General features: G+C 36.6%; 4 protein-coding genes, 2 long non-coding RNA genes and 3 pseudogenes across 8 annotated transcripts; 4 read left to right on the forward strand and 5 right to left on the reverse strand.

Moving 5' to 3' along the window:
• The first annotated feature begins 7,027 nt into the window (after positions 1-7,027).
• Positions 7,028-7,605, forward strand: LOC124842192 (small polypeptide DEVIL 13-like). Its single transcript, XM_047318625.2, has one exon. The coding sequence runs from the start codon at positions 7,148-7,150 to the stop codon at positions 7,457-7,459; it is 312 nt and encodes a 103-aa protein (XP_047174581.1). The 5' UTR covers positions 7,028-7,147; the 3' UTR covers positions 7,460-7,605.
• Positions 7,606-9,058: 1,453 nt separating this feature from the next.
• Positions 9,059-12,516, reverse strand: LOC124842205 (laccase-2-like). Its single transcript, XM_047318640.2, has 6 exons — positions 12,231-12,516; positions 11,903-12,054; positions 11,430-11,674; positions 11,156-11,284; positions 9,992-10,960; positions 9,059-9,494 (listed from the first exon to the last, which is right to left on the reverse strand). Exons 1-6 carry the CDS (start codon positions 12,366-12,368, stop codon positions 9,364-9,366), a joined length of 1,764 nt encoding a protein of 587 aa, XP_047174596.1. The 5' UTR covers positions 12,369-12,516; the 3' UTR covers positions 9,059-9,363.
• A 5,767-nt stretch (positions 12,517-18,283) lies between these two features.
• Positions 18,284-21,957, reverse strand: LOC124842213 (E3 ubiquitin-protein ligase SDIR1-like). Its single transcript, XM_088108647.1, has 9 exons — positions 21,804-21,957; positions 21,436-21,565; positions 21,268-21,322; positions 21,132-21,184; positions 20,798-21,026; positions 20,543-20,657; positions 19,807-19,849; positions 19,241-19,366; positions 18,284-18,469 (listed from the first exon to the last, which is right to left on the reverse strand). The coding sequence occupies exons 2-9, from the start codon at positions 21,511-21,513 to the stop codon at positions 18,344-18,346; spliced, it is 825 nt and encodes a 274-aa protein (XP_087964773.1). The 5' UTR covers positions 21,514-21,565; positions 21,804-21,957; the 3' UTR covers positions 18,284-18,343.
• A 106-nt stretch (positions 21,958-22,063) lies between these two features.
• LOC148201754 (uncharacterized) lies at positions 22,064-23,535 on the forward strand. Its single transcript, XR_015784762.1, has 2 exons — positions 22,064-22,502; positions 22,957-23,535. It is a non-coding gene; the product is annotated as an uncharacterized LOC148201754 (long non-coding RNA).
• A 2,842-nt stretch (positions 23,536-26,377) lies between these two features.
• Positions 26,378-27,727, forward strand: LOC148201755 (uncharacterized). Its single transcript, XM_088109482.1, has one exon. It carries the CDS (start codon positions 26,378-26,380, stop codon positions 27,725-27,727), a length of 1,350 nt encoding a protein of 449 aa, XP_087965608.1.
• A 3,092-nt stretch (positions 27,728-30,819) lies between these two features.
• Positions 30,820-32,410, reverse strand: LOC148201756 (mediator of RNA polymerase II transcription subunit 4 pseudogene; annotated as a pseudogene).
• Positions 32,411-37,117: 4,707 nt separating this feature from the next.
• On the reverse strand, positions 37,118-39,281 carry LOC148201757 (mediator of RNA polymerase II transcription subunit 4 pseudogene; annotated as a pseudogene). The gene is made up of 3 exons (XR_015785080.1): positions 39,155-39,281; positions 37,486-38,920; positions 37,118-37,385 (listed from the first exon to the last, which is right to left on the reverse strand). The product of XR_015785080.1 is annotated as a mediator of RNA polymerase II transcription subunit 4 pseudogene (transcript).
• Positions 39,282-40,978: 1,697 nt separating this feature from the next.
• On the forward strand, positions 40,979-42,122 carry LOC148201758 (uncharacterized). The gene is made up of 2 exons (XR_015785120.1): positions 40,979-41,309; positions 41,411-42,122. It is a non-coding gene; the product is annotated as an uncharacterized LOC148201758 (long non-coding RNA).
• Positions 42,123-49,309: 7,187 nt separating this feature from the next.
• On the reverse strand, positions 49,310-53,524 carry LOC148201759 (TSL-kinase interacting protein 1-like; annotated as a pseudogene). The gene is made up of 10 exons (XR_015785035.1): positions 53,303-53,524; positions 52,650-52,821; positions 52,454-52,539; positions 52,314-52,361; positions 52,078-52,187; positions 50,766-50,850; positions 50,399-50,673; positions 50,106-50,244; positions 49,869-50,017; positions 49,310-49,776 (listed from the first exon to the last, which is right to left on the reverse strand). The product of XR_015785035.1 is annotated as a TSL-kinase interacting protein 1-like (transcript).
• Positions 53,525-72,089: the final 18,565 nt, after the last annotated feature.

Raw genomic sequence — 72,089 nt, forward strand, 5'->3', positions numbered from 1 at the left:
TTAAAATTTAAAACTAACTAACTTAATAATAAATTAAAATCAGGTTTAAAATTATCATATTAATTATTTCTTGACCTTTTAATTTTATTAACTTACTGCACTTTTGGCTACCTGAAAAACTTACTATGATTATCATCACTTAAAAAAGAAACTCTGAACAGTCACAAAATAATAAGAACCGAATAGGAGCCCGTCAAAATATAGAACGATTTATCTTAATCACTCGTTTAAATTATTTAAACGAGATAAAATATAAATATTTTATTATTTAAGTGGAAAAATTCATAAATATAAAAATATAATTGTATAGTATAAAATATTAACCGAGTGGTTACAAACAACCAACCGGATATTCAGGTAATCTGTTTATATCTTATTCTGTTTATATTTTATTGGGCTTATATCAGCTCAGGATCCATGAGATAAATTATAAATACAAAGCCAGGGCCAAAAGCCAGGTACGTTCCACTTACTCTACATGACTCTCAAATACTCAATAGTGATAATCATTCACTAAATATTCAACCAAGAGCCGAGGCTCTTCAAATCACACGCCTAACTTGGGCGTCGGAGTACCTTTTGCAGGTACATCCACCCCCGTCCAAAAGGAGACCGATCGGCTTGCGCCAACACCGATCGACCAGCAGCTGGAGTTTGGAGGCGAGCGAGCAGCCCCGACACATCAACAGGTTAGTTTCTCGGTCCCAAAACTTTCCACCGAAACATTTTGGCGCCCACCGTGGGAAAGTTTCGGTGGAAAGTTTTGGGACCGAGAAACTAACCTGTTGATGTGTCGGGGCTGCTCGCTCGCCTCCAAACTCCAGCTGCTGGTCGATCGGTGTTGGCGCAAGCCGATCGGTCTCCTTTTGGACGGGGGTGGATGTACCTGCAAAAGGTACTCCGACGCCCAAGTTAGGCGTGTGATTTGAAGAGCCTCGGCTCTTGGTTGAATATTTAGTGAATGATTATCACTATTGAGTATTTGAGAGTCATGTAGAGTAAGTGGAACGTACCTGGCTTTTGGCCCTGGCTTTGTATTTATAATTTATCTCATGGATCCTGAGCTGATATAAGCCCAATAAAATATAAACAGAATAAGATATAAACAGATTACCTGAATATCCGGTTGGTTGTTTGTAACCACTCGGTTAATATTTTATACTATACATTATGCCCCCCAAGTCCGAGTTAAGCGGTTGGCTTTAGCCGTGGTTAACTATAGGACTGATGAGTTTGAGGGAGGCTGTGTTGGCGGAATTGAAAGCGTTTTACTGCTCGACTTTCAACATTAACCGAGCGGGATTTACCGCTCGTCCTTCAATAGGAACCGAGAGGAATTTACCTCTCGGTCTTCTACGTTAACCGAGAGGGCTTTACCTCTCGACCCTCGACATTAACCGAGCGGGATTTACCGCTCGTCCTTCAACATGAACCGAGAGGGATTTACCTCTCGGCCTTCGACTTTAACCGAGCGGGATTTACCGCTCGTCCTTCAACATGAACCGAGAGGAATTTACCTCTCGGCCTTCGACTTTAACCGAGCGGGATTTACCGCTCGTCCTTCAACATGAACCGAGAGGAATTTACCTCTCGGTCTTCAACATTAATCGAGAGGGTTTTACCTCTCGACCTTCAACATTAACCGAGCGGGATTTACCGCTCGTCCTTCAACATGAACCGAGAGGGATTTACCTCTCGGCCTTCGACATTAACCGAGCGGGATTTACCGCTCGTCCTTCAACATGAACCGAGAGGAATTTACCTCTCGGTCTTCAACATTAATCGAGAGGGTTTTACCTCTCGACCTTCAACATTAACCGAGCGGGATTTACCGCTCGTCTTTCAACATGAACCGAGAGGGATTTACCTCTCGGCCTTCGACATTAACCGAGCGGGATTTACCGCTCGTCCTTCAACATGAACCGAGAGGGATTTACCTCTCGGCCTTCGATTTTAACCGAGCGGGATTTACCGCTCGTCCTTCAACATGAACCGAGAGGGATTTACCTCTCGGCCTTCGACTTTAACCGAGCGGGATTTACCGCTCGTCCTTAGACATTAAGCGAGAGGAATTTACCGCTCGTTCTTCAACATGAACCGAGAGGGATTTACCTCTCGGCCTTCGATATTAACCGAGCGGGATTTACCACTCGTCCTTCAACATGAACCGAGAGGGATTTACCTCTCGGCCTTTGACTTTAACCGAGCGGGATTTACCGCTCGTCCTTCAACATGAACCGAGAGGGATTTACCTCTCGGCCTTCGACTTTAACCGAGCGGGCTTTACCGCTCGTCCTTAGACATTAAGCGAGAGGAATTTACCGCTCGTTCTTCAACATGTACTGAGAGGGCTTTACCTCTCTCCCGAGGGGGATTTATCGCTCGGTCTTCGACCTAGGAGTGCTTCCTAGGGAACGGGCTTTACCGTTCGCTCGATCTTCGACCTAGGAGTGCTTCCTAGGGAACGGGCTTTACCGTTCGGCTTTGAGAGGGTTTTACCTCTGTTTTGAGCTAGGATTGTTTCCTAGTGAACGGGATTTACCGTTCGTCTTTGAGAGGGCTTTACCTCTCTCCCGAGGGGGATTTACCGCTCGGTCTTCGACCTAGGAGTGCTTCCTAGGGAACGGGCTTTACCGTTCGGCTTTGAGAGGGTTTTACCTCTGTTTTGAGCTAGGATTGTTTCCTAGTGAACGGGATTTACCGTTCGTCTTTGAGAGGGCTTTACCTATCTCCCGAGGGGGATTTACCGCTCGGTCTTCGACCTAGGAGTGCTTCCTAGGGAACGGGCTTTACCGTTCGGCTTTGAGAGGGTTTTACCTCTGCTTTGATCTAGGAGTGTTTCCTAGTGAACGGGATTTACCGTTCGTCTTTGAGAGGGCTTTACCTCTCTCCCGAGAGGGATTTACCGCTCGGTCCCTGACTTGATCGTTAATTATGAACTTTGCTGACGAAATTGGCAATCAGTGTTTGTAATAGGAGACTTCCCCTTCGTTAATTGAATTCCATGAAGTCCGTTTATGACTAGATCTTAGTATGCACTTGCATAATTGATGGCGTGGATTTTGATATATATTTCTTCAAGATGTTCATTGCTGAAATTCTCATGATGATATATATTATGGTATATGACCGTATAATAAATGATTCGGTTACCAGATATTATGAATTGCACCGAATAAATCACATAGATAATAAACAAGGTATCAAAACCGTCTTGAGATTTTATAATATTGCTATTGATACTTATCTCTCACACAACAATTTCTTTGACTATTTTAATCATGCTAGAAAATATTTCGGTTATAATAATTAGATAACTATATTTATAGTTATATGCTATATTATATATAATATATCATATATCATATAATATATTATGGATTATACTATATATTTAACATAAAAATAGTTGTTGTAATATCTATTATCAATTAGATATTTTATGAAATATTCATATTTCAAAAAATACTTATCTTGTTGACGACGTCTCACGTAGAGATGATGATTCACGTAGAGTGCTTCATAGGGAACGGGCTTTACCGTTCAGCTTGTTGTTCCTCCATGCTCCTCGTGGTCACCGTTGGGTTTGCCGCTCGGCCCCACGGTGGGCGCCAAAAATGTTTCGGTGGAAAGTTTTGGGACCGAGAAACTAACCTGTTGATGTGTCGGGGCTGCTCGCTCGCCTCCAAACTCCAGCTGCTGGTCGATCGGTGTTGGCGCAAGCCGATCGGTCTCCTTTTGGACGGGGGTGGATGTACCTGCAAAAGGTACTCCGACGCCCAAGTTAGGCGTGTGATTTGAAGAGCCTCGGCTCTTGGTTGAATATTTAGTGAATGATTATCACTATTGAGTATTTGAGAGTCATGTAGAGTAAGTGGAACGTACCTGGCTTTTGGCCCTGGCTTTGTATTTATAATTTATCTCATGGATCCTGAGCTGATATAAGCCCAATAAAATATAAACAGAATAAGATATAAACAGATTACCTGAATATCCGGTTGGTTGTTTGTAACCACTCGGTTAATATTTTATACTATACAATAATTATTCAAAATTTATTTTATAAATATATCTTTCTAAAATATTAATTTTATGTTAATTTTTTTTATACAGCAGAATCACCTTAATATAAAGAGTAAAATACTTACGTCTAATCACAAGTTTTGAGTATCTTTCTTTGGCCTTCTTTTTTTGAGCTAGCTTTTGAATTTTGATGCATGCCTTTGTATGTGGATTAACATGAATTTTTATTACTAAGAAAACATGAAGATATATTTATATTATTCATTAACGTCATACATGTTTAGTTTTTTTTAATAGTAATGAAGGTGGGAGCTTAAACTTAAATAAAAATGTCTTAACAGGTAAAAAGATTAGTTTTTCTTATGATGGTATCTTAGAATAAAAGATATACACTACCTAGATGTAACTTGATCTCAATAATATATATATATATATATATATATATATATATATATATATATATATATATATATATATATATATATATATTATATTGTATTATGTAAGGATGAAATTTATTGTGAATTTAAGACTTAACTCTGACTCATTCGAATTAATTATTCACTTTAACATGGGAATACTTTTGACAGGTACTCCCGATCAGTTTGGAGCGTGGACGAAAGAGAACTTGGACTAAGGACGAGTTCAGTTATCCGTCCGGCTAAGAAGTAAAAGTGTGAAGGTGTGTGTGGAGTTACTTGACCCTATACCCGAAACAAGTTTAAATGTATTTGAGATGTATTTGTTTAATTATAAAAGGAGTTTTAATGTAGACAAGTTTTGAATGAGAATAGCTCATTTTTTTGTTTAGTTATTCTGGAATGATTTATGAGCTCAATCAGGGTGCAAATTATATTTTAGCGAAGTATAGTAATGTTGGCCATTTTAAGTTTGTATAAAATTTTAAAATTATTAAATTCGTTTTGAGTAAAGTTTTAAAAACAAATTTGATTTTGGTGGTATGAAATTATTTTTGTACTATCTTTCCATCTTTATTATTTCTAAGTCCGTCTAAATACGTTTTTGCATAATATTTGATAATTTTTATCCAATCCAATAGACCTTTTAAGTTTTCTATTACGGAGTAGTCCAAACCTATATCTATTTGGATCACATTTACATATTATAACTAAATTTCGGTAATATGGTATCTTAATATTTATTTATTCTTATATTATTATTTATCCTTATGTTATTATATTTCTAAGGTATTAGAAACATATGTAATTGGTCCTATAAATATAACTAACATTCCTTCTAATCCAAGTGGAGCACCAAAGAATTTCATTCTCAACTACAAGCGCTCTCAAAACTACTCTTAGATCTCATCACCTGTTCACAAATCATATTAGAACAATAGTGATATGGAGATTGCTAATTTAATTAAAGTGTTTAATTACTCTAAAGTTTTGGGGATTGCTTATTTAATTAATTCATTGATTTGATTTTGTGCATAATCTAACACTATATACTTGTAAGTATTTAACCTTAAATTTTTGAAGCGGTTGTCGGAATCAAATAAATAGCTGGCAGCATTTCAGATCATTTTTTTCTTGTCAATTTTGACAGTGGTGAGACAGTTATAGCTGCATTATGTTACCTCACTGCAGAACCGAATGTGGCAAATTAAGTACCATATTAGTAAAAAAATGAAAAAGAACACAAATCAATGTGTTAGGTTCAGCAGGAGTCTGTGCTTGAAAATATTAAATTGAGTCAAAATTTCCAGATTGAAAATTTCGGGAATCTGATGACTACTGTTATTGCTATGTAGTTGTCATGTGCCTGTGAATCCATACACGACACCTCCAATAAATAAATTAACCAATTCAATAATAAGGGTGTTATTAAATCACAGAATATAGTTTGCAGAGTTTGTGATTGTCACCAAATTATTGGCAGGATCGGTTTGTAAGTTGTGCAAGTGATGCATATTTTTTCAGAGTGAAAACTTGTGAAACCTATATCTATATCTATATCAGAGGCAGAAAGGAGAAAAAGATGCTTTAGCACCGAATCAGGAAGCAGAATGAAGCTTTTTTTTTGTTAATGCCGTAATCATAAATTGATTGACCAAATCACCCACTTGCCAATAAACTATCTCTCTCCCTCTCACACTAATTTTGAAAACTAAACAACAGGGTGAGAGTGGAAATATTGTTTAAGGATTACACTGTCTTCTTCTGCATAGTATCATTGTATTTGTAACCAATTTGAAAACAGTGTTCATGAATGACAATAATTGACAAGACAAACACTAGCCACGTTCATACCATGAGCAACACAACACTGATATTTGCTCTTAAGCTACTCTTTTATGACATGTAATTCAAACACACTTTTTGACTGCAATGGATATTGCTTATTTATCAGTGACAAGTTGATTCATTAGCATTTTTTGTGGTGAAGGAAGAGCATCTTGAGAAAATGTCAGTAGTTTTGTTGAGGGATACAGATTTGGATGGTCCAGGTCCAGGTCCAGCATTGGTATGCATAAATATAACCCTCTACATGAGAACCAGCCAATATAAATGTACAAACTAGAATGGACCATTATCATAAATAATTTCCCATTTTAGAACCAAACAAGAGGTTTGTCTCCATGGGAAAAAAATAAGTGCATATTTGATGAGGCTATTCTTAGGGACAGTGTTTCCTGTATTAGTCTCAAAACAACTGTATCAACCAAAAGCACACACTTCCCCTTTCCAAAAACAATGTCTAACACACAGTGAAAAGTAGGAATGGAGAAAGTGGAGAAAAAACATGAGACAGAGAGAAAGGAAATGCTTAAGATGTTTGTTTTAGGTGTATGAGTATGATTTATCATTCAACATATCTTTGTTTTAGGTGACTCATAAAACTAATGTTTATAATATGACTAGTATGCATAGGCATGTATCTGATATGTGTATTTAATATTTAATTAGCTCATTATAACACCGAATCCCATCAAGAATTGTTTAAGATCTCTCTAGGAACCTTTTTTTATACACTACACAGTCTCACTGCATCCAACTTTCTTCTCTCCAATCAAGTATTCACCTCTTCTCTCTCACACACACTCACACTCACACTCACTGTCCCATAGCTAGTTCTAGATATTACTGTTGCTTGGTTTTTGATGGATGAAAAGTGGAAGCTGTCAAAGAAAGAAGCAGGTTGCAGCAGCCAGAATAGCACATCATCCACCAAGTCATTGTTCTCAAGGAGTTGCTCAACAAGAGGCTCTTCTTCAAACTCTCCCCTCTTGAGGAGCTTATCCCAAAAGAGTTCCTCCACTTCTAAAACCAGCATCCCTAGGAGCTTCTCTCAGAAGAACCCCTCCATTGGTAAAAAATGCACCAGCTTAGCTAAGGAGCACAAAGCCAGATTTTACATCATGAGGAGGTGTGTAGCCATGTTAGTTTGCTGGCACAAGCATGGGGATTCATGAAGGAATCACAGATCCCTTTTCAGATTCTTATGTTATGGTTACACTACCAAAATGCTGAAGGGATCTGGTTTTTCTTCTTCTTCGAATATATTCGTTTTGTAATTACCAATTCCACAAGTTGAGTTATAAGATTGATTTACTTGCTGCTTAAAGCTTCTGTGTCTCTCTCTCTCTCTATATATATACAATTAGTCGACCTTCAGGGATTCAATTTCTGATCATTAACAAATACAAAACTCATTTCGACATCTTAATATCTATCTCTAGAACCATTACATGAGATAAACTTTTATGGAGAAAAGTATAAAGGCAAAGCTTAAATAATATCACAGAAAGTGTTGATAATGTTCTTTCATTGGAATTGAAGTTTTATTTCCCTACTCTGCATAATAATTAGCTTTGTAAAATACTTTAGTGTATTATCAAATGGAAACTTTATTCTCTCAGAATCAGTGTACTTATATAATTATATAACTGTCTAATTTTTTTTCCGAAAATATAAATCTACACCCTCCTGTTCAGAGCTCATATAATCTTGATTAAACCCTTTTTTTAGATTATTGTTAAACAATGATAACTAAACTAAAATCATGCTTAACTTTTGGTTCAGGATCCTCAAAAGGTTCTCACGTGTTAAATCCCACTTCTGACTCCTATCACCTCTCTTTATATTCTCTTTTACTGAATATATTTGTGTTTAGAAGGAAAGTTTTTGTATACTTCATGGTAAAGCATAGGGATATTTAATTCAACTGCTTCAGCTCATTATTACTATTTAATAGCACTTGGATCTGCATTGAAAATGCAAGCCACATTCTTACTTCGTTTTTCCCATAAAAAACAAAAGTAACGGCTGACTCTTTAGTTCAAAATGTAAGAACCTGATTTTTGAAGGGTTCTTCCCTTTTTTCTCCCTTTCCAAAAGGGGAAATCTGCAATCTGAAGTTAGATAGTTTTGGTGCAATTCATCATTTTCTTTTTCCTCACCCCATCTTAGCGAATCTAATCCCAATTAGTAAATTAACCGTTAATTAGGCTTTACATTGCAACATTTCACCCAAATGTAGTAACTTTAAGGAGGAATTAACCAATCACTGCAGTTAATGTGAAATGTAAGTGTTACGAATTCAAATCTTTCTCGTTTGAACGAGAAAATTTCACACATGAAAACAAAAACAACACTGTTGTTGCTTTTAAATAAAAGGATAGTTACAATAACAATTTTTTTTCTAAACATGCACAGAATCATTTGTCCCCAAACATGAACACTGCATCTTGAATTAGCTGGAGGCCACTAACCTTTGGAGATATACTATCAAGACAAATAAGCATAAATTATTAGGGATTAACCTTGAGAAAGAAATTTCTGTTTATGGTCAACATATCTCTATTATTGTCATGTGTGACAACATTAATTAATGGAGGAGCTCCTTCTTAATTTGGAATTGCGTAACAAAAAAGAATGTCCTAAATAAAGTTAAGGTTTCTAATTTCCTAAAGAAAGAAACAACTTTAAATTAAATGTGAGAGCTTCATTATTGTTAAAGCAATGATATAAGATTAGACTTGTTTGGTAATAAAAATGAGAAGTAAAATAGATAATTTGAATGGAGGTAAGTTTTTATTAGATTTTGAAAGGTAAATACATTCAAATTCTGGATGCTATAACTTCATACACCCTTATTTTATCTGCACAAGAAAATTAGGTGGAGTGGAAGTATAGAAAAGTGATCCAGAAGGTGTCTGGATGATAGAAAGAAAGAAAAACTGAAATGGCTATTAGGATGGTGACTCTTCACTCTTTCATAACTCTTTCATAGTTGGCAAACCAAAAATCCGGAAATTAATTAACTTAGAACTGGAAAATCAAACAGGAAGGAAAAATTTGGCAGAAAGCATCATGATCAACACTTGGGTAGATCAGCTGGTGGAGGAGGCAACTTCTGATTAGGGAGCTTCCCATCCTCAACAATCCAGGCCATCCTCAACCCCCAACTAAAGTGCACATCAAAGTGACAGTGCATCAGCCACACCCCTGTTTCATCATACACATTAAATTAAATCATATCATCCAAAAGGATAAAGATAAATTAAACACTGTCTTAATTTCATTTAGTATGACTTTTTAATCAGAACTGAACTCTTAACTAGATAATTCACTCGTATTGTTAAAACTGTGACTTCATTCTTATTTGGTATCGTGTTTTCAAATCTTTATATAGATAGTAAAAACAGTAAACCAATATTTTTGTCGATTCAAAGTTTTATGTAGAAATGTATAAAAATAGAAAGCAGACACAGTGGCAGTTTTATCATTATAAATGAAAGTGAAATGTGAAACCAGAAGAAACAAGGCCTAGAGTTTTGTCAATGGTGCAGGCTTAAAGCAGAATGTAGGAGATTTGAAAGTTAAAACTTAAAGAAAGAATCAAACTAATTTATGTTATGGTCTATGAAGTGATGAAAAGAAATAAAGGATTGAAACAAGCGTGGGGTAGCTAGGAATGATATATCATAGTAATTCAGTGTCACCTGGGTTATCAGCAAGGAACCGGATTGCAACCCAACCACCAGAGGGGACACCAACAGTGTTCCTTTCAACTGGGTCAACCAGATTGAATTTTGGAGGGTCGGTGTTGGGATTAAAGTTCCCAAAGCCTCGACCAACAACATAGAAATTAAAGCCATGAAGGTGCAAAGGGTGGCTCTCAGCTCCTAAAATGCTGGTATCCTGAAGCACCACTTGCACGCTTGTGTTAAAGGGTATGACCACAGTCTTGGTTCCATTGGTGACCCTTGTGTTGTTCGGTGGGGTCCCCGTGTAGTTGAATGGTCTCAATGGCACAGCAGGAAAATCAGTGGTGTAAATGCCGTTATTAGCCTGCCCAAAGAAATGTTGCTGAAGAAGTGCTATAGAAGGAAGAGTGAAAGATATGTTGTTCATCGAGGCTGCAAATTTTGAACTGTTGTTTGGTCCTTGGCATGTCTGGTTTTTGGGGCAGGGACTTGTTCCAAGTCCAACCGTGAAGAAAAAGCTCTTGTCAACATTTTGAGGTACCTGGGCAGGGTACTTGGCAGTGTTCAAACTGCGAAATTTGCTTGAGAAGTTGGCAACGAAGGAAGTGTCATTGATGGCTGGAAGGGAGGGTTTTAAAGTGGGAATGTTTTTGGGAGCAAGTGGTTTCTTGTACTCTAGAATGCCAGCAACTGTGGAATTATCGAAAGTGCCCGTGCCAGTGGAATATGGCCTTGCTAGCATGAAGAAAGTGGCATTTGGGTACTCAGGTTTTGTCTTTAACAGAACGTTTGATGTTTGTCCCGGTCCTAGGACTATGATCTCGGACTCAAAAGGTTTAACGTAAGTAGCATCAGCTTCAACAATGACCAGGGTGTGATTCGCAATGCTGAAAAAGAGCTCATCATTGAGTGCAGCATTGATCAAACGAAGAAGGTATGTCTTCCCTGGTTTCACCTTTAACCTGAACGTCTCAGTCTCTGTCTCTGTCCACCATGAACATCAGAAGACAAAACCTATGTTAATACACCAATTTAATGAATAACCATTTAGAAGAACTCCTATTATCACTGCTAGCCAGGTTATTTTGTACAAATAAAACTGAGACTTATTTTTGTGTAAAAGTAGATTTTTTTTTCAGTGGATCAAAGCTAGTTAGTGTAGTTTCAACAAGGTTTTACCGTCATTGGAGCAATTGTAGAGGGGTCCAGGAAATCCATTAAAGGTGTAGGCATCTGAAGCATTTGGGCCACCCCCTGTCTGAAGGGCTTGTGCAATAACAGCCTCTGGGTCAGCGTTCCACCACTCACCTATGAGGTTCAATCAATGAAGCAATACAGATGAGAAAGTTGTCTTTTTTTCATTCATTGTTCTTTCTTTTAAAATGATTTTGTTAAATTAAATAAGAAAAATGTGTATTATTCTATGTATATGGTGATGGTTTGAGGTCCATACCAAAGAGGATGGGAACTTCCTTGTGGGGTTTTTGAAAAGGGTAAGATTCGTTGAGCCTAGGGAGGAGGATAAGAGGTCCATAGAGAGTGGCTCTTAACCATGAAATGTGAGCATGCCAGAAAAGAGTTCCTCTTTGTCCAACTATGGTGAAGTTGTACACATAACTCTGACCAGTTTGAATGGGACATTGAGTTATGTAAGATGGACCATCTGCCCATCCACTTCGAAGCTGTCTAATTCCATGCCTGTTATTGTCAATACTCCATAAATATGTTAGTTGGTAGCCACACAACAATCCATTGCATGCATGGACATATACCAGCTAGAAGATGAACAAAATACGTAGCATACAAATTAATCCTGATAATTTTATCATAATATTGTTAGGTACACTTGTCTTGTGGGCAAAGAATAACTAATGCAAAATCAGTAGTTCTAGAGAGTTGAGATCATAGATATATATAGATATATACCAGTGTATGGTGACATTGTTGGGAACATGATTGACCACCTTAACCACAATTGTGTCACCTTCTCTTGCAGCAATTCTAGAACCAGGGAACTTCCCGTTCACTGTAACAATGCTCTTTGTGTGGCACAGCCTCGTAACATTTTTCAACCTTATCTGGAAACATAATCAAATAAATATTCATATCACCTTTTTTCTGCCGAAAGGCACAACTAATGTTTAGCTGCATTGAGTGGTAAAGATTAACTCTTTTCACTTCAGAACTCTCACTAGATAAATAGATACATGTTTACATGGTATAAGTTTATAATGTGTGTGTGTGTGTTGCTCACATCAAACTTGTAGTGCCTTGTAACGCTTCCATGCTTTGAACTAGTGGCGAGAATAAATTCGGGAAAGGAAGAGAGGAAGGTTGTGACAAAGAGGAATGCCACAAAAAGTTTTGGTGATGAAGGAACAGTTGAGACCATTTTGTTTGCGGTTGCACCAATACTGTGTTTTAGGCCTCAGTGAGTGAGTTTGGAAATATTAGTTACAATTAGCTGCATGCTAAACAATGTTGTATATATAGAGACAGAGATAGAAACCACAAATAAATGTTTGGTCGAACAGGTTTATCTGATCAATGAGTCCATGTTTCAAAACGAAGCATGCCTGAAGAAGATTGATTCTCACCTACTCTGTATGGTCCCATCTTTCTTATACTTTGGAGTGTCACTAACGTTAATTTTATTTGACATTTTGTCTCATCTTATGTACCCTATTTCGTACTCTCTAATTACAGTTTCTTTCCATGTGCACCCAACATCTCCTGTTTATACTTTATCAACAAAAGTGCTCTCCAATAAAATTTGGAAAACTTTCATATTTTTTTCGAAGAATCCAACAATAATTTATGAAACAAAGAAAAAAAAACAAATGTTCAAATATAAACTTTAAGTTTAACTCAAATGAGATTGACATATTTTATTACTATAAACTGTAATTCATAATTATGAGAACTTGGTTTGGATGTTTTTTCTGAATAAATTTGTAATGATCTGATGATAAAAGGGATAATTGGTGGACTAAAACATCTCCACGTCGTTAAATTCGTTTAAGAAGAGTAAAAGGAAAAGGGCATTTTCAAATCAACCGTTAAGGCTTGCTAAGTGAGCTAGACTTAGATTGCAACACTAATAATTTTAAAATGCTTCTGAAAAAAAAAATGATTTGAGCATCTCGTTTTCAGGTGAGGCTTAATTGGGTGTGCCTGGTGATGATGGCACACTTCTCAACTAAACAGTACCGTAAGTAAGTGAGTTAGAGCCACAAAGAAGGAAAAGGACATTTGATCCAACTTTTCTTTTAGCCACCAAAACGAATGAGCAATAATCAACCAAGCAGAGATTAGGTTCCTGGTTAATTAAGTCTAGGATCAACGTTTTAATCATCGGCTTAATCACTAAGACAGAAAGATTCATTACAAAGCCAAAATAATTAAATCAACACTGACAACAATCTACGAACTTCGATATAAATTGAGCTTTTCTAATACATGTCTCTTCTGGACCCACATAACTCACCCCTTCATTACCAAATATCTCAATTTAGATTTACCTTTTAACATTATTCGGAGGTAGAACTACATGCAAAGAAACTGAAGCATGAAAGTTTCTCACCAGTTAGTTTTCTGGATTTGATAGTTATGCGATTTCATTAAGGTTTTAAAAATGAAATTATACCCTATAACCGATCGAAAATCGTTTCAATTCCAATTTACTGCAAATTTGATGACTTTTTAATATGATGACTTTTTAATAAGTCGATAGGTCATGCTCTCATCAAGTACAAAAAAGTATCGCAAATCGAAATATTTAGAAGTAAAACATATTTATTGAACTTTTTGACTTTTTGAATTTAAAATTTTATTCTAATAATCTATTATAACTGATTTAAGAATCAGAGTTCTTTTATGAAATATCGACTTGGAGTTTAAAAACGAAAAATTAAAAATAACTTTGTAACATAGACTTACATGTTAGAAGATAACTCCATAGCCTAAACAAATCATAATAATATAAATTAATTCAAACTAATTCTAGATAATTGGAACTTTATAATGTATCAAAATAAAATAAGGAAAGTTAATATAATCGTGATAGATCATTTTTAATTCATAACTATCGAACTATAGAAAACAAGAACTCGTGACAAGAACTTTATATTTTATCGCTGAGTTACAAATTTCGTTCATCCCCGACAGCATCGTAGAGATTTCATTTTGTACTTGTTTTTGTCTGATCAAGAAAAAACGTGATGCTTTTTTCCTTTGGATTTAATGGCAAAATACAATTCTTCTTCATCATTGAATCAGGCCAAAGTTGATCGAATATTTTTTAAAAATGTTATAAGGGCTATATCATTGCATTTTGGAATCATACGTAACTAAATTAAATACTATAATGTTTCTGGCTTGTTGGTAATAAATTCCATATTTCTATAGGCGGTGGCTGACTGTCACGTCTCATTAATTCGGTGATGATTCACCTCTCTGCTTCCATAAATGTACCTCGCCACACGTACACCTCCATTAACACGCACACGCACTCACTTTGCATGCAACTGTCAGATGTCATTTTGGAACGTTCTAAAACGTTAATGGAAGACATGTGGCAGCAGAAGAATGGACGCACGTCCTGCTTGGGAAGAGAAAATTGATTTCTGGAAAACTCTTTCCATTTCTCTGCACACTTCATCTTCTTCCCCAAAATTTCTGAATCCCAAATTCTCCATCTTCTCTCTAAAAACCATTCTCCTTCTCTCTTTTGCAACTCACCATTCTCTGCTCCGTTCACGTTTCAGCACCGTGAGAACGATCCCTGCACCGTGAGCTTCATTTGGAACCGAACGGTTTTGGATTCTGAAACGGGTAAGTTTCACGTTCTTCATTGTTCTTCCTTAGCTACATGCAAGCCTCGTTTTGAATTTGCATGCACCTTCTCTGAACCAATATTGGTTTTATGTAATTTTTAGAGTTTTGGGTTGAACGTTAAGGGTAGAAGAGGTTGTACTGGGATCTGGTTTTCTTTCTGAAGAACGAACGCACATTACAAAATCCGGGTAAGGGAAGCTTATTAAGTTTAATTCTTGTGATTTACTGTGATGCATGAATGTACTGGAAATTTTATGTTTTGTACTGTATGAGCGTTCTGTAAATTTGTATGCAGTGTGATGTTTGATAATTGATTTTGAGTAGATGAGTATGATCCGAATTGATGTATGGAAATGATGAAATATTTTATGTTTTGATTAAGTTGAAAATGAGCTGTATGATGAGATGATGCAATGAAAATGTATGGATTTTGTACTATGATATGAGTAAATTGATGTATGAAAGTTTATACTGAAAAATGTGGTTACTGTATGTTGAATTTGAATATGAAAATCCTATGAAAATGAACGTTCGTTATCGAAACGGTCTTTGACTGTTCGATAGTCTTAGCAAATTCTTTGAAGTATTTGAACCCTTTCATTTGGAAAAGATTTCCCTTTGAGGACGACCGCCCTCTTATACATAACTTACGTTTGAGCGTTCGGCCAAACGTAGACCTCATGAGTGTTGTGTGAGGAATTGAGAAGCTTGAAAATATACCTTTGAACTCTTAGTCAAATTATTGAGACATAAACTTTAAGTATCTTATCGTATATAAATCCCAAATTTCTATGATTTTGAATCAGCAAATAAGTTTAGACTCAAAAGCGTACGTCCTAAGTGGCGCTCGGTCTTATACCGAACGCTCGTCCTAAAAGTATAAATGATAAGTAGCACTCGGTCCTATACCGAACGCTCGTTCCTTCCGTAATTATCAACGAGCTGTAATAGCGTTCGTCCTGAATTTAAATAGCGTTCGTCCATCAATTTAAATAGCGTTCGTCCAATAGATCTAGTAACGTTCGTCCAAGACTTCAGTGACGTTCGTCCAAAAACTTCATTAAATGTCTATTTTCGCGCTCGGTCATTGACTGGCGGGTTGTCTCCTGAATTAAATATTGCTCGGTTTATTTTTCTAAATAACTTGTGATCTATCTATCCATTGGATTCGCTCTAGCTTTATTGAACTTAAATTATTCTAAGTATTTTTCCAGGGCGTACTAGAGTCAGTTCATCTAACTGATTCAAGTTGCAATGAAGTCCGTCTAATAATCTGTGTTGGTTTGATGTTACTCGTGAACGAGCCTTTCTTGGTAATGTATTAACGTTCGTCGTCTATTACAAAGAGGGTTGGACGTTCGTTCTTTTAAGAAAGTGGAACATAGAATGAAAATGTATTTAAGAGGAAGAATTAAGATGTGCGAACACTATGAGAACTGAAATTGTGATTGTGGTTTTTGAACGAGTGTTCCAGGGAGGAACGACTCTTGAATGGAAATTGAGATTTGTAAGTATGAACGTGGTAAGCTTAGATGGTGGTTCATCCTGATATTCCGTGAGTGCTCGTTCTCAAGTAGAGAGGAGTATGTCATGCGTGGGAATGGCAGGAGGTCTAGTCCATAACTGTAACTTGGACAGAACAGACTAACCTTAGGTGGCTACTGATGAGCATTCCAGTTACCCCACCTGGGTGCACGGACGCCTTAACTACACAGGATTCATACAGTCCGGACGGTCGGTCTAGTATTAGGATTTGGATGGAATTAATGTATGAATTGAATGTATATGTTGTGAATTTACTTGCTGAATTTGATAAGTATGAAATATATGTTTGACTTGAATTAAATTCAATAAGCTTACCCTTGCATTTTCCATTGTGTTGTCTGTATATGTATATCCGTCTTGTCCTTGCAATGATCATCCGTGTGGATGTGAGCAGAGGGAGATGTTTCACTGGAGCAAACGCTTGAAGAGGAAATCATAGCTGAGGAGAATCTTGTAGAGGTTGAGGTGAAGGCCGAACAGTAAAGGCGTTCGGTTATTTAGTTAGTGTAGTTAGGAGAGCGGGCGGTTGTGAGCGAGCGCTCCTTTTGATTGTGTAAATACTTGGACGTTCGGTAATAATTTTGTAAACCGTTCGTCCTCAGTTATTTTGTGAACGCTCGTTGAATTATAGTATATATGTAAGGCCGTTCGGCCATTCGCACACTTTATCCCCTTTTATGTTAAAACTGTTTTGCCATATTAATACATGTGATTATTCTAAGTATATAGTTGATGACTGTATAATTTTGGGATGTTACACTGACAAATGTAGTTATATCCTAGAACTATATAATGTATACATACACAATAATTTATATCAGTTTAATAACTGCAGAATAGCCTGTAATAAAAAGGTTTGGTCTAAGTACAACAATCAATTAGCAGCGATATAACAATTCCCTGGTTTTAAAATTTGACTGACATAGCAAATCAATCAACTGTGTATCCTCTCCATTGTGGGCATCCAATTTATTTTCGCCTTTTATAGCTTTTGTTGACTAATTCTTTTTCAGGAATGAATACAGTGTAATGCATATCCGTCACCTAAATAAAACTGACATGAAAAAATATCCATCTCTTGAAAAGAAATCCTACTTGTCATAGTAATACTAGCATTAAATATGCTTTACCTTTTTGATTGATTCACAGGATCAATAAACTGTACTCATGAATTCACATGGTAGGATTGGATATGGAGGTCTGCATGAATAGCTGCTGGTGGTTGTTACTGTCACTATAAAAGAAAAAATAACTTTTGATAGAAACTAGGGTTGGCTTAGGCCAGGTAAAAGACCCTTTCCATGTTTTGAAGGCGCAACAAAGACAACTGAAAAAACACTTTCCAAACTTTGGAGAGAAAAGGTATTTTACACATTATATATACAGCCCAACTAATCACAATGGATAAGTGGGCTCTTGTATGTAATTAATTAAAACCTTATTTAACTTGTCAAGTCAAAAGTGGTTACATAACCTAACATGTATTAGTGAAGTCAACAGCAAACATCACATAAATGAATAAAATTTAAATCCAGTTATGTGTTGTACATAATTAGTTAGATCTAGGAATTGCTAACACAAACAGCTAAACCTGCAAATTTATCAGAGACCATTCTTAGGGATGGCGATGTCTTAACTTAAGTATAAAAGATAAGATGTATCACATGCACTTCCCACATTATAACATTTTAATGCTTATTTATATATCAAGAGATACACATGTCTCGGTAAGAATTATCGGGATAAGTAAACATGAACTAGAATACAATCATATACACATGTCAAGCTCATTATATACGCCAATACAGAATAATATACATATATACATATACATATATATATATATATATATATATATATATATATATATATATATATATATATATATATATATATATATATATATATATATATATACTTGTTTCCATGAAGATACACTTCAAGACATCACATTATGCATTTTACAGCCATATCTAAACCATCAGATTACGCAATATCTGAACCATCGGATTCGTTCTCCCTGGTTCCCCCACTTCCCGACCCTATCCTTAATTTGCACACAGGACATGTCCCTTGTTGCTGGAGCCAAGGATCAATGCAGTTAGCATGAAACTAGACAAAAAGAAAAAAGAAAATAAGCCATTTATGATACACATGCACGCGCACACACACCCACACATGCACACGCACGCGCACCCTGCACACACACACCCACTGTGAAGGAGGAATAAGTTGCAACAGAAGTTACTTGACAGCCATCATGCTTTAATCAAACAAAATAAAAGATTGAGGTGCAGTGTCTTTGATTCCTTAGGTTTTATTTTTCAAATAAAGTTAGAGTCTAATATCAATGACAATATGAAAAATAAAACTTGGCATTAGTTGGTTCTAGTTATCAAAGAAAAACTCCAATTTTAATACCAAAATAATACTAAGAGCACCTACTGTATTAGTCTGAAGTTTTGTTCAGAAACAAATAATAACAGATTTTAAAAATTAATCCAGTTTAGTAAACAAAAAATTGGTATGGGCAAGATATTGATTGTTCCTCCCCACATTTCAAATTCTCTTATCATTTAAGGTAATGACGCATCTTCTAAAATGTATAAATTACTCTAATTACTACGACAAAACAGTCTTCTTTGATTGAAATACCCTCACTGAAAGAGTTAGAATAATTGTGAATTAGTTAAGTATACAGACAAAGATGAGCAGTATGCCTTAATTCGAATGGATTTGCTAGAATGGTATAATGAGAAAACTAAGAATGCTAATGATTATCACAAAATAAATCTGATAATATGAGAGATAAGTACTAGTTTCCACTAGGGCCGAATAACTTGAAAAACAACCAAAAAAGGAAAAGAAAGGCGGTGATCAAACCTGATGCAAGCATGGTAAGCTACGAACAAGCTCCCCCCTCTTAACTTGGTCCAAGCATATAGTACATGTCAGCTCATCTTCTGAGCCTCTGATACCTGCCTCTGTTCCTCCAGATTCTTGTTTAATCTGATTGACCATTAAACAAAGACACTAAAAACTGTTCCTTCCCCGGAATAAGTATGGAGGCCATCAAGTGGGGGCAATTTCTTCAAACATCTTGAATTAAAAGCATCATATATATATATATATATATATATATATATATATATATATATATATATATATATATATATATATCTTTTCTTCAAAAGCATACCATGAAGAATGAATAGAACATCTAGGGCCAATTATCGAATAGTTTGCTATCTATATCTTGGGGCATTGTCTAAAGTACTTATGAGAGGCATTAACAGCAATATAGACCACCAGTAGTATACAAAACTAACAACAATGAGTAAAACCAGGCAACACATTCACACCATTGTAACCCTAAAATACAATGACCTGACAACCTAGGCTAGAAAAGGTAAACAAACCAAAGGCAGAGACAGTTAACATATGTTTACCTCAGCTGCACCTGAAGAGGATGCAAGACCGGCTGAGCCATCCCTGTTAACAGAACAACTTGTATCAGATTATTTATTATGGTTTAGAACTTTCATAAATGCAAATGCACGCAAAGGAGGAAAATAGTCTTATAACCAGTTAAACTGACTTGAGAATCCTAAAATACATAAATAAATAAAAAAAAAGACTACCAAATGTATTTTTCTCTATAATTTTAACTAACGATTCCTAAGAAATGATGCAACAGCACAGCCTCTTTTCACAAATGGTCATCGAGTACGCAATGAGTGAAAATAATCCCTTCAAGATCCTCATTCTACTACCAGTGATTATGAGTCTTGTAGATGACATCTATTTTACCACAAATGTAGGATGACTATTAGCAACAAACAACTATTTGGTTTTTTAATTAGAGTCACAACTGCTGGTCTCCGTACACCTCTAGCAAAGCTAACCTTAACAGCTTCACTGAAGCATGCCAATTTCTCCATGGAGCATGATTTATGCTCCATATTCAATGGTTTTCTATACCAAAATACTAAGGAGTGTGGACTTTAAATTCAACCATCCTTATCAGAAGTCATTGCCTTCTACAGAATAGTTAAAATAGGGTGCACTGACCCTCCAAACAGTGAGCTTCAGGAAAGGAAAAATGCAAGCTTATGCAGCTAGCCTTTCTTCGGATTCATTATCACTATCAATTTATTTATTTTTTAAGAAACCATTACAACTCACTTTGGTGGGACTGGAATTTTATATGTGTGAATAGGCAAGGCATTTATCTCTTCCTCAGTCATTGAATGGGTACTAGGAGCAGTATCAGTGTCAAGAGCTCTCAAAGTATCATAATCTGCAACAAAATCAAGAAAAGAATTTAACAAAACACAGCAATATAAGCTTTCATCTGCTTTCAGCATCCATCTTGGGGCCTTTCAACTAAGAAAAGATATTAAAATACACATTCAAAGGTACAACTCATAAACATAATACCTAGCTCATCAAATTCACGGTCAAGAAGTGCAAGCTGAAGTCTAAGTCCCTGCAATCTTCCTCTGGTTGCAATTGCAATCGATGGTGGCATGTGAAGACGGAGTTCAGTATGGCCAAGCAACCCAGAGGCTGCTGCAGCATGAGCCCTAGCCTGTGCCTGAAGTTGTTGACAAGTTGCATACATCCTCAGACTTGTAGCCATCACAAAGATAGCCAGTACAACCCAGAGCTGAAATGTTATGTGCCAAGAATTAATTTCTTACTTCAATGCAGATAAGTAACTTGCACGGCAGTGAGTACATCAAATTTATCATTTTTTTAAGTGATTACTTACCAAAAAATGATGTAGCATTTGAGGGGAGTTCAATATCATGAATATCAAAATAACTGGCGAATAAGCATGTCAGATACAGATTAAGAATGTGCTTTATGAAGAAGTAAAGCATTATATACAGCTGAGAAGACATCACCTGTGATAAGAAAAGCTAAAGAATTGCCATTAACTGGGCGAGCTGGATGAACCCTCTGATAGGAAGAAGTAGGAAAAGAGAATGAGAATTACAGTCCAATTATGTACAATTTGAGTTTAGCAGGCGAAAACTGGCACACAGACTGACATTCACACACATCAAACGTACCATCAAGGTTCTTTCAGGAACATATTCTGAAAATCCACTTTCAATATCTCCCCTACTCCCTCGGAAGACAAAACTCATGATTGCAAAGGAGCTCGCTCAGCCAACAATTCACGACAACACTACCTGCGAGCTATTAATCGATGTTCAAACGTTACAATAACACAAATTTGTAAACTGATTATGAAAGAATAAACATATATTAAGTCATTCAAGAATCAAACAAGCACACATAATTCCACCCATGAATTTGTGAATACTGAATGATTAGTCGCAGTAAACACATTTTTATAGATTGATTGTTATTGGCAGCAAAGATAATTTTTATTGTTTGAAGATTAGATGATAAATCACATCTCACATTCCAGTACCTTATCTAGACAATTTTTTTGCAAAACAGAGAAATAGATCATTAGGCTCATCAAGGTGCATTGCTTGCAAAACTACAATTTGAAGCTAACGAGATCCACCTCTTGAAGATTAGATTCATAACTTCTGAAAGATAGCGGGATAGGCCATTCTTTTCTCTTGTCAAAACAATGGTGAATAATTTTTGTTTGGTTTAATCATTCATTAAGTCCCTATTTTCGCATAGAATCTCAATTTCGTCCCTTTCTTTTTGAAAATATCAATTGGGTCCCAATTTTAAATAGATCCTTTCCGTTAAATAGTGTTAAACGGTGTTTACAGTGTGTGACGTGGCACGCTGACGTGGATGACTGAAGAATCTTTCGTTTTCCTCTTCCTCTTTTTCTTTCTTTTCTTTATCATTTTCTTCCTCCTTCATCCAACTCGTCATTATCTGTATTATCATTTTCTTCCTCCTTCATCCTCATTATCTGTATCATCATCCTAACTTCAGACTTCCAAGGTGGAAGGCACATCGACATCCCCCAAGTCGGAGGGAAGACGCCGGCGGCAAGCTCCATTGGCCCTAGGCAACGCCGGCGGCAAGCTCCACAGTGGCGACCACCCAATAGTGGTGGAGAGAGCTCGACGAAACCCTAGCATTGATTATTTTAAGGCAGAAAAGTGAAAGAGACAAGTGGTGATGGGACCATACTTCACGGGTCTGCTTTTCCTTTCCTTCTCGTGACAAACACCCTTCTCAATCACACTCTTCAAATAACTATTTTTCTCTGTATTTACTTACCTTTTAATAACATTTTTCTTATTAAATTGGAAAAAGAGTTTTGGATAATGTATTTGTAGTTCATTGTGCCTGCAAAACATATAACGGCAAATTTTCTGAAATAAGGTTTTCTGAAAAGTAGTTATCTTCAGAAATAAACATTAGTCATAAATGAAGAGAGATACTTCACACTTATAAACATTTCACATGAATTTCTGTATTTTTCTTTTTCACTTTCTCCTTTCAAAATTGATGGAGGGGCACATGTATTCAAGATGGACGAGGATTTTTAACTTTTTAGAATCTTTGCTAATTATTTTGTTAGTATTTTAACTTCACTCATTCTAATACTGTCTGTATTTCACTGTACCATATCTCCGTCATCTGCAAAGGAGGGAGGCTTCGATGGGGGCGGCGGCCGTGAACATAAACTGGCGGAAACAAACCCCTCCCTGGGTTACCATTTTTGAAGCAAGAAGAGGGAGAAAGGGTAGTGACGCCGTGGCCGGTGGTGGCTCCGACGGAGGAGGCAGCGACCGGTGGGGAGATTTGATTGTGTTTGTGGGAGATGGAAGAATGAAGAGAAGGCTGGCAGAACCCCTGATCTTTCTGCTAACAAGTCCACAACAGCTTTCCACGTGTCCCACTGCTAATCAACCACGTCAGATAAAGTCCACGACAGCGTGCCACGTCAAACATACCGTAACGCCGTTTGACACTATTTAACGGAAAGGATCTATTTGTCCCAATTTTCATAAAATTGGGACCCAATTAATATTTTCAAAAAGAAAGGGACGAAATTAAGATTTCATGCGAAAATAGAGACTTAATGAATGATTAAACCTTTTTGTTTTTGAGGCCAAAGCTAAAGCCATTGACCTATATAGGTTTATGTCTCATTAGCTCAGGAGATTGTAAGTGTCAGAACAGTTTTATGAAATTCAGTACAAGAAATAATGAATTGTACATCATGGCCGGTCCAATATTGCAAAAAAGAAATGTAGGTATACATAATAACTTAAAAGAGTGAAAAAAAACTCCCCCTTCCCATGTATTTAACAACTTACTCAATTCCCACACAAAACGCTCCCACTTGTGCGGAAAATTCTGAGGAAATAGGGTGTGTTTTCGCATTTTTAAGAATAACACGTTGGTGCAGAATGCAGATGCTTTTTCTAATTTAGGGGACCTCGCACTTCAACTCGACCAACTCGTAAAAACGGATGATTTGGTGATACAAAACCGTCAAGATGGCAGGGAAAAAAATATGAAGAAGAAAAAATCAATTTTAGGCAAATTCTCACCGGAAAAATGAAGAGTGCCGGAAAAGTTAACAGAAATAGGAAAAAGAAACAGCTACAGCCACCACCGTCAGAAAACCACATTACATTTATAGATGTGAGGTTCATCAAATTATAGAAACGGATGTAAGACACATTTTCTTACAAACATTTAACGGAAATATATGGTCTTGTTGGTTCAATTTTCCAGCACTGAAACACATCGTAAGCTGCAAAAACAAAAATCATCAACATGCTTACCCAAATCAAATTGTCCCCAAATGGATTTGTAATCGTACCAGGGATTGGTCAGTCACTGTCTACGTTTGTTGCTGTGGTGTGGTGACGGTGGGTTCAGTTACTGATGTGCTGCAATATAAGATTTGGAAAATGCTATTTGTAGAAACATTATATTATACTATAGATATAAAAAAACTTACTGTACTATAGGATACCTAATCCTCCATTGGTCAACCAATAACCCGACAACAGTTAAACCACTGAAGGTTATCGTAATGACGTTCGACCACATAGCGTGGTCGACCACTTGATAACCGACCATAATAACATACGACCACGTGGCGCTCTCGACCATTTGAGGCTCGACAGCCGCATAAGTAATGTCGCGACATGAGGCATACGTGCGACACGTCGTCCACTTAGTTCGGCACGGATGATGATCGACATACAGGGTGCGACATCGTGATCTAGCGGTTAAGCAGTTACACACCTTGACTAAACAACGCCGCGAATCACGGCCATATATCATGGAAGTAATTGACTCGGTGTCAGCACACGATTTGACGGTTACAACTTCTAAACAGTCAACTTCAGTAACTGACCGGATTTTCAGGTAAACGGTTTATTATGCTGATTTAAATATACAAAGCGCACCAGAAAAAAGGTACGTTTTTTCCCCTAAAAGAAAATTGATTGAGATTTTTCTTATTCGAACAACACCCCTGTTGACTTGAGCGTCGGAGTGCCTTTGCAGGTACCCAGCCCACTTTGCTCACGAGAATCAGAGAAGAGAGAGAGAAATACAACATAGTGAAAGCAACATCGACAAGAAGCAGTGCAGAGTTATTTGGTTCGTATCTTGGTCCCTACATCCCTACTGAAACATTTTGGCGCCCACCGTGGGGCCCGAGATTACTATCCCAGCAACGACCACCGGAGCAATGGAAAATTCCGATACGCACGATCTGATCAGGCAACTGCAAGCACAAATTGAAGCTCAGGCACAAACCATGCAGGAAATTCAACGTAAACACGCGGAGGAGATGGCGGCGCTAAGAGCACAGATTCCACCACCAGAGTTATCTGCTTCAAACAGACAGGAGGATAATGATGCAAGCCATCATGGGGGAGCCTCCGAACGGGCCGGCGGAGGAAGGAGGGGGCCTACTCCTATGCGCCTCACTAACCTGCTTCCATTCACAAAAGCCATCATGCAAGAGAACATGCCGGACAAGCCTCCCCCAACTCTGGAACGCTACAATGGCTCTGAAGATCCTGATGACCATCTACGCAATTTTATAGATGCCATGGCATTCTATACTGACAGCGATCCGGTGATATGCAGAGCTTTCTCTTTATCCCTTAAGGGTGAAGCTCTGGAATGGTTCCATAAACTTCCACGAAATTCCGTAGATTGCTTCGCAACCATCAAATCCTTATTCCGAAAACAGTACGCAGCCAATAAAAAACCGGCGATGACTGCTACTGAGCTTGTCCATACCAGGCAGGAGAAGGATGAGACCTTGAAAGCTTTTATGCAGCGGTACATCGAGACAGCCCGGCGGGTACCAGATATAACTCCTACTTTCATCATCAGCAATCTGTCGTCCTGCTTAAAGCCGGGGCAGTTTTCAGAACAATTATATGCTGACCCTCCAGCATCTATGGAAGAATTGCAATCCACTGTGGCAAAATTCATCCGCATTGAAGACCACCGTAATGGCAGAAAGAAGCACCACCAAGATGTCCCCAACCAGGAGACCAGAAAACCAACGAAACGACCCCCCAACGACTACAGGCCAGACCGAGCACCTCGGAAGGAGTCGGGGTGGACATCTAAATATGATCGTTACACGGCCCTCAACGAACCCAGGGCGAGGGTACTGGAAGAGGCCTTACACGCCGAACTTCTCACCGTGCGGCGAAAGGCCACCCCAAAGAACGCGGGTAACAGCAAAACCTGCCGGTTCCACATGAACCATGGGCACGACACGGAAGAGTGCAACATGGTAAAAGACGAGTTGGAACGACTCATTCAGGCAGGCTATCTTCAGAATTATATCAAGGATAGAGTCTCTACTAGAGCCACAACCCCTCGCCGAAGAGATCCTCCTAGGCGAAGTCCCCAACGATCACCCCCTAGAGATGATCGACACCGCAGGCGATACCTCGCCGCATGGAGAGAGAACGCTCAGTTCGAGGCCGCATCGACACCATATCTGGTGGTTTCGCTGGGGGGGGCGTGTCCGCTTCAGCAAGGAAGCGACACTTGAGACAGCTGAAGTCGGTTCATATGGTCGAGCGCCAATGTCGGTCAATCCCCGACATTACGTTCACGAACGCAGACTTCCACGCGCCCGACCCTGATCATGACGATCCTATGGTCATCACGGCTAACATAGCTCGTTATGATGTCAGCAAGGTCCTCGTCGACCAAGGAAGTTCAGTCAATATCTTGTATTGGTCCACCTTTCAGAAAATGGACCTATCCGAGGATCTCATCGCCCCGTTTAACGAGCAGATTGTTGGATTCTCAGGGGAAAGAGTAGACACCAGGGGATACCTTGACCTACGGACTCGGCTCGGAACAAGTCGAGAAGCACCGGAGCTTCGGGTCCGATTTCTCTTGGTCGAGGCGAACACGTCATACAATGCTCTGTTAGGACGACCTTGCCTGAATGCGTTCGGAGCAATCGTATCTACTCCCCACCTCGCCATGAAGTTCCCGACAGATCATGGTACTATTTGTACCGTGAGAGCCGATCAGCGAACAGCCCGACAGTGTTATGTCGCCGGGCTAAAAGTCACCCCCTTTATTCCAACAAAAAGGGAAAAAGGAGTCGAGACAGCGACAGTCGACTTAGACCCCCGAACCAATGTGGACGAACGTCTTCATCCGCAAGGCGAAGTCAAACTCCTATCCCTGACGAATGAAGCGTCTAGAACCACCAGCATGGGCGGGGACCTCGCACTGAACGAGGAGCAGGCCCTAAATCGTATACTGCGAAACAATGCAGATCTGTTTGCGTGGACAGCCGCTGACATGCCAGGAATCCATCCAGGAGTTATGGCTCACAAATTGTCGATCTTCCGGGAGGCACGACCAGTCGCCCAGAAGAAGCGAAGGTTCGGAGAAGAAAAGCGTCAAGCCATTCAAGCTGAGGTCGAGAAGTTGATGAACGCCCGATTCATCAGGGAGTTAACATACACTACGTGGCTGTCGAACGTAGTTATGGTCAAAAAGTCGAACGGTCAGTGGCGGATATGTGTCGACTTTACTGATCTCAACAAGGCGTGCCCCAAAGACTCGTATCCCCTGCCCAGCATCGATCGCCTCGTGGATGGAGCTTCGGGTCATGTCATATTAAGTTTTCTAGACGCTTACTCGGGGTACAACCAGATCCCCATGTATCACCCCGATCAAAGTAAGACAGCTTTCATCACCGAACGCGCTAATTACTACTATGAAGTAATGCCGTTTGGATTGAAAAATGCCGGGGCCACTTATCAACGCCTCATGGATAAAGTCTTCCATCATCAGATAGGGCGTTGGGGGGTCGTTTCGTTGGTTTTCTTGTCTCCTGGTTGGGGACATCTTGGTGGTGCTTCTTTCTGGCATTACGGTGGTCTTCAATGCGGATGAATTTTGCCACAGTGGATTGCAATTCTTCCATGGATGCTGGAGGGTCAGCATACAATTGTTCTGAAAACTGCCCCGGCCTTAAGCAGGACGACAGATTGCTGATGATGAAAGTAGGAGTTATATCTGGCACCCGCCGGGCTGTCTCGATGTATCACTGCATAAAAGCTTTCAAGGTCTCATCCTTCTCCTGCCTGGTATGGACAAGCTCAGTAGCAGTCATCGTCGGTTTTTTGCTGGCTGCGTACTGCTTTCGGAATAAGGATTCGATGGTTGCGAAACAATCCACGGAATTCCGAGGAAGTTTATGAAACCATTCCAGAGCTTCACCCTTAAGAGATAAAGAAAAAGCTCTGCATATCACCGGATCGCTGTCAGTATAGAATGCCATGGCATCTATAAAATTACGTAGATGGTCATCAGGATCTTCAGAGCCATTGTAGCGTTCCAGGGTTGGGGGAGGCTTGTCTGGCATATTCACTTGCATGATGGCCTCCGTGAATGGAAGCAGGTTAGTGAGGCGCATAGGAGTAGGCCCCCTCCTTCCTCCGCCAGCCCGATCGGAGGTTCCCCCATGATGGCTTGCGTCGTTATCCCCCTGCCTGTTTGAAGCAGATAACTCTGGTGTTGGAATCTGTGCTCGCAGCACCGCCATCTCCTCTGCATGTTTACGCTGAATCTCCTGCATGGTTTGTGCCTGTGCCTCAATTTGCGCTTGCAGTTGCCTGATTAAATCGTGCGTGTCGGAATTTTCCATTGCTCCGGTGGTCGTTGTTGGGATAGTAATCTCGGGCCCCACGGTGGGCGCCAAAATGTTTCAGTAAGGGTGTGGAGACCAAGATACAAACCTAACAACTCTGTTCTGCTTCTCCTCTGTGCTACTTTCACTGTGTTGTATTTCTCCATCTCTTCTCTGATTCTCTGAGCAAAGTGGGCTGGGTACCTGCAAAGGCACTCCGACGCTCAAGTCAACAGGGGTGTTGTTCGAATAAGAAAATCTCAATTAACTTTCTCTTAGGGAAAAACGTACCTTTTTTCTCATATGCTCTGTGTATTTAAAATAGTAAAATAAACCGTTACCTGATAACCCGGTCCGTTATCGAAGTTGACTTGTCTAGAAGTTGTAACTGCTAGATCGTGTGTTGATACTGAGTCAATTACTTCCGTGATTCGCGGCGTTGGTTAGCTAATTATGTGTAACGTGTGTAACCGCTTATCTGTAACCGCATTCTATGTGTCGACATGTGTGTCGACATGACTAGGCGACTTGTCGTCGTGTCGTGTGAACGTTACCTGTCGCGTCGCGACATTATTGTTTGGTTGTCGAGGACCGAGTGGTCGACGACACCATGTGGTCGTATGTCATTACAATTGTCGAGCACCTTGTGGTCGACAACACCGTATCATTAGATTACACTAGTTGGTCGTTGAAGGATTGAGCATCCTATAGTACGGTGATAATATTGTTAATTACGATAATTAGAGCAGTATCCTAGGGAAATATTGTTAATTACAGTAATTAGAACAGTATTCCAGGAAATATTGTTAATTACGGTAGGAAATATTGATCATCAGGCGATGGGTAATGTTAGGGGCTGGAAAGTATATGAGAGAAGAGGTACAGGAGAGAGAGAAGGGGACCGAACGGTAGACAAGGGGGAGCGACCAGGCCGAACGATTGGAAGCAGCAAGGCATCCTAACTGCCGCAGCGGTTAGGATGGACAGGAAATATTTAGTAATTGTAGTAAATAAAGTCATATCCTAGGGAAATATTGTTAATTACGGTAATTATAGCAGTATCCTAGGGAAATATTGTTAATTACGGTAATTAGAACAGTATTCCAGGAAATATTGTTAATTACGGTAATTAGAGCATTATCCTAGGGAATTATTCAGTATAAGTTAATTACAGTAATTAGAAGTATATCCTAGGAAAATAATAATTATAAATAATGCATTGACGCTATGGTTTAGGACATGCTTTTGATTTGTGAGTTTTGTAAGAGAGGTTATGCTCTCAGGTGACTGCAGGAGGTTATGCTCCCAGTTATTGTTTGTTTTCTTTGATTCAGTTATTTCTTTCAATAAAAGGAGACTTATTCAGCCATTATCTATTGTTCATTGTTTGTGAGAGTGTGTCAAGGCTTGTTCTAGTTACGTCTCCCACTCATAGGTGTGACTGCAAACTCACTTCTAAATGAACATGGCACTTATAATTAAGCATCAAACATATCAGCCTGTAACAATCACAGATTAAGCCTCTACAAAATATATCCACAACAAACTAAAGGTAAAAGCATTGCGTAGTATCTTTTAACATCTATCACTCCTTCCATACCAATAAGGAAGAACATCAAAATCAACGAGAACTAAAATACTCCACAAATCAGAAGACACAATCAAAATCATCAAACCCTAGGACCAAAAATAAGAAAGCGATGAGAAAGTTAATGAGTATTTTTAAATGTGAGAACTGAGTGCTAATAAAGGGTGTGAAAATGGGTGAGTAGAAAAATTTCATTGAGTGCTGCATTCTCAGAGGGTGGAAGAGTGAAAAAGGTGGTTTTGAAATCACTGGTGAGTATCTATGATGATGAAAGTATCCACAAGAGAGAAATGGTTACTATTTACAACTCAATACAATTTTATGACTAGTATAGATGAAGGAGGAATGGTTAACTGAGGAATGAGCAAGTAAAAGGTGGCAAATTCTAGAGATAGGATTTGCTTTATTTATCAAAGTAGTTACTTTTCATAGAGAAAGTATTTTTATTACACAAAAAGATGTTCACACGGTGCCTCATCACAATTTAGTACAAAAATGTCTTAATGAGCAATCCATTTGTCGTGGTAAAAAAGTAAATTAATAAAACAATATAGTAGGCTGATATAAAATGTATATTCTTTTTCATAGTACTATATAGCAGCTTACATTACCGTATACGTGCAGTGCTTTTTTTTTATAGGCAAAGATATAGGTGCAGTGCTTATTGAAATATTCGTGGTTACAAAGAACTGACATGGTTTGTGCTCTCTAGAGCCTAAAGCAGAAACACTAAGCATTCAGCAGAGGATTATATTAATTACACAGAAATACCAAAAGGAACAACAAGGCGATGAAAAGTTCTTATTAATTCTCGACCTGTCAATCCTGAAAACATCATGTTAAAACCAAATTCTTGAGAAACAACTGACAGAACATACATATAACATATGGGAGTGATACAACAGTCAAGCTCAAAATCTCTCACCTGTACAGTTATCAATTGGAGATTGAGCAGTTTAACAAACTTGTCAATCTTCATCATAAGAGCTGGCATCATCACTACTATAGTCACTAGTGTCACTTCCTCCAAGGTCCAAATTAACTGGCTGCACTTGAATAACTTCTGGTTGTTTGGGCTGAGGAATGTGAGGTTGCATTTGTTGCTCTGCAAATCTCGGTATTTGAAGCGAGTCCATAGGAGGCAATGGCACAGGATCTCCTGGTTTCCACCCAGGCGGGGGCAGTGGCAAATCAATAGGCAACTGGACAGGCATTCCCGGCTTCCAACCAGGTGGCACTGGACGCAGCATTCCTTGAAACGCGGACAAATTTGGAACTGCATTAGTATCCATCTGTGATGGAGGCTCAACAATAGCTTCAACAATTTTCTCCTTGGATTCGACTTCTTTAGGCAATCCAACATCAAGGTCGGCAAAATTATACAACTGAGAAGCTCTCATTTGCTCTTCTTGCGGTGCAGGTGGCAATGCTCCACGAAGAGGAGCTTGGCCGGCTCCAAATTCCGGTGGTGCAAAGGTGGTGTAGCTTATCTTGTGGGCATACGATAATATATCTGACAGCTTCAACTGAGAAGAGACAATTGATGAAGTCATGGAATCATCATCTCCAGATTTCGATCGCTTGGAGCGGCGATAATCAGAGTAATCATCGACAAGTATGTCTAGGCAGCACTCAGCATCTTTGAGTTTGTTAGAAAATGCTAGTAGCATTGAATCTTGGGAACGAATTTCACGGTCCATCTTCTGCTTGGCATCTTGGAGGTCAAGAATCTCTTGGAGTTCCGCAACAGCTTCGAATATTTGGGTTTGGAGAACAGTAAAGAGGGAAATTATTTCTTTCACAGTAGACGGAGAAGAGTCAAGAGGGGTAGATGAATTAGACGAGAGGAAAGTTGGAAGGGATCCACGGAAGGCAGTGACCCAAAGAGACCGGTTAGGGGAAACTTCAAAGATTTTGGAAGTTAAGGAAGCCATTTGGAGAAGAAGTGCTTGGGCTCTGGGAAGGGGTGGGAGGAGTGAAAGAAGAGCAGAAGAAGGGGTTGAAGAGTTGCGGTCTTGGGGTTGCTGGGTCTGTGTTGGAGGGAGCTTTGGAGGGGTAGGGTTCGGAATTGAAGGAGAGTTAGGGTTTGCGAGCCCTAGCCTAGCAGGGGACTGCACAATTTGATGTTGAATCATCTTGTGTATCTGGAAAACAATTTTCTATGAAGGGATGAAGAAAGGTTATTCTGTAGGTTGAAGAGTATTGTAACTTCAAGGCCCACACAACACTTTATCCATTCACCAAATCACGGGGCATAAAAGCATTACTCGCTGCAGAAACACAAGCGGGACGCTATCCTCTGACAGTTACGGGAGTTTTATATGCTGACCTTTGCTAAAAATCCATGGAAAAAACATCACCTGCAAAAAGTTTTTGTACAGTCAAAATATAGGATAATGAATTCAATGTTAAAAAAGAAAAATTCATGCATCAGCTGTAACACAGCATCATAAGTTATAAGGAACAAGGATCATAACTAATGAACACAGGTACATCACATAGCAACACATGATATAGGCACAGCAGAACTCATTCAATCTCTCCAATTAGTTTCCCACAAAGATATCATGGCAATCAGAGTACGACTCTTCTACCTTGATGAGTGACGGAAAGGGAACAATGGAGAAATGACGATAACCTAAGCGTGCAGGGTAGCAAAGCGAAGGGAAATTGAAATTCTGCAAATCGTAAGGGTGTGTTCACTCAAGGGAGAGGAATTGGGGGAGGGTAAGTGGATGGATATTTGAGGGATTTGAGGCTGAAATAATTATTGTTTGTTTGAATGTATTTAGAAATAAATAAAAGTGAATTTGGAAATAAAATTTATGAAAATTGGTGGGGAAGGGTGAGTAGATGGATATTTGAGGGATTTGAGGCTGAAATAATTATTGTTTGTTTGAATGTATTTAGAAATAAATAAAAGTGAATTTGGAAATGTACCATAGGATACCCACTATTCACCAACACACATCTGAACTGATGTCGACCACTTGACGATCAACCGCTTAATGTCGACCACTGTTCACCAACACACATCTGAACTGATGTCGAGCACTAGTATGTCGACCATTGATGGTCGACCGTTTACGATTTAACGTCGAGCACTTGGCAACTGTCGACTTCCACTGACATTAGTATATTTATATTTCGATCATCTGATGATCGACAATTACTAAACGATCGACCGTTTGATATCGACCACTGAGGATCAACTGTTCACGATTCGATGTCGATCATTTGGCGATAGACCACTTATGGTCTGATGTCGCGACATAAAATTCCCCCACAAAGGTCAAGCGGTTTACCAGATACGAACAAAAAGACACTGTCTTAATCAAAGACCACGAATCAGGGAAATAATTGATCCAGGCAATGATAAAGGTCCTAATAATGGCTAAAGCACTAGAGGTGGAGGGACCTACCACTCACGTTTGCTGCCCACTTCCAATAGATCCAGGTAAAAAGTAACGGCAAGCACTAGAAGTGGAGGGACCCACCACTCACTTACGGCCCACTTCCATAGATCCAGGTAATGGGTAAAGGGACGGAGGCGGTAAGAAGGATTCCATTCATTTTTTAGTTAAGAAAAACATAGACAGAGAGAGTTCTGATCTAACTTGAGCGTCGGAGTGCCTTTTTCAGGTGCCCAGCCCACTTTCCTCGAAGGATCAACAACGTCAAAGGCAAGATAGCATGGAGATGGTCTCATCAGAAGAAAGAATCCAGAATTGTTAGGTTGATATCTTGGTCCCCATACCTGCAAAGGCACTCCGACGCTCAAGTCAACAGGGGTGTTGTTCGAATAAGAAAATCTCAATTAACTTTCTCTTAGGGAAAAACGTACCTTTTTTCTCATATGCTCTGTGTATTTAAAATAGTAAAATAAACCGTTACCTGATAACCCGGTCCGTTATCGAAGTTGACTTGTCTAGAAGTTGTAACTGCTAGATCATGTGTTGATACTGAGTCAATTACTTCCGTGATTCGCGGCGTTGGTTAGCTAATTATGTGTAACGTGTGTAACCGCTTATCTGTAACCGCATTCTATAATATCGCGCCCTGTATGTCGATCGTCCTGTGTGTCGACATGACTAGGCGACTTGTCGTCGTGTCGTGTGAACGTTACCTGTCGCGTCGCGACATTATTGTTTGGTTGTCGAGGACCGAGTGGTCGACGACACCATGTGGTCGTATGTCATTACAATTGTCGAGCACCTTGTGGTCGACAACACCGTATCATTAGATTACACTGGTTGGTCGTTGAAGGATTGAGCATCCTATAGTACAGTGATAATATTGTTAATTACGATAATTAGAGCAGTATCCTAGGGAAATATTGTTAATTACAGTAATTAGAACAGTATTCCAGGAAATATTGTTAATTACGGTAATTAAAGAAGGTAATAGAAGACCTGAAAAAGGACCCTAACTCGCATCCATCTTTTACTTTGGAGCATGACCGATTGCACTATAAAGGAAGACTTGTGATTTCAGCTCAATCGGCCTGGGTACCTAAGCTGATCGCAGAGTTTCACATGACTCAGACAGGAGGGCATTCAGGGGTTTATCAGACTTATCGTAAGGTGGCGCAATCACTTTATTGGATAGGAATGAAGAAAGCAGTGACTGAATTTGTTGCGAGCTACCTGGTATGCCAACAACAGAAATATCTATCATCCTCTCCACAGGGGTTGCTGCAGCCTTTTCCCATACCCAACGCCATTTGGGAGGAAATAAGTATGGATTTTATAGTGAAGTTGCCTAAATCCCACGGGTATGATGCAGTATTGGTAGTGGTAGACCGTCTCAGCAAATATGGACATTTTGTACCCCTGAAACATCCTTATTCCGCCCGCACCATAGCTGAAGTGTTTATTAAGGAGATTGTTCGACTGCATGGGGTACCAATATCTATCGTTAGTGACAGGGATCCATTGTTTTTAAGTATCTTCTGGAAGATGAGCACAGCTTATCATCCTGAATCAGATGGGCAGACCGAGGTGTTGAACAGGGTATTGGAGGGTTACCTGAGATGTTTTTGCTCAAAACAACCAAAGGGATGGAGTTCAGTATTACTATGGGCTGAGTATTGGTACAGTACTAGCTACCAAGAAGCGGCGGGGTGTACTCCGTTTGAAACAGTGTATGGGAGATCTCCCCCTTCTTTGCACAGGTTTATACCAAGGGAGACCTTAGTGGAAGTCGTCGGCCAGGAGTTGCAAACAAGGGACGAAGCGTTAAAACAGCTGAAATTTCATTTAGCCAGGGCTCAGGAAATGATGGTGAAGCAGGCCGATAAAGCAAGGAGACCAGCAAATGTGGAGGTGGGAGATTGGGTGTACTTGAAGATCAGACCACACAGGCAGACCTCGATGCCGTCCAGACTGCATCCTAAGTTAGCCGCTCGGTACTTTGGACCTTTCCAAGTCACACAGAAGATCTGAGAAGTGGCTTTTAAGCTACAACTACCAGATACCGCACGGATACATCCAGTTTTCCATGTATCCCAATTGAAGAAGGCAGTGGGGGAAAGAAGTGTGGAGAAGGAATTGCCAATAGATTTGCAGGTGGAGAGACCGTCTTTCTGGCCGATCAAAATTTTGGATAGAAGACAGGTACAGTAAGGGGAGGACGAGGTGCAACAGGTGTTAATAGAATGGCAAGAGGGGGGCCGGATGGAGCAACGTGGGAAGATGCCCTGACCATTAGAGACCAATATCCAGATTTCAACCTTGAGGACAAGGTTGATCATCAGGCGATGGGTAATGTTAGGGGCTGGAAAGTATATGAGAGAAGAGGTACAGGAGAGAGAGAAGGGGACCGAACGGTAGACAAGGGGGAGCGACCAGGCCGAACGATTGGAAGCAGCAAGGCATCCTAACTGCCGCAGCGGTTAGGATGGACAGGAAATATTTAGTAATTGTAGTAAATAAAGTCATATCCTAGGGAAATATTGTTAATTACGGTAATTATAGCAGTATCCTAGGGAAATATTGTTAATTACGGTAATTAGAACAGTATTCCAGGAAATATTGTTAATTACGGTAATTAGAGCATTATCCTAGGGAATTATTCAGTATAAGTTAATTACAGTAATTAGAAGTATATCCTAGGAAAATAATAATTATAAATAATGCATTGACGCTATGGTTTAGGACATGCTTTTGATTTGTGAGTTTTGTAAGAGAGGTTATGCTCTCAGGTGACTGCAGGAGGTTATGCTCCCAGTTATTGTTTGTTTTCTTTCATTCAGTTATTTCTTTCAATAAAAGGAGACTTATTCAGCCATTATCTATTGTTCATTGTTTGTGAGAGTGTGTCAAGGCTTGTTCTAGTTACGTCTCCCACTCATAGGTGTGACTGCAAACTCACTTCTAAATGAACATGGCACTTATAATTAAGCATCAAACATATCAGCCTGTAACAATCACAGATTAAGCCTCTACAAAATATATCCACAACAAACTAAAGGTAAAAGCATTGCGTAGTATCTTTTAACATCTATCACTCCTTCCATACCAATAAGGAAGAACATCAAAATCAACGAGAACTAAAATACTCCACAAATCAGAAGACACAATCAAAATCATCAAACCCTAGGACCAAAAATAAGAAAGCGATGAGAAAGTTAATGAGTATTTTTAAATGTGAGAACTGAGTGCTAATAAAGGGTGTGAAAATGGGTGAGTAGAAAAATTTCATTGAGTGCTGCATTCTCAGAGGGTGGAAGAGTGAAAAAGGTGGTTTTGAAATCACTGGTGAGTATCTATGATGATGAAAGTATCCACAAGAGAGAAATGGTTACTATTTACAACTCAATACAATTTTATGACTAGTATAGATGAAGGAGGAATGGTTAACTGAGGAATGAGCAAGTAAAAGGTGGCAAATTCTAGAGATAGGATTTGCTTTATTTATCAAAGTAGTTACTTTTCATAGAGAAAGTATTTTTATTACACAAAAAGATGTTCACACGGTGCCTCATCACAATTTAGTACAAAAATGTCTTAATGAGCAATCCATTTGTCGTGGTAAAAAAGTAAATTAATAAAACAAGATAGTAGGCTGATATAAAATGTATATTCTTTTTCATAGTACTATATAGCAGCTTACATTACCGTATACGTGCAGTGCTTTTTTTTTTTATAGGCAAAGATATAGGTGCAGTGCTTATTGAAATATTCGTGGTTACAAAGAACTGACATGGTTTGTGCTCTCTAGAGCCTAAAGCAGAAACACTAAGCATTCAGCAGAGGATTATATTAATTACACAGAAATACCAAAAGGAACAACAAGGCGATGAAAAGTTCTTATTAATTCTCGACCTGTCAATCCTGAAAACATCATGTTAAAACCAAATTCTTGAGAAACAACTGACAGAACATACATATAACATATGGGAGTGATACAACAGTCAAACTCAAAATCTCTCACCTGTACAGTTATCAATTGGAGATTGAGCAGTTTAACAAACTTGTCAATCTTCATCATAAGAGCTGGCATCATCACTACTATAGTCACTAGTGTCACTTCCTCCAAGGTCCAAATTAACTGGCTGCACTTGAATAACTTCTGGTTGTTTGGGCTGAGGAATGTGAGGTTGCATTTGTTGCTCTGCAAATCTCGGTATTTGAAGCGAGTCCATAGGAGGCAATGGCACAGGATCTCCTGGTTTCCACCCAGGCGGGGGCAGTGGCAAATCAATAGGCAACTGGACAGGCATTCCCGGCTTCCAACCAGGTGGCACTGGACGCAGCATTCCTTGAAACGCGGACAAATTTGGAACTGCATTAGTATCCATCTGTGATGGAGGCTCAACAATAGCTTCAACAATTTTCTCCTTGGATTCGACTTCTTTAGGCAATCCAACATCAAGGTCGGCAAAATTATACAACTGAGAAGCTCTCATTTGCTCTTCTTGCGGTGCAGGTGGCAATGCTCCACGAAGAGGAGCTTGGCCGGCTCCAAATTCCGGTGGTGCAAAGGTGGTGTAGCTTATCTTGTGGGCATACGATAATATATCTGACAGCTTCAACTGAGAAGAGACAGTTGATGAAGTCATGGAATCATCATCTCCAGATTTCGATCGCTTGGAGCGGCGATAATCAGAGTAATCATCGACAAGTATGTCTAGGCAGCACTCAGCATCTTTGAGTTTGTTAGAAAATGCTAGTAGCATTGAATCTTGGGAACGAATTTCACGGTCCATCTTCTGCTTGGCATCTTGGAGGTCAAGAATCTCTTGGAGTTCCGCAACAGCTTCGAATATTTGGGTTTGGAGAACAGTAAAGAGGGAAATTATTTCTTTCACAGTAGACGGAGAAGAGTCAAGAGGGGTAGATGAATTAAACGAGAGGAAAGTTGGAAGGGATCCACGGAAGGCAGTGACCCAAAGAGACCGGTTAGGGGAAACTTCAAAGATTTTGGAAGTTAAGGAAGTCATTTGGAGAAGAAGTGCTTGGGCTCTGGGAAGGGGTGGGAGGAGTGAAAGAAGAGCAGAAGAAGGGGTTGAAGAGTTGCGGTCTTGGGGTTGCTGGGTCTGTGTTGGAGGGAGCTTTGGAGGGGTAGGGTTCGGAATTGAAGGAGAGTTAGGGTTTGCGAGCCCTAGCCTAGCAGGGGACTGCACAATTTGATGTTGAATCATCTTGTGTATCTGGAAAACAATTTTCTATGAAGGGATGAAGAAAGGTTATTCTGTAGGTTGAAGAGTATTGTAACTTCAAGGCCCACACAACACTTTATCCATTCACCAAATCACGGGGCATAAAAGCATTACTCGCTGCAGAAACACAAGCGGGACACTATCCTCTGACAGTTACAGGAGTTTTACATGCTGACCTTTGCTAAAAATCCATAAAAAAAACATCACCTGCAAAAAGTTTTAGTACAGTCAAAATATAGGATAATCAATTCAATGTTAAAAAAGAAAAATTCATGCATCAACTGTAACACAGCATCATAAGTTATAAGGAACAGGGATCATAACTAATGAACACAGGTACATCACATAGCAACACATGATATAGGCACAGCAGAACTCATTCAATCTCTCCAATTAGTTTCCCACAAAGATATCATGGCAATCAGAGTACGACTCTTCTACCTTGATGAGTGACGGAAAGGGAACAATGGAGAAATGACGATAACCTAAGCGTGCAGGGTAGCAAAGCGAAGGGAAATTGAAATTCTGCAAATCGTAAGGGTGTGTTCACTCAAGGGAGAGGAATTGGGGGAGGGTGAGTGGATGGATATTTGAGGGATTTGAGGCTGAAATAATTATTGTTTGTTTGAATGTATTTAGAAATAAATAAAAGTGAATTTGGAAATAAAATTTATGAAAATTGGTGGGGAAGGGTGAGTAGATGGATATTTGAGGGATTTGAGGCTGAAATAATTATTGTTTGTTTGAATGTATTTAGAAATAAATAAAAGTGAATTTGGAAATGTACCATAGGATACCCACTATTCACCAACACACATCTGAACTGATGTCGACCACTTGACGATCAACCGCTTAATGCCGACCACTGTTCACCAACACACATCTGAACTGATGTCGAGCACTAGTATGTCGACCATTGATGGTCGACCGTTTACGATTTAACGTCGAGCACTTGGCAACTGTCGACTTCCACTGACATTAGTATATTTATATTTCGATCATCTGATGATCGACAATTACTAAACGATCGACCGTTTGATATCGACCACTGAGGATCAACTGTTCACGATTCGATGTCGATCATTTGGCGATAGACCACTTATGGTCTGATGTCGCGACATAAAATTCCCCCACAAAGGTCAAGCGGTTTACCAGATACGAACAAAAAGACACTGTCTTAATCAAAGACCACGAATCAGGGAAATAATTGATCCAGGCAATGATAAAGGTCCTAATAATGGCTAAAGCACTAGAGGTGGAGGGACCTACCACTCACGTTTGCTGCCCACTTCCAATAGATCCAGGTAAAAAGTAACAGCAAGCACTAGAAGTGGAGGGACCCACCACTCACTTACGGCCCACTTCCATAGATCCAGGTAATGGGTAAAGGGACGGAGGCGGTAAGAAGGATTCCATTCATTTTTTAGTTAAGAAAAACATAGACAGAGAGAGTTCTGATCTAACTTGAGCGTCGGAGTGCCTTTTTCAGGTGCCCAGCCCACTTTCCTCGAAGGATCAACAACGTCAAAGGCAAGATAGCATGGAGATGGTCTCATCAGAAGAAAGAATCCAGAATTGTTAGGTTGATATCTTGGTCCCCATACCTCATACCGAAACAACAAGTATAATAAGTTAAGCTAAAATAGATGTAATTTTGCCTTTCCTTTCTGATTTAAATTTTGGCTTATTTTGTTTAAACTATTACTTAATAAAATAAAATATACGATATATTTAACATTTATGTAAACATGTTTTTAAAATGATAAAATAACTTAATTTTTAATAACAGAACATAAACTAGTACTTATATTATTATGTGATCGATTCCTTTTAAATTTGATACAAAAATGTCACATACTTAATTCAACTTGTTTTCTTCTTTGGATTTTGATCACATAAGTTCGATTAAAGTTTATGAAAATTGGTGCAAAATTTGATTAATGTAAAGGATAAAAGAAATTGTTTAATTGATAAAATTTGAAGATTATCAAAATATCTCTAATTATTAAAGTAATATAGAATGATAATAATTAATGTTATATTTAATTGTAAAAATATTTATAAAGAGTAAAAATTTAACATTAATTATTAAAATTAATTTTAATATTGTACAAAATTTTATTTTAGTAAAATGAATTTATTTTTAATTTTAATATTTTTGTAATATTATTTACACTAACGTCAAATAAACATAAGATTAAAAAAAACTATCAATATAATTCCAAAAATAAATAATAAAACAACAAAACTTTAGGATTCATTTTGGGCATGTGCATCAGGAATAGCGAGGAAACTCTGTTTGGCGGCTTCGAATTCAAAAGCGGATTTTTTTTCTGCTTCTACTATTAGTTTACTGAACAATAAAAGGCATGATAAGAACTACTAGGTAAAAGTCAAGAAAGAAAGTGATGATGGGAAAAAGATCTTGGTGGAGTAGAGAGGGTGAAAGCAGCGTCCTCTGAAGAATGAAAGAGAAAATTGAATGAGTGTAGTTGAAGGAGAATGAATGAGAGCAGTGTAGCTAAGGATGGCAAAATAAAACCGTACTCGCGGGTATCCGTGGATAAAATTCGTTACGGGTATTTAGTACACGCAAGTAAGATGTATCTGTTACCCCTTAAAAAAATTAAATTACAATTTTATCTTTTAATTTTGTTTTTCTAACTTTTCAATTATTGTTCAATCTGTTGGGCCTAGCCCAAATCCCTTTTAGGGTTTTGTTTTTTCAAATCATAATAAGGATCCCTTTTTAGGGTTTCTTCTTCAAATCAGAATAAGGAAAGCTGGCCTCATTCCTCACCGAGTTGGCCGCCTTCTGCCGCTCTAAACGAACCTGGATGCAGAGTACTAAGAAAACGGACCAAAAGGTTCTCTATGGGAGGAGATCTCGTCCTCGATGAGGAAGCTCGATACAACTGAAACAAAGAGAAGTGGGAGAACATTAACAAGTACTTCAAGAAAGTGAAGGAAAGCAACAAACGGAGACTGGAAGATTCGAAAACGTGCCCTTATTTCCACCAGCTGGACGCGTTGTACAGGGAGAAGAGCAAGGTAGAGGGCGTGGTGACGACGGTGAAGCTGGAAAGCACGGTGGCGCCACTGATCGTGCGGCCGAAAAGCACGAAGAGGATGAAGAAGGTGGTGGTGGTGGGAAATATGAGATAGTGGCGAACAAAACGAGTGGTGATGGTAAGTCATAGAGAGTGCAGGGGTTGTCGGATAATAATGCACAAAATGACAACTCTTTTTTCATTCTATGAGTGATGGTGAATACAAATATCTATTAGCCACATTCTCATGGTTTTTTTTTTCAAGTTTTTACTTGTGATAACTTTAGTTTATAGTTTTGACTAGTTCATACAAATTTGAAAATAAGTTTTTGATATATGAAATGCCAAAATGGACTACATTTGCTGGTTTTCTACTTTCAAGTTTGGTAAAACTGTAAAAATGAATTACTTATAAAAAAACACCAAGGAATGATGTCAAAAAATGCATTTTTTGATGTCATTTGACTAATTTGACATCCGAATTAACCATTTCTGACAACAATTAACATCTAAAATGTCTAATGTCAAATGACGTTAAAGAAATGTACATGTACTTTCAGATGTTAAATTTTTTGCATTGCCATTTTCAATGATCCTACAAACTTTAGCGCTCTCCTACAAGTACAAGGACGTTCGAAAATGGACATATTTTGGGTTGAAAATACCGTCAAAACTCATTTTTGTACTAGTATTTATATAAGTTGTGTGTATTAATGTTTATGAAAGAGTGACTATTTCGTTAGAAATACTATGTGTATTTATATAATCAATATAGGTCATCGGCCTATGTTTTTATTAGAATAATATTTATCTGACGCATATAATAACACTATAATAAACAATAACAAAATAGTAAATAATAATCAACATACCAAACTATTCAAGATTTAATTATAATAGGTTAATATAACTCAAATAAATATAGATTTGAACAGTTCTATAATAAAGAGACTTAAACGGTCTTATTCAACTATACTTTTTAATATACCTATTGGGCCAAATAGAAATATATAAGAATATCTAAATTATTTGAATTTTTTTAAATATTTTCACTCTTTTACAAAAGTATAATCATATTAAAATAAATATTTATCATATCAACATATTGTAAACACGGTTTTATTAAATTAACATAATTTTTCAAATATTAAAAAACATTTAATATAAGTTATTTTTAACATTTTATATGAGTTTAAGAATTAATCGTAGATGTTATTGATGTAGAAAATAAATAATTTTTTAACATCAAATTTTAACCAATGTAAAAAGTAAGTTGTATAATATCAATTAGTATTGCTATTGATGTATGACACTAAAATGACACAAAAATATTCAATGTTGATATGTCTTTTCATATCATTTAAAAATAAAATTGATGTAAAATTGTAGATGTAAAATTGGTTATATGTTGTATCTAACCTTACATATTGATTTAAGTTTTAACTCATGCATGTGACATTTAGTTGCTTCCATTATGCATTTCTAACTTATAATTTAAATCAATGTCAAAATACATTTTACAAACAAATGAGTTGACATAGTGATGTGTTAGTATGGTTAAGAGACTAATGATATGGTTAAGAGACTAATGATATAGACATGAGTTTTACAATAACTTTGTGGTAAATGTGAAATAAAAACATTTTGTGAAACACAATAAAATAAACATATAGATATATTTTATAATGTAAAATATTATAACACTAATTACTTAACCAATTGAATCCGAATTATTTAAGCATAAGGTATTTTTAATTAGTACATCTCTTAGGTTAATGTTTATGTATATATTTGTATACGGTTGAAAGATATACCTCACCGTTGTAGCTTTCATGTTTCCTAATTTTTGGGACACTTACTCCGCACACTTCGACTTCAGGTTGGGGGAAGATACCTTTTCGTTGTAGCCTTCCTGTCTTCTGATCTCTAGGACACCTATTCCACACACTTCGACTTTAGACTGAGGGAAGGTACTTGCAAAAGACACTGCGACGTTCAAGTTAGACATTGCTTAATGAACTTTTTCTCACAATTGAGTATTAGAATTCTGTAAAACATCCTTACTTTTATGGGGTAACCTTGTATTTATTAGTTATTTCATGGACCTTAAACTGTCACAGGTTCAATAAAAACGAACTTACCTTCTTAATTGTTATGTTATTTATTCAGGTATTATTTGCCCAAAGAGAGTTGCTCCCTCCACCACCACCAACCGCTCCCTGCACCACCCTATACCTAATTTGCCCTTCTATAAAACGGATGTCAACATTCGTTTCACTTTCAACGGATGTTGACATCCGTTTACATATTTTATATTTTACTTTATTATTTTTATTTAAAAAAAAACTTCAACGGATGTGGCACATCCGTTTAATAGACTTTTAAAAAGTTTTTTATTTATTATTTAAATAATAATATATAAATTAAATTAATAATAATTATTTTATTAAATAAAATAAAATTAATTTATAAATAATTAAATAATAATTTTAAAAAAATTAAATAATATTTCTATATTAATTTAAAATATAAAAAATTAAAAACTTAAAAGAAAAATTCAACAGATGTCGTCAAATCTGTGATGTGACACATATATATGTATAATTTTTTTTAATTATTATTTAAATAATAATAATAAATAAATTAAAATTAATAATAATTATTTTATTAAATAAAATAAAATTAATTCATAAATAATTAAGTAATAATTTTAAAATAATTAAATAATATTTATATATTAATTTAAAATAAAAAAATAAAAAAACGAAAAACTTAAAAAAAAAAATTCAACGAATTTTAATATATATATATATATAAAATATTTTAATTATTATTTAAATAGTAATAAATAAATTAAAATTAATAATAATTATTTTATTAAATTAAATAAAATTAATTTACAAATAATTAAGTAATAATTTTAAAATAATTAAATAATATTTATATATCAATTTAAAATAAAAAAATAAAAAATATTATTTAAATATTTTAATATATATGTATAAAAAATATTTTAATTATTATTTAAATAATAATACATAAATTAAATTAATAATAATTATTTTATTAAATAAAATAAAATTAATTTATAAATAATTAAGTAATAATTTTAAAAAAATCAAATAATATTTATATATTAATTTAAAATACAAGAAATTAAAAAACTAAAAATTAAAAAAAAAAGAAACTCAACGGATGTGCCAAATCCGTTAAATAATTTTTTCTTCAATTAAAATATAAATAATAGTTTTAGAATTTGTACTGTAGGATACCTAACCCTCCAACGGTTAACCAATAACCCGAGAACAATTAAACAACTGAAGGTTACCGTAATGACGTTCGACCATATAGCGTGGTCGACCACTTGGATCACGTGGCGCTCTCGACCATTTGAGGCTCGACAGCCGCTTAAGTAATGTCGCGACATGAGGCATACGTGCGACACGTCATCCACTTAGGTCGACACGGATGATGATCGACATACAAGACGCGACATCATGATCTAACGGTTAAGCAGTTACACACCTTGACTAAATAACGCCGCGAATCACGGCTATATATCATGGAAGTATTTGACTCAGTGTCAACACACGAGTTGACGGTTACAACTTCTAAACAATCAACTTCAGTAACTGACCGGATATTCAGGTAAACAGTTTTATTATGCTGATTTAAATATACAAAGCACACCAGAAAAAAGGTACGTTTTTCCCCTAAGAGAAAATTAAGAAAGATTTTTCTTATTCTAACAACACCCTTGTTGACTTGAGCGTCGGAGTGCCTTTGCAGGTACCCAGCCCGCCTTATCCAAAGGATCAGAGAAGAGAGAGAGAAAGAACAACACAGTGAAAGCGGTACAAGGAAGAAACAGAGCAAGTTTGTTAGGTTCGTATCTTGGTCTCCACACCCCTACTGCAACACTGGGACAATGATTGTGAGACTGCATTCAACACTGTCAAACACGTCCTAACCAGTCCTCCAGTTATGGCTCGACCGGACGAGGGATCCGACTTGCAGCTGTATATCTCAGCTTCCCAGCATGCCGTTAGTGCAGCCTTGGTACAGGAAGCACCCTCCCTCAAGTTAATATATTTTACCAGTCGTACATTGCAAGGGGCAGAGGAGCGATATTCTCGAATTGAGAAGTTCGCATTGGCCCTTCTCACTACCTCTAGACGACTTCGCCCGTACTTCCAGAGCCATCAGGTGGTAGTCCGCACAGATCATCCCATAGCCAAGATCCTCCGCAAACCAGACTTGGCAGGAAGAATGGTCGCCTGGTCAGTCTACAAAAGCCTCTTCCCCATGAGGTATAGTGGTAACCTCGGGACATTCCGCCGTAGATGACGGCCCCGGCATATCGCCACCGATATCCTGCCCCCTTCCTTCCATTATCAACAGTAAGTACACTAAGACGAAAGAGATTTTAGGGTTACCTGGTGGATTCTCGTAGTAACGAAGGCAATGAAACTGAAGAAGAAACAATCTCGCTCGCAGTATACACTCTCAGTGTCTGCTCTTCTGCAAAAGTGAATAACCCTCTTCTGAATCGTGTTGAAGAAGCCAAAACGTTTAATCGTCAGACGCCGTAGGATTCATTTTAATCTAACAGCTACTAATTCGTGTCTCATCATTTCCCTAAGAGAGCGGGAAAACCCTAAATTTCGTAACGCCGCGCACAGCTGTCACATACGCCTCCTTGTTTCCTCCACGTCTCTTCGTTTTCTCCACGTCACCTCGTTTCCTCCAATAACACTCGAAAGTCCTTCGTAATTCTATCATCCGCTTACTCGGACTTGGGGGGCATGTACTATAGGAGGCTCAATCCTTCAACGACCGATTAGTGTAATCTAATGATATTATAGGACCATACGGTGTTGTCGACCACAAGGTGCTCGACAGTTGTAATGACATACGACCACATGGTGTCGTCGACCACTCGATCCTCGACAAATAAACAGTAATGTCGCGACAGGTAACGTTCACACGACACACGACAAGTCGCCTAGTCATGTCGACACATAGGACGATCGACATACAGGGCGCGATATCATAAAGTGCGGTTACAGATAAGCGGTTACACACGTTACACATAGTTAGCTAACCAACGCCGCGAATCACGGAAGTAATTGACTCAGTATCAACACACGATCTAGCAGTTACAACTTCTAGACAGTCAACTTCGATAACTGACCGGATTGTCAGGTAACGGTTTATTTTACTGTTTTAAATACACAGAGCAGATGAGAAAAAAGGTACGTTTTTCCCCTAAGAGAAAATTAAGAAAGATTTTCTTATTCTAACAACACCCCTGTTGACTTGAGCGTCGGAGTGCCTTTGCAGGTACCCAGCCCACCTTACTCAGAGGATCAGAGAAGAAAGAGAGAAAGAGAACATAGTGAAAGCAGCACAGAGAAGGAACAGAGCAAGGTTGTTAGGTTCGTATCTTGGCCTCCACACCCCTACTGAAACAAATAGTCATAAAACTTTCTTCGTATTATTGTTTTCAAACGTAACATAAATTTATTTGAGTAAAAAGCATGAGATTATAGTAACAACATTAACTACTATATTTTCCTAGGATCGCGATATTCCAACAACTATTTTTTAACACTTTTGACAACGTCACGTGTTGTATATTTATTGATTTGACTTAAAATAAATATTTTTTAAAAACCGTGGAAATGAAAGTCCGTGGAAAATCCTAAAATATTCTTTTATCTGTTTCATTGGGAACGAAAGTTCTGAAGATCTCAGTTTAATTAGCTAATACATATATTTTCCATTTTCCTATACTATGTAGTTAACGAGAAGTATAAATTAATTTTTTTAAGATATTTTAACTTTTTGTTTATAATTATGTTTGTCGGTTTTGATGATATATTATGTAAGGAGATTGGATATTGCATGTATTAATCAGTATATCACATAGATCAATTAGTTATACTAAATGAATATTAACGTGTGATTCATATTAGTATCATAAACATAGTTTCAAACTTAGTGGATTGTAATTAGGTCTCTTCTAAAAGTAAAATATCATTCAAGACACTATAAATATGATGTTGATGTTCATATTTTTGCTCCAATGATATTTTTTTTTTCTTTATTTTTATTCTTTCAACTATTTTGATACCTAACACCTGAATTATACTTTCTATAAGGGAAAAATGCGTGTAAAATTTTTTTAGACGAAATTAATGATGGTGTACGAAAATTTTTATTGGTAAATAATTGTTCATTTAATTACCTACAATAACTAGTAATTATGGTTCTATTAATTCTTAGGGAGAAAATGGTACGAATTGCGGTTACGAACACTTGCATCCTATAGTATAGTTTGCGCAATCTAAACTTAGGCTTAGACGCACTTTGGCCTTGTCTATTTGGCTTCATATAAGAACATTTTTTAAAAACCTTTTTAAAAAATTAAGAATTTTAATATTAAAAGAATAAGTTAAATATATTATAGTCTTTATTTTTAAATATACAAAATTCCCTTTGAATATATAATATTTGTAGAAACATGTGAGAGCTAGATAGACCATTCATTTTCTTGCCCATGTGTTCCTATGCTCAGCCATGGAAAAATTTGTGCTCGTGATTTTGTTCTGAAAACGATTCTTTCTCATAACTATTCCTTTCTAGTTTTCATAATATTATGTTTCTCACCGTCATCTCATAATCCCATCTTTTGTACAGTTTTCCGAGTTAGTCTAAACTATTTTTTGATTGGTAAAAATTAATTCATTATAATTTGAAAATCGACTCATTTTCTCTCTCTTTAATACTATCATATTATATATACTACCCGGCTTAAGGTGTCAGGAATGTCAGGTAAGATTTCAACACGATTACAAAAAACAACTTATGCCCAGCATTTCTCACTAGATATTCTAAACATTTAGAAAACCCAAATAAAATATAATACAAAATAAAAAAATTAATGTCCCTGTTCTTTTTAGGTTCATTATCATAGGATGAAGCAGAATCAAACTACACTAAAAAAATGCCTTAGTAATCTTGTCAGGTGCATATCACGGGAAGGTAAAAAATTAAATAGTGATAACCAATTTAAAATATTTGCCATGTTGGTGATATTTTTTTCTCTAATTGATGTACGTATATGTCTGAGTATGTCCCATTATCCTATATTTTGGATATCAGGTGTTGAAATACCTGTCAGAGAGTCTGTGTTTTGTTGCATAAGCTGACTAAAGTATAGGCTATGGGTTTCTCAAAGTGAAGAAAGAGGAAATGACTTATTTTTTCTAGAAACATTAGTCACATTTACACTTTTATAAGTATGTCAAGTTTTGCACGTGAAAAATTTGATCACAATTTTGTCTATATATTACAACCAACGAATCAAAAGCTAGGAATTGAATATATTCAAATTATATTCTAAATATCCTATTTTTAGTCAATCCCATGCATTTTAATAAAATAGATCCACGAACCTTCCATGCTGTTTTCTTTTGTCATGAATGTTCTCAAAATCCCACAACGACTAAAAACACTCAATAAATACTTAAAAAAAACTGTCTTGAATAAAGAAGGTGAAGTAACTCAGTTGGCTTTCCATTTATAGCATTTATTGTAAGTAAAGATTCCTCAAAACATTTAGCTCATTTGTATAACAAATGGATTTTCACATTTTCTTTTATCTATCAATTATATTGCTAACATTACAATCAAATCATCTGTCTCACATGTCTCTACTTATGAACTTCAAATATGACAATAAAGCAAGAGGGCAAGATAAAAGAGGTACCTTAAACGAAATATGGGTGGACTTCCAATCATTGCATAAATATCAGCTGCACTCAGAGTAGATTCCTGGGACCATCTCTGATAATTAAACAAATTTTCCCTTTGAACACCATAAGGAAAAAGCATTAATTCTCCAACTGCTATGCTAGAATGACCCCATTTACGGTTTAGATGTTCCAAAATTGAGGATATCTTCTTTCGAGTACTAAGTGTAAGCTCCAGGTGAGGATTATGCTTATCCTAAAAGGAAAAGAAACATATATATATAATAGTTTCCAAAAGCTCTGTCACATTGCTACAGTAAGATGGACATTGGTTTTCTTTATACTCACCACTTCCAATGCTCTTCGAGTGGGTTCATCGATTGGGAATAACTGGAGCTTAAGTTTCATACTATTCACATTGTTATCAACAAATTGATTTTGCGGACATGAGGGTAAAGATGGCAGGACATAATCAGTTGGATCAGAACACTTTTCTCCTGGAATTAAAATCAGAGTGAAGTTACAGAAGATCTGAGGAAGCCCTTGATGAAGCAAGGATAAGATTAAAAAAAGTGTGATAGCTACCTGGATTCTCCTGGTCTTGTTCAATCTCTCTAACAGTTGCAGCTCGCTCCAAATGCTCCGCAGCATCTGCAACTAAAGAAACGCCTGCAATTGCAGCCTTCTCCCATTTTCGATATGCAGCAGTTGAAATCATACCCGAGAGAGACAGAGAACATTTTTTTTTATTGTAAAGGAAGTAAAATTATGATTTATGACTTTAAATATAAACTATCCAATAGTCATGAAGGAAAACTAATTCAAAACAGAAAACAGGTAAAAAATATCTTGAAGGGAACCGAAAAATAATCACCAGATTTCTTTCGTTGCCTTGTCGATTTCATGGTATTTGAATCTCCCTTAGTGTTACTCCGGCTAACACCCATGTTTATATTGCGCTTCATTGATGATTTTGAAGGTCCCAATTTTAAAATATTTTGACTATCAACAAGAACCAGTTTAACTGCACGGGCCTCGTTTCCTGATGCTCTACCCTGATTTGAGACTGTGGTAGGCACAGGAGGAAGACAATTCCCCCCTGCAGGGGTCGCTTCCTTACATTCTTCTTTCGGTCCTTCAATAGTTGATGCTCCTTTGAGACAAAAAATATATATCAGCTCCAGAACATACAGAAGATATTAAAAATCAGAACTTCCCTGAAAAATATAAATAGCTTTCACTAACCAAGGCTTCTAAAAATATTTTAAATCTCCGGGGCTTCAGGTGAAGCTTTGAGGCTTTGCAGCTATACTTTTCCAATAAAGACCACCTGCGTCACAGGTAAAAGTGAGAAGATTTAACGCTGAAAACTCTCACAAAAATAGTAGTATATCCCCTACTCTTATTCAGGATATTACAATAATATGATAAAACTATAGCATGCACTGTCAATGGAGCAATTGACTCGTTCTAACAGAATCAGTGAGGGGATTGTAAGTTGACAAGAGGATTCAAAATATAGCCAGCTGACTACATGTTGGCAAGAGAACCAAGAGGAAAAAAGGATGAAAACAACAGGAAAGATAAGGAATTGGTTAGGTGGCTAGGAGGTTAGGAGAGAAAAAAGGGATGAAAACAACAGGAAAGGGAAAGTGGAAAGCCCTCTAATTCCCCTCGTTATTTCTTTTTCCAACATGCCTCTACAATTTTATCATTAAGCAGAGGGATACCTCTTGCATGAAGCTTAGTCTCATTGATTTCTATGGTTAATTCCAAATTTTTATAGACTTCCATAACATTTAACAAGTTTGACATCTCATGCAGCTAACAAGTATTAAGTGATGTGACAATACATCATTGGAGCTGTAAAACTCTTTTCACTTAGTATATAAAAGTAAAACTCAAATCAGAAATCCAACTAGTTATCTTTCAAGGTATTTACTTTTTTAACATTCCCATATTTCCAAAGCACAGGATGTCTTAGTGGTTACATTCCTAATATACCTTTCAGTCACTTGAGAAGAGTTGAACACAAGAAAACAAAGGGTACGCAAAAATGTAATAATCTCTCATCATTTAAATTTTGTATATTTACAGGAGACACTATGAGGAGGGTAAAAAACTAGATAATGGATCCAGACAATTTCAGTCTCAAAATCAACTATCATTCACCAAGTTATTAAACAGTCCAGTCTAATCTCAAATTAAAAAGGGTCTTTAAGCAGGGAAGTTGTGTAATTTTAAGCACGTTAGTGAAGAATTTCACCCCTTAATATTTTCCTACTACCAAAAGTGTTTACCCTTATGGTCTAGGCTTGACACATTTCAGTACCAGGGCATGTTCCGCTCCCATTATCAACCTGTTCTTTCCATTATTTTCCTATATATATACAATAAAATCAACTGAACTCCAGTTCTTCACCATTCTCCATCATAAGCCCTTGAAATATTTAACAGAAATAACTTCTTGGTGGACAAATATTCTAGTCTTACACACACGTGCACATACATGTATATAAAGCCATTTAACGAACAACCACTCCAAGTAAATTATTACCAGCGAAGCATTGCAGCATTAGTATCTTTAGAGTTTTTGGCATCCAAACATAGTCCTGGACCAAGAAGTTTGTTCATCCGCCTCACAAGCCGATAGTAATAATGCCTGACCTGCAAGTAAACCCCCACACATAGAGAAGAGTGAGAAAATTAAAACAATATTGTTCACAATAAACTAAACATAATGAATGGGAAAATGCAAAGGGATAAGAAGCCACATGGAGTTGTAACGGATACCTGATCTTTGTTTTTACTTTGTACACGGGAAGTGATTTTCTCAAAATTCTATAAACAATAATATTTCAATCAGCAATCATTATGATACCATGTGAAACAAGCCTAGTAAAGTTTAAATAATAACGCCAAAGATGACGTACCTTCCCAACTTGTCGCAATGCAGTGAAGAAACTCTCCTCCTCTTGTCGAGTCCATGCTGCCCACTGCCTGGTTGGTTTTTTTGTAGCTATATATGACACCAAACAAATTAATCTTTTAGCTTCCCATCTCAATAACTACACGTATCAAACTCAACTGCTCAGTAAATTAAAAATAGGAATGATGCACAGAACAGACCTGGCTGCTGAGGGATAACAGCATTTGCCACAGATGAGGAAACACCAGGATCCCCTTTTTGAACTGAGACAACAGGCTCTGGCTGAAATTGAGTATTTGAATCGTGAGAGATTTGCGCCTCAGCCTCCATTTTTTTCCTTTGTTTACATGCTCGTCTTTCTTATGTTGTAGTCTGAAGAGAGAAATGGTATACATTTACGTGATACAATCCTCTTGTATTTCAATTAGCACAACTGAGGAACATATATACATACAAAAGCATTACATAGGGATGGGTCCAAGCCCATATTCATAATGTATCTAACAAAGTTCGATTTCTTATTCAAATTTACCATATCATTCAATTTCATTGAAATTAAAATTATAAAGTACCAAAATCATGCCTCAACTTCAACGCAGGATCATAAGTTATGAGGAAAATGGATCACAATTATTGAATAAAGATACATATCATAACGCACAATGCAGGTTAAAAGCACCAAAAAAATAATAATTCACACTTCAATTAGTTTTCCAGACAGATATCATCAGCAGACATTTAAATGATGCGTAAATAACATTTTATTCAAATTACGTAAAACTGCCGAACAGGAATCGAGTATGTAACACGAGGACCATAATCAAATTGAAGCACAAGGAACGAAATATTTTACCTTGTGAGCCGATATCTCTCGATTTAATGAGTCTCCCAAACGGAACAACGAGGGAATTGCGAGATGCTGAGGGTGGAGGGTAGCGAATCGAAGGGAAATTGAAAATCTGCAAACCCTAACGCGATGTCGAATGATGATAGAAGAAACAAGATCGACGAAGCTGAATCTTCTGTTCTTCTAAATCTAAACGCTTCGTTTCCAGTCTTGCAATTTTTTTAAGAAAATATTACCAATAGTCCTTTATTCCCTTTTTATTACACTATGGTCCCTTATAAGAATTTTGAAATTTTGATGACTTTTAAATAATATTAAATAACTCTAAGTTATTGATAATATTAGTAGAGAAAAAAAACCATTGCATATAGTTTATGAAATAATTTTACAACTTATTCTAGGTCAAAAATATGTGATAACAATATACAAATGTTGAAAAGTCATAATTGTTGTATACATAACAATATAAAATTGTGTATTGTAATGTTATATACACTATTAAAAAATGTATTCTTATTTTGTTAGTCTTATAGGGTTATGTTAGTAATATGCTTATAAAAATGTGTTCTTAACATTTTTATTTAAATTTCGACAAGTCATTAATTAATCTTTTATTATTTTTTCAAAAATTTTAAACTCTTTAATTAGTATATTTTAGGTGTTTATTCCTTTAAGACTAAGTTAAAATTTATTAATACTTTTGTCATATTGGATCAGGGTTCTCTAATCACGTTAACTATCAATTATTTTTCTCACAAATTTAAAAAGAAGTAATGTAACCTTTGTTGTGGTCATATATGCTTATTGTTAGTTGTCACTGGATCAATGTTGTCACTTTAGATTAGATTAAAATACTTAATTATGAATTGAATTGTTTTAAAACATTAAAATACTATAAAAGTTAATTGTATTGCTATAACATTATATGTTGTAAAGATATTTAAAAACTCTTATTTTCTTATACTTTTACCTTTAAACTTTAAAAAAGTCGATAATTTTTTAAATATTGTGCTCTCTCATATGAAAAGAGATTGTGTTTGTAGAAGACACTTTGACTTTCAATAATAAATGTAATTAATTTATCACGAGTATTGTGTTTTTTATATTATGATTATGGGTTATCCCTTGAATGAATCTTAGTTCATAAGCTTAATTACCTTAATTAACTTTTATCATCGTGATAATTATACTTTAGATATGTTCTTTAATTAATTAGCTTTGACTTCTATTAATGATCTGGTCACCTAGACGTTGTCTTTGCAAATATGTTATCATCCAAGTCTGCATACATGTAGGCCAAGTACATCTCTTTCTAGGTGGCTAAGGTGTAGTCGAAAAAATGTACTACATCAGTTCCCTAAGCTTTATATGCTATATGTTAAAATCTTTATAGTGTCGTTATGATCCTTTGGTTGTTGTCGTCCTATAAGTATAGTAGTCCCCTAGCCTCAAGAAGCATAATGATAAAAAGACTTGAGTTTGTAGTTATTAAGGATGCCGAAGTTAATGGGACATTTTTGGAAAGTAAAAAGTTATGACCTTTGACGTTAGATTTGTGGAGATTTGATAGTTAGGATTGAAGAGGTGAGAGACAAAGAGTCTCTACAATTTGATCACTTACTCTAGCATTTTTTTCTCTATTGTCGATATATATTTCAAGAGTCTTCAATGTCTTAGTGTCGACTAGTATTCGATATATCTTCAAGTAGTTCTAATATGTTTGATAGGGATAACCTAGAGGCGAATAGTAGTGAGTAGTAAAAAAGGGAAAATCATTATCTTACACAACTTTATTTATTTTCCTTCCTTTCTCGCATCATTTTACAAACTCACGAATTAGAAAAGGAATCAAACTACCCAGCATTCATTTCTCTCCTCCTAACCATAATCACAACAAAGCACTGCCCATCATCTAATTCATTTATTAGTAAGGTTTTTCATAAATGGATATTCAGTTTGTCCTTGAAATTATTTAAAAAATAAATAAATTTTATTACTATTTCAATCTTTTATTTCTCAAAAGTCCATAAAATACTGTCAAAAAATCTTCAATTCAACTCGATTCAACTTTACATTCACCAAATTATTTTTGAAGCCTCAAACAAAATATCTACAAAAAAAAATTAGTCTCCATATCCACTGAAAAACCATTGTATTGGTCTTAAAAGATTCTCCATTTCACTTCATTTACTATGTTAATTTTTCGTTTGATCAAATGTTATTGTTTTTTTTTTAAGTTTAGTAACATTTTGAAATATCTTTATAGTGTGTGGATAAAAAGTTTTAAGAATGTAATTAAACTTTATAGAAAAATTAAATTTTTTATTACAAAATATGTTGTTTGGATAGAATTTCATTAAAATATCTGAATTATTTAAAATTAAATAATTTTAAATTTCCCTTATAAAGTAAGAATATTCTTCATATTTGCATATTGATGATTTTCTGTTCATATATTTCTTTGACTCGATTTTGGTTGGGATATTATTAGCTTAATTGAGACTAAAACATTGTTGATATGACTACTTTTTAATTTGTCAACTATGATTGTTTTGTAGATGTTAATAGAAGTTACCTTGTGATTTAAATTGTTTGAATGATTTTTTTTTTATTTTGTTATAAACTATTGTTATTTCTTCTTCCATTGGTTAGAATTTTTTCCACCAATATTGATAAGACTTTTTTTTATATGTGAATTAGATTTTTTTTTCTATTGACATCTATTGTGACTATTTTTATGTGGATGTATATGATGATATTTTTTATTGTTGACACATATTTTATTATTTATCAATAGTTTGGCAGGATTTTTTTTTCTAATGTTAACTTGAAAAATTTTAATCATGGATTGTTTCTTACTATTATAATCTGCGGAATTTTCAACATATATTCATCAAAAAGTTGAGAAAAAAAATCGCTTAATCATCAACATCATAAAAATAACCTTAATTGATGTCAACTTAAAACAATCACAGTTCAAGAAATTTTTTTGTAAATATAAATTTAAAAAACTTGACCAACTTTCATTGAAAAATAATATGAACCAATAATAACTAAAAAAAATCAGTGATGCAGAATTTTTGAATTATTTACAATTATTTCATATTTAAACATTTTTTTGCATTTGGTGGTAATTGACATTGTTTATTTAAATGAAAAAAAAAACACTAAATTTCAACAGTCTCATCCAAACCTTTTTTTTAAATACATAACTCGAATTCAATGTATTTAAATATTTTTAAAATTGTGAATATGTTAAAAAAACTAAAAATAAAAATAAAATGTTAACTATAAATTATGCTTTTAAATGTCAAATTAAAATTAAATGTTTTTAGCCGCAGCATTCAAAAAATACGTACAAAATTCTTCATTTAAAAATTAAAAACACAAAATTAAATGCATGTTATAAAATCTGTTTTTTAATATCATGTTAGAATAAAAGTATATTTCAAATTAAACGTATGCTCATGTTAAGAACGTAAATAAGTAAAAGTATAAGTATGGAAACATGATGGCTTATTGACTAGATAGATCTTCTTCGCTGTATTGTCTTGATTAATTTGATAAAATAAAAATGTGAAAGCGAAGTGATTTTGTTAGTTCTACAAATGTATCATGCATTTTGTTCAAATAAAACATTTGAAAGAACTATACCAAATCTCATAGTAGCATGTTTTGTTTGCTTGATTAAATGCAAGACATTGCTAACAAGATTCAATAAAGTTTCAAGTCAAATCTTTTACTCAAATATAACATGTATAAAAAGTTTAAAAACTACTTTTACAACTCATAAAATTTAAAATCTTATTCTATTACTTGCATTTTAGTCTACATAATTAAATTTTATACCATGAAGCTCGTGCAAATGATGAAAACGAAAGTAAAGATGAATTACAATTACAAATTGTACAAGATAGAGATGGAAAACGTGAAAAATAAGAAATGTAAGCAAAAAGAGAGATAGTAATTTTTTGCTGGTAATCTATATATAGCATATCACTAAATTAGAAATTAATAACAATAAATTGAAATAGAAAACTAAATTAAAAATAACATAACGTTATATCCTGAGTCTTAAAAAAAGTTAAATAACAAGTCAACTTTTACTTAGCCATGTTAATTAAATTACTGTAAGTAACCCACATATACGAGAGTACTATTTTTCATTCCCAAGCGATGGTATAGTTTGTGTACATGCAAAGACAGAATTGATAGCACGTCACAATGACAAAACTGACTATTTATCCTAAATTTTAATGTTGAACTGCTCTTGATAAACTTTAAGTAAAAGTTAAAGAATGAGCATAAATGAAATTTTCTGCTGTGCAACTTTTTCTTCGAATTTCATAAATGAGGTTCCATCGTTTGAAATGCATATGTAACATAAGGTTGAAATCCAAATCATACAATGCCAACCTCCAAGGATTTGATTACACAAAATGCATCATAAAAATCCTTAACTCTGCTTCTGAATTCTAATTATCCAAAAACTCTTTAAATATTCTCCTATATTCTCTTAAATAGACTTGAAACCAATTTCCTAAAATTTCTCACTAAATACCTTCTCAATTCCCTCAACAAGACTGCAAAGCACATTCCAGTGTACCCACCAGAAAAAATAAAATTTAATCATTGTCTTACACAACAGATTTAATACAAACATGGGGGCATAGAATTGAAATTAAAGAACTACCCATACATTTTCAAGATATATCTGATCCATGATCAATGAGATACCTGAAAACAAAAAACAAATACAAGAATGTCAACATGGAAATCAAGAGATACCAGAAAAAAAAAAATATAAGCATGTCAGCATGGAAATTAAGATGGAAAACAAAACCAACTGCCCGCAGTGCGACCTTATCACTATGCCCTAGACATATAACTGCTTTATTTCATAAATACAGAGGAATCCACAATCTGAAATCAGGCTTCACCTTGATTTTAGCAACAAAAAAGGGTAGTTTTACGAGGGAGAGAAGTGGAGGAGGTAAGCAACTGATACAAACTGTTTGTAGTCTTGTAGAAATTACCACAAGGAATTGGACAGTTAGAGTTACTGTGGGTTTTTGTGAAGGACCATACTATTGTAACACAAAATTACAAGGCATTCTTTCCCTACAAGCCTTATCCCCTTTTCCTCTCATTTCCGTACCAATAAGACAATCACCACGAAAGACGATCCCACCAGGATCATCATTTAGATCTCAGTCTGAACTGGATTTTCTCAGCTTTCACCCTCCCAACCCACGAGTATGCCCTCACCTAACATCCATGATAGACACGTTTCTCCCTCACATACATAGTAGGCAGATACTAGTACACAAACATAATACATAGGCATACGTATATACACACATAATACATGTATCACACATGATTTTGATGAAAGGTATAGAATCTTAGAATAGCGTTTGGGTTGGAGTTTGCATTGGCTAGCTAGCGTTATTATACGGGGCAGGGACCTTAGGATCAAAGAAATTGGGTTTGCATTCGCTAGCTAGTGCTTGAGAGAACATTCATTGCAGAACAAATAGGGCATGTTTTTTCATACGTGAAACTGTCACTGCCACCGGGTAGTTGTGCTGGTCCTGCCTAAAGGAAAACAAAAGTCCAGGACATAAAAGCAATATGTTGCTCAAGGATCTGAAATCTGAACTTGATTTGGTTAGAAGTACTAGTTAACAGGGTAGTTTCACCCTACACCTCCATGTGTTTATTCGTGCACCCCATATAAAAGAAACTTGCCGTTACACTCTTTATCAGGATTGCACAATCCAAAAGTAAAAAATGGTTAAGAAAAAACAAAAGCTTCCGAATTGCATAATTCAAAAGTCATTTGACTTCCGGATTGCACAATTAGAAGTCATTTTTGGCTTGCAAATTGTGTGATCTGAAAGTTGTTTTAAAGGAAATAAATGACTTCCAGATTGCACAATCCAAAAAGGGCAAAATGGAATTCGTTTATATAGGTGTGCTGGAAAAAAAAATATGGAGGTACAGGAAGATGCTGCCCCTAACAGGTTGTTGTTTTGACATTTATATTATCGCTCAGATCGATCCACTGCAACATCTCATGGATTCATATATTTTCTCATTACTTAACAAAGGATGAAAATAACTAAATATGGCCACACAACAATATACCAAGACATCTGAACATGTACACTTTTTCATTTACGATTATTAAATTAAATTAGCCTTTAAAAAATATTTACCATCGCTTCTCATCTACCCTAATATAAAAAGAGATGAAGGATGGTATAGATCTCTACCAAGGAGATGGAGGCTATTGTATCAAATAAAAAGAGACACTGACAAAAACAAGTATACAGGCATGTCTCTTCCTTTGTCTTACACTGTAGAGTACACTAATTAATTAAAATCTCAATCCATGTATCATATTCATTCGCTGTTGGGAATGATATAGGTGCCCCGGGAATGATTTCCGGTTATCCCAAAGAAGAAAACCTCCGCAGGTTTATTATAGAAAAAGGAAAGGGTAACTGAGGAAAGGGTGAAGCTTCTAATTGTTTGTACACAGGGTAGCTGAGAGCTTTTTAAAAGGTTGATGTAATACCTATAAAAACAGGCCATATATTTTAGAATTGGGAGAGTTTTGGACATATTAACCGTATTTACTTGACTAAATGTCTAGTGTGAAAAGAGAAGCTTACTTGAGTATGTATGTACTTTACATGTTTTTCTTTTCAATGGAGTTTTGGACATATTAACCGTATTTTCTTGACTAAATGTCTAAAGTGAAACGAGAAGCTTGCTTTTCTTTTCAATAAAGAGGTAACTTCAGATATTCAAAGTTTCTTCACCTTATTCTTTGAGCTGTTTGAGTTCTTTTGTTAGAGTTTCTCTCTACTTTTGTATTATAATTTGGTCATATAATATATATATATATATATATATATATATATATATATATAGTCAAATGTGAGATCTCCAACACACTTTACACTAAGGATCAGGCATCTCAAGCACAGGAGTAGATATTAGTGACATGCTATGCCCAACAAACCTTATTATTAGGACAAGTTTTGATATCATCTCAGAAAGTGAATTTAAAATCTAACTCAATATTAGAAAATTGGATTGCAAAGTGACTTTTATACCCCCTTATGTATTATAATTTGACCATATCTTTGGTTGATGTAAGATCACCAACACTATTATTAAAAAAAACTTAATGCAGAAATAGTATTCTGCAAATAATTGTAAACAGCCACTCAATCAAGAAGGCATCAGGAGAAGAGGAAATTTTAAGGTTATTTAAATCAAAAGTGATGACAGATATTTTCCATTCTGTACTACAAAGACAGAAACACAGACATTATAAATCAACATCGTGTTGCTTTGTACGCTAGTTTCCTTTTAAGATTTCTTCAAATCATTAGAGATAAGCAAAACAATACTTAGCAACTAGCATGTTAAGTGGGATATTATTTAACTTGAATATAGTTCCAGCCTTCCCCGCAAAAGAATAGAGCCAAAACATAATAAACGTCAAAGACTGATAAACTTTAAATCTCAACCATAAAAGACTTGTGAATAAAGCAACTAGCACGTTAAGTCACCACCACTTAGCACTAGTAGAGCAAGACAAAAAGGGAATGCTTGGTTAACTTCAATTTCAATGGCAGTGTCTCAACAATAATATGAAGAATGTCCTAATTGAGCAGTGTTTGGTAAACATCATTCAAACAAAAAATGCTGCAAATTAGACCGATGTGCAAGGAAAAACAATATCCTAAATAATTGATACTGAGACTCGCTCTACAATACATTAATTCTTAATGGTGTTGTTAGGGGTTGGAAAGTATATGAGAGAAGGAGGTATAGGAGAGAGAGAAGGGGACCGAACGGTAGACAAGGGGAGCAACCAGGCCAAACGGTAGATGAGGGGGAGCGACCAAGCCGAACAGTAGAAGGCGGGGAGCTAGTTGGCCGAACGGTAGATGAGGGGGAGCAACCAGGCTGAACGGTAGAAGGCGGGGAGCGAGTTGGCCAAACAGTAGACGAGGGGGAGCGAGTTGGCCGAACGGTAGACGAGGGAGAACGACCAACGGTAGACGAGGAGAGCGCCCAGGCCGAACGATTGGAAGCAGCGAGGCATCCTAACTGCCGCAACAGTTAGGATGGGCGGGAAATATTTAGTAATTATAGTAAATAAAGTCATATCCTAGGGAAATATTGTTAATTACGATAATTAGAGCAGTATCCTAGGGAAATATTGTTAATTACAGTAATTAGAACAGTATTCCAGGAAATATTGTTAATTACGGTAATTAAAGAAGGTAATAGAAGACCTGAAAAAGGACCCTAACTCGCATCCATCTTTTACTTTGGAGCATGACCGATTGCACTATAAAGGAAGACTTGTGATTTCAGCTCAATCGGCCTGGGTACCTAAGCTGATCGCAGAGTTTCACATGACTCAGACAGGAGGGCATTCAGGGGTTTATCAGACTTATCGTAAGGTGGCGCAATCACTTTATTGGATAGGAATGAAGAAAGTAGTGACTGAATTTGTTGCGAGCTACCTGGTATGCCAACAACAGAAATATCTGTCATCCTCTCCACAGGGGTTGCTGCAGCCTTTTCCCATACCCAACGCCATTTGGGAGGAAATAAGTATGGATTTTATAGTGAAGTTGCCTAAATCCCACGGGTATGATGCAGTATTGGTAGTGGTAGACCGTCTCAGCAAATATGGACATTTTGTACCCCTGAAACATCCTTATTCCGCCCGCACCATAGCTGAAGTGTTTATTAAGGAGATTGTTCGACTGCATGGGGTACCAATATCTATCGTTAGTGACAGGGATCCATTGTTTTTAAGTATCTTCTGGAAGATGAGCACAGCTTATCATCCTGAATCAGATGGGCAGACCGAGGTGTTGAACAGGGTATTGGAGGGTTACCTGAGATGTTTTTGCTCAAAACAACCAAAGGGATGGAGTTCAGTATTACTATGGGCTGAGTATTGGTACAGTACTAGCTACCAAGAAGCGGTGGGGTGTACTCCGTTTGAAACAGTGTATGGTGTAACACCCCGATTTAGGCGTTACAATTTATTTTCCACAAGAATACATATATAATTTTTTTTTTAACACCAACATAATATTACGTTCTTTATTACAACACAAGTCTTCTGAAAGTAAAATTCCACACAGTTAATAAACTTCTGAAATTTAAAATTTCACACAGTTCGGAAATTCAAACATAGATTTATTTTAGAAATTCCCCATGTCTCCTTTTTCCCCACAGATCTCTCATCTTCTAAGCATGTCCAGAACCATCTGCTAATTCATCTGATATAGTTTCTGCTCCCGTATAATATCACACATTATACGATCATTGCATTCACATGCACAAACACAAACAGTAGGGTGAGCTAACCAATTCAAGAAGTATGCATCATCCACAATCTTACTAACATCACAAGTGTGGCAATCAGTCAAATACATGCATCTCAAACATACTCAAAAAAACAACTATTACACTGATACTTTATAATATTTCTTCAGTCAAAATCATCAGTCGATTCACTAGAGTCAATACAACATATTATTAATCTGCTTACTTACCAAAGAACAACAGTCAACAATCCTTCTGTCTACTTACCAAAGTAGTATAACCATGATATACTGATTACTTACCAAAGTAATCTAACAAGGTGATTTTTATTATCTACTTACCAAAGTAGTATAACAAGGTGATATTGACTACTTACCAAAGTAGCACAATAAGGTGATATCGTCTACTTACCAAAGTAGCACAACATGGTAATACTGTCTACTTACCAAAGTAGTACAATGAGGTGATATTGCCTACTTAACAAAGTAGCACAATAAGGTGATATTGTCTACTTACCAAAGTAGCACAACAAGGTAATATTCAGCCTACTTACCAAAGTAGTACGGTTTATGTTAAATTCACCTCTCATTTTCCCACCTACTTACCAAAGTAGTTTCCGGCTTCAAACCTTTCCTCTCTCGACTTACCAAAGTCGTAGGAAAATAAATAAAAATTCAGATTTACAATTATGGCAATAATGTCTATACTACTCATCCAAATTTACCATCAACTTATTTACAATTCATGATTTAACTCAAATAATTATGACAACTCAGAATGTTCAATATAATTAAATTTTATAATATATAATATATTATATTACTCATCCTCCAATCTCCAAAATACAACTACACATACAATCTAAGGATATAATTATCCAAGTTTTTTTTTTTACTCAATGCAAATAAATTTACTATTTCGTGAAAAGATTTTTCTTCACTCATATCATTAATTACAGATCTGAATCAATCAAACTAATAATCAGCATGTTTAACTCATATGATAAAATTTTCAGTCCAATCCAATGGTTAATGAGGCGGAAATCATAATTTTTGTATAAATGATCCAAAAACATAAATTAACAATATTGAGATCCCTGAGAAGATACGAAATTAATATCTCTAATTCTCTAACTCCGATCTAAAATCCGAACGGTCGAAGTATGCCACTATCTCTTAGGATCAACATACTAAAATTTCAGATTAATCTAACGGTTATCTAAGTAGATATGGAGATTTTACCGAGGTAACTCAGAGACAGAAATTTAAGTGGTTCTCGGTTAAACTCAAAATGCGAAATGAATTCCTCTAATCTCATACATCTAATTCCAAATCTGAACGGTCAAGATCACTTAATATGTCTTATGAACTACATACTAAAGTCTGGGCTCAATCTAACGGTAAATGAAATATCTATGAAATTTTTACCATAATAACTTAAGAACAGAATTGCAGTGTTCATCAAATATTTCAAACTTTCGAAATTTCTTTCTCTAAACATAGACCTTCAATTCCAAATCCGATCGGTCAAACTGTAATAATGTATTCTAAGAATCATATATCCAATTTTCAAGTTGATCTAACAGTCCCATAAGTCAGAATCTATATTTTACCAAGGGAACTCAGTAATAGAACTGCAGGGGTAATTAATTCACTCAAACATGTAGGATATATATCTCCAAGTACAGACTACTAATTGCAAATCCGAACGGTCAAAGTGTATTAATATGTCTTAGGGATCATATATCAAATTTTGAGGTTGATCTAACGGTCCAATAGGTCAGAATCAATATTATACCGAGACAACTCAGTAACAGAACTACAGGGGTAACTAATTTACTCAATCTTGCAGAACTTATTTCTCCAATTACAGACTTCTATTTTCAAATCCGAACGGTCAAAGTTTAGTAATAGGTCTTAGGATTCACATACTAAAATTTTAGCTAAATCCAACGGTGAAAACAATTAATAGAAATTTTTCACCACAGTAACTCGAAAATGAGAGATTATAATCTTGAAAACCAAATTTTACACAAGTCAATATATAACTACCATTACCAATTTTAACACATGCATACTCATATTCATGATCATAATCAAGAAAGGATTAGCTCCCCTACCTCTTTTCCAATGAAGATTTTCCAACTCTTGATGCTTTAAATCTCAAGCTTCCTCCTTTGCTTACTTCCAACAACAATCTCTCCTAAGTTTTAGTTTGTGTTCTTTAGTTTTATTAAGGTAAGAAACCATGCATTTAACCTTGAAATCAGCAGCCTACCTTAGTGTTTGGTGGTTCCTACCACAAAGAAACCACTACCCCTTAGTCTATGCTTAATGATCACCACACCATTATTTCTACTTTTGTAAGTTTGTCCTATTTGGTTTCATTGGGTAGAAGTTTTGAGTGGAGTCAACATTTCAAAGTTGTTAGGTGAAAAGAAATGCATTATGAGTGAATGGAAAAAAAAAGATAAAGTCTCATTATGGAAGAGAGAAAATTAATATGGTATATTTTCATTAGTCAAAATAATGAGTATTTTTACTATAGAAAACTCATATACTAGATGTATATTCTAACTTGACAAAATATTGATATATATATACTCTAGTTATACAATAGATTAAAATAAAATATTAAAATCATATATTCAATATTTTAACATCATATTATTATCATATAACAATAAATATTTATTAATTATGCAACAAAATGAAATAATACATCTTATCACAATAATTTTGGGTCAAACAACTTTCACTATACATTTTTCACACCATAATTAATTATTCAAAACCACAACATATATAAATTATTTTTTTTTTTTTAATGGGTCTTACATTCACCCCAACTCCAAAAAAATTTTCGTCCTCGAAAATTAAGATGTTACTCAAACAAATGAGGGTATTCTTTTATCATATAATCCTCTAGCTCCCATGTCATCTCTTGGGTTTCCTCGTTCCAAAGCACCTTCACCGTACGAATTTCCTTTCCCCGTAACTTCTTTGTTTGAACTTCTAACACTCTTATTGGTCTCACTTCGATAGTAAGATCTTCACGTACTTGAATGTCATCTGTTTCCAAAACATGAGTCGGATCAGAGACATACTTCCTTAGCTGCGACACGTGGAACACATTATGCAAGTTCGCCAACTGTGGTGGTAATGCTACCTCATATGCTACTGGTCCAATCCTCCTAAGAATATCGTAAGGACCAAGAAACTTTGGTGACAACTTCCTTGATTTAATAGCCCTACCTATGCCGGTAATCGGTGTCACACGTAGAAACACATGATCTCCTTCGCTGAATTCAAGAGGTCTTCTTCTCTTGTCTGCATAAGATTTTTGTCGACTTTGTGTTGCACGCATCCGGTCTTGTATCAACTTGACTTTTTCTGTCGTTTGCTGTAATAACTCGGGACCTACTGAAATTGTTTCTCCATCCTGAAACCAGCACAAAGGTGTCCTGCACCTTCTCCCATACAATGCTTCATACGGTGCCATTCCAATGCTTGCATGAAAGCTGTTGTTGTATGTGAATTCCACCAAAGGCAATACCTCACTCCAACCTCCCAAGTGATCCAATACACACGTTCTCAGCAGATCTTCCAATGACTGAATAGTCCTTTCAGTTTGTCCATCTGTTTGAGGATGATATGCTGAACTCATTCTTAACTTTGAACCCAAAGCCTCTTGCAATTGCTGCCAGAACCTTGACGTAAACCTTGGATCCCGATCTGAGACAATGCTATTTGGTACACCATGCAATCTCACTATTTCCTGAATATACAACTCTGCCAATTTCTGCATTGACATTCTTAGGTTGATTGGCAAAAAGTGAGCACTTTTCGTCAATCGATCAACTATCACCCAAATGGAATCATGACCCTTCAATGATCTTGGTAAGTGAGTTACAAAGTCCATCGAGATGCTGTCCCATTTCCATTGGGGAATATCCAACTGTTGTAACATTCCACCTGGCCTTTGATGTTCTATCTTAGCCTTCTGACATACCAAACAAGAAGATACAAACTTTGCCACATCCTTTTTCATCCCACTCCACCAGAAAGATTCTTTCAAGTCTTTGTACATCTTAGTCATACCGGGATGTATGCTAAGACGACTCTTGTGTCCTTCTTCTATAATCATCTTCTTCAGCTCATCCTTTGCTGGAATGCAGACTCTATTTTTAAAACGAATAATGCCATCTAATCCCAAATTGAAGTCTTTAGCTTGATCAGTTCCCAACAACTCCACCGTATCTTGTAGGCATGTGTCTTCCTTTTGTCCCACCTTGATCTCTTCCAAGAAATCATTTGTGATCTTTAAATGACAACACCAAAGGTGATCTTGGCTCAGCTGCAATCCCAAGTTCATATCTCTGAACTTCTCTATTAATTCAAACTCCTTCACCATCAAAGTTGACATATGTATTCGCTTCCTACTCAAAGCATCAGCTACAACATTTGCCTTTCCTGGATGGTACTGTAACTCAAAATCAAAATCCTTCAAGTACTCCATCCACCTTCTCTGCCTCATGTTCAGCTCCTTCTGATCGAAGAGATACTTCAAACTCTTGTGATCACTAAAGATTTGAAAACGTGATCCGTACAGATAGTGCCTCCAAGTCTTCAAAGCAAAAACCACAGCCGCTAATTCGATGTCGTGCGTTGGATAGTTCCTTTCATGCACCTTCAACTGTCTCGATGCATAAGCTACTGGTCGCTTCTCCTGCATCAATACACAACCGAGCCCCTGGTATGAAGCATCACAAAACACTTCAAAAGCTTTAGAAGTATCAGGAACTGCTAATACTGGAGCACTTGTCAACCGTTTCTTCATCTCTTCAAAACTTGTTTCACACTTGTCGGTCCATAAGAAAGGTTGTTCTTTACGAGTCAATTGCGTCAAAGGACCCACTATCTTGGAGAAACCTTCGACGAACTTCCTGTAGTAACCAGCTAGGCCCACAAAACTTCTTACTTCTGAAACCGTCTTTGGACGTTCCCACTTTAGCACTGCCTCCACCTTCGTCGGATCTACGGAAATTCCTTTTGCAGAAATCACGTGGCCAAGAAACTGTATTTCCTCCAACCAAAACTCACACTTAGATAATTTTCCAAACAATTGATGCTTCCTAAGAGTTTCCAACACAATCCTCAAATGTTCTGCATGTTCTTCATGATCCCTTGAATATATAAGAATGTCGTCTATGAACACAACAACAAATTTATCTAGCCACGGTCGAAATATTCGATTCATGTAATCCATGAATATAGCAGGAGCATTGGTCACTCCAAACGGCATCACCACATACTCGTAGTGACCATAACGTGACCTGAAAGCCGTCTTCTGACTATCCTCTGGCTTGACCAAGATTTGATGGTAACCAGACCTCAAGTCAATCTTTGAAAACACACCAGCGCCTCGCAACTGATCCAACAAGTCATCAATTCTTGGCAGTGGGTACTTGTTCTTAATCGTCAACTTGTTCAGCTGCCGATAGTCGATGCACAACCTTGAACTACCATCTTTCTTCTTTACTAACAAGACTGGAGCTCCCCATGGTGACACACTCGGCCTGATAAACCTCTTCTCCAGTAGTTCCTCAATTTGTCTCTTCAGCTCTGCTAGCTCTGTCGGAGCCATCCTATACGGAGCCATAGACACTGGTCCAGCCCCTGGTACTAAGTCTATAGAGAACTCCACTTCCCTGCTCGGTGGCAACCCTGGTACTTCATCTGGAAAGACATCCTCGAACTCTTCCACTACCGGAATACCCGTCGTCTGAACCTCAAAACTCTTCTTCTCTTGAGCTACCAGTACAAAACACATGGCCCCATCACTAACATCCTTTAGAACTTCTTTGGTTGAGATCAGTTCTAAACCATCCGAGTCTGGAAAAACCAATCGTTGTTGTCCACAGTCAAGAAGAACGTGATTGGCGGTCAACCAATCCATTCCCAGAATTACATCTAAGCCTTCGAGAGGTAAGGAGATCAAGTTCACTTTGAACTTGCGTCCGTAGACTACAATCGGGCATCCAACACAGATCGAACTGGTTGAAATCTGACCCGATGTTGGTGTCGAAACCACCAATTCATACCTTAGATTACTCACCGGTATACTGAAGTCTTTCAAACAAGTAGAAGAAACAAAGGAGTGCGTAGCTCCAGAATCAAACAATACATGCATACATTTACCAAACAAAAGGCATGTGTCAAGGATGAGATTACCTGGCTTTGCAGCCTCTTCACCGGTCAAAGCGAAAACTCTTCCAGCTATCTTGGGCTTCACGCCTGAAGAACTTGGTTGTTGTGGTGCATATGCTATCTTCTTCTCAGGACAAACATGAGCGAAATGTCCTGGCTTGTTACACACAAAGCACCTCTTCTCTTCAACCTTCACTCCAGAGAGCTTAGGACAATCCTTCTTGTAGTGCGCACCACCGCATTCAAAACATTTCACGGCTGTTCGCATAAGCGGTTGGGGTCGCTGATATGGCTTCTTCCATGGCTTTCTTCCAATAAACTTGTCCTTCTGAGTCTTGTCAACTCGGTTTCGGTTTATTTCCAGTAACTCCACCTTTTTTGTCTTCTCGACTAAGGCTGGAAACTTCTTGATTTCAAGAGGTACAATCATTCTCCTCAGGTCATACCTCAGACCCTGCTCAAATCTTTGACACTTCCACCCTTCCGTCATGTGCTGACTATAAAAACGGATAAGATACTCAAACCTGTCGATATACTCTTGCACTGACATCCCACTTTGACGCAAGGCCAAGAACTCTTGCTCCCTTTCGATCTTGGCGCTAGTCGGAAAGTACTTTTCCAAAAACTTGTCCTTGAAACTGTTCCAAGTAATAGCCTCTTCATCAGATTCCATCAGTCGTTTCATACCATCCCACCAGTACTCTGCTTCCTCTTTCAGTATGAAGGTTGCGTAATCTAGTTTTTCCTCATCTGTGCACTTGATCACATGAAAGATCTTCTCAATGTCCTTGATCCAAGCATCCGCTTTATCTGGCGTAGCCCTTCCATTGAACCTTGTTGGGTCGTGCCTCAAAAAGTCATTCAGCCTCGAATAAGTCCTCGGTTCCTGAGTGGTATGTTGCCTTTCCATTGCGTTGATCATCCGATCAACAGCCCGATTAAAATCATCAATTGGAGGTGTTTGACCAACATTGTTAGATCGACGTGCCATGTTCTACCATATACGTCAAAAGAAAGTAATTCAAACACAAGTCAAAACAATGCATATCTCTACCTTTTAAACCAACGCTCTCCAAAAGAGCTACAAAATCATCACAACAAATCACAGAGTCACACAACAGAAGTTAACGAGCTCACTTCCCAAAAGCCCCAAAAGATTTTCGAAAAACCATTGCTCTGATACCAAACAGTGTAACACCCCGATTTAGGCGTTACAATTTATTTTCCACAAGAATACATATATAATTTTTTTTTTAACACCAACATAATATTACGTTCTTTATTACAACACAAGTCTTCTGAAAGTAAAATTCCACACAGTTAATAAACTTCTGAAATTTAAAATTTCACACAGTTCGGAAATTCAAACATAGATTTATTTTAGAAATTCCCCATGTCTCCTTTTTCCCCACAGATCTCTCATCTTCTAAGCATGTCCAGAACCATCTGCTAATTCATCTGATATAGTTTCTGCTCCCGTATAATATCACACATTATACGATCATTGCATTCACATGCACAAACACAAACAGTAGGGTGAGCTAACCAATTCAAGAAGTATGCATCATCCACAATCTTACTAACATCACAAGTGTGGCAATCAGTCAAATACATGCATCTCAAACATACTCAAAAAAACAACTATTACACTGATACTTTATAATATTTCTTCAGTCAAAATCATCAGTCGATTCACTAGAGTCAATACAACATATTATTAATCTGCTTACTTACCAAAGAACAACAGTCAACAATCCTTCTGTCTACTTACCAAAGTAGTATAACCATGATATACTGATTACTTACCAAAGTAATCTAACAAGGTGATTTTTATTATCTACTTACCAAAGTAGTATAACAAGGTGATATTGTCTACTTACCAAAGTAGCACAATAAGGTGATATCGTCTACTTACCAAAGTAGCACAACATGGTAATACTGTCTACTTACCAAAGTAGTACAATGAGGTGATATTGCCTACTTAACAAAGTAGCACAATAAGGTGATATTGTCTACTTACCAAAGTAGCACAACAAGGTAATATTCAGCCTACTTACCAAAGTAGTACGGTTTATGTTAAATTCACCTCTCATTTTCCCACCTACTTACCAAAGTAGTTTCCGGCTTCAAACCTTTCCTCTCTCGACTTACCAAAGTCGTAGGAAAATAAATAAAAATTCAGATTTACAATTATGGCAATAATGTCTATACTACTCATCCAAATTTACCATCAACTTATTTACAATTCATGATTTAACTCAAATAATTATGACAACTCAGAATGTTCAATATAATTAAATTTTATAATATATAATATATTATATTACTCATCCTCCAATCTCCAAAATACAACTACACATACAATCTAAGGATATAATTATCCAAGTTTTTTTTTTTACTCAATGCAAATAAATTTACTATTTCGTGAAAAGATTTTTCTTCACTCATATCATTAATTACAGATCTGAATCAATCAAACTAATAATCAGCATGTTTAACTCATATGATAAAATTTTCAGTCCAATCCAATGGTTAATGAGGCGGAAATCATAATTTTTGTATAAATGATCCAAAAACATAAATTAACAATATTGAGATCCCTGAGAAGATACGAAATTAATATCTCTAATTCTCTAACTCCGATCTAAAATCCGAACGGTCGAAGTATGCCACTATCTCTTAGGATCAACATACTAAAATTTCAGATTAATCTAACGGTTATCTAAGTAGATATGGAGATTTTACCGAGGTAACTCAGAGACAGAAATTTAAGTGGTTCTCGGTTAAACTCAAAATGCGAAATGAATTCCTCTAATCTCATACATCTAATTCCAAATCTGAACGGTCAAGATCACTTAATATGTCTTATGAACTACATACTAAAGTCTGGGCTCAATCTAACGGTAAATGAAATATCTATGAAATTTTTACCATAATAACTTAAGAACAGAATTGCAGTGTTCATCAAATATTTCAAACTTTCGAAATTTCTTTCTCTAAACATAGACCTTCAATTCCAAATCCGATCGGTCAAACTGTAATAATGTATTCTAAGAATCATATATCCAATTTTCAAGTTGATCTAACAGTCCCATAAGTCAGAATCTATATTTTACCAAGGGAACTCAGTAATAGAACTGCAGGGGTAATTAATTCACTCAAACATGTAGGATATATATCTCCAAGTACAGACTACTAATTGCAAATCCGAA

The sequence above is a fragment of the Vigna umbellata genome, chromosome 3, assembly GCF_029865625.1.
Source record: "Vigna umbellata cultivar VRB3 chromosome 3, Vumbellata_1.0, whole genome shotgun sequence".
Taxonomy (NCBI): Eukaryota; Viridiplantae; Streptophyta; class Magnoliopsida; order Fabales; family Fabaceae; genus Vigna; species Vigna umbellata.

Excerpts from the sequence above, each read along its gene's own strand:
- LOC124842192 (XM_047318625.2), top strand. The coding sequence starts at position 7,148 with ATGGATGAAAAGTGGAAGCTGTCAAAGAAAGAAGCAGGTTGCAGCAGC.
- LOC124842205 (XM_047318640.2), bottom strand. The coding sequence starts at position 12,368 with ATGGTCTCAACTGTTCCTTCATCACCAAAACTTTTTGTGGCATTCCTC. Across the intron at positions 11,675-11,902 it reads AACAATGTCACCATACACTG|GCATGGAATTAGACAGCTTC; the intron begins GTATATATCTAT and ends TGACAATAACAG. Across the intron at positions 10,961-11,155 it reads CTACAATTGCTCCAATGACG|AGACAGAGACTGAGACGTTC; the intron begins GTAAAACCTTGT and ends CATGGTGGACAG.
- LOC124842213 (XM_088108647.1), bottom strand. The coding sequence starts at position 21,513 with ATGAGTTTTGTCTTCCGAGGGAGTAGGGGAGATATTGAAAGTGGATTT. Across the intron at positions 21,185-21,267 it reads TTTAGCTTTTCTTATCACAG|TTATTTTGATATTCATGATA; the intron begins GTGATGTCTTCT and ends CTTATTCGCCAG. Across the intron at positions 20,658-20,797 it reads CCGTGAATTTGATGAGCTAG|ATTATGATACTTTGAGAGCT; the intron begins GTATTATGTTTA and ends ATTTTGTTGCAG.
- LOC148201755 (XM_088109482.1), top strand. The coding sequence starts at position 26,378 with ATGGTCGAGCGCCAATGTCGGTCAATCCCCGACATTACGTTCACGAAC.